The following is a 72,089-nucleotide window of genomic DNA, read 5'->3' as shown; positions in this document are numbered from 1 at the left end:
TGTAAACTCCGGCAGTGCAAAAATGTCAACAGGAAAGGAACACTAACCAGGGCTGGAAGTGAAATAGAATGGAAAAACATTACGCTCTCTTAGCGTATGCACGGCTCACTCGAACTGTAGTCAACCGGCATGTTTTAATCAGAAGCTTTGTAATTTTTTTTTCTGTCTGCAGAATGAACAAATGCAGAAAAAGACCATGTCGGAACAAGGATACCATCCATCCATCCATCTGTCTATCCATCTGTCCATCCATCCGTCCATCCATCCATCCATCTGTCCATCCGTCCGTCCATCCATCCGCCCATCCATCCATCCGTCCATCCGTCCGTCCATCCATCTGTCTGTCCATCCATCCATCCGTCCATCCATCCATCTGTCCATCCATCCATCCATCCATCCATCCATCCATTGGTCCATCTATTCGTCCATCCGTCCGTCCATCCATCCATCCGTCCATCCATCCATCCGTCCGTCCGTCCGTCCGCCCGTCCATCCATCCGTCCATCCGTCCGTCCATCCATCTGTCTGTCCATCCATCCATCCATCCATCCATCCATCCATCCATCCATCCATTGGTCCATCTATTCGTCCATCCGTCCATCCATCTATCCATCTGTCCATTCATCCATCCATTGGTCCATCCATCTGTCCATCCATCCGTCCATCCATCTATCCATCCATTGGTCCATCCATCCGTCCGTCCATCCATCCATCCGTCCATCCATCCATCCATTCATCCATCCATTAGTCCATCTATCCATCCATCCATCCGTCCATCCATCGGTCCATCCATCCGTCCGTCCGTCCATCCGTCCATCCATTTTCCATCTCACTTGTCCTAATAGGGTCGCGGATACCTTGCATGCAAAAAAAAATAAATTGGCATTACACTGACAGCCCATTATATGGCCACACAGACAGCAGACAGCACACAAAAGGAATGTCCTTGAGTGTCTTCTGAGCAGCAGAATGCTGCAATTATTTGTCATTTAAGCAGAGCGAAAAGAACAGAGACTGTGGATTCTGTTCCAGTGATGGGGGAAGAAAAAGCCCTAAAAGCCAATTTGAGCAGAAAATCAGACAGGTCGCCACGGGGATTGAGGCTGCCGCAGGAAGTGACAACAGAAACCTGGGTAGCATTCGCTCAGCCACCGACTCGGTCCTTATTGCTCCTGCTGGACGGTGCAGGGCAGGATGCCGCTGCGGGTGGGCAGCAGCCGCAAACAGCCCCAGATCTCATCCTGCTAGGTGTCGCAGTCTGGGTAGAGCTCCTGCACGGCGCTGCATGAGAACTGGGTCACAAAAGATGGTACTGAGTCCCTTTGGGAAGAACTGACATACCATCATGCACAATTTATTGGCTTGTTCCGCTTAAAGGAAGCCTTGGGTCATTTGCTATACTGGGCAGAACTTCACAATTGTTTCACCAACCTTTATTCAGTATTTTTGTAAAACAAAAAAGTAAAGCTGAAAGGCAGATTTAGTCTTTTTTGGTGTACAGCTGAGAATAGACTTCCTGCTCTTTGTATCAGATCTAAATTTAACACATGTATTCACTTTTGAATACATTTACATTGATTTAGCCAACACTTTTCTCCAAAGCAACTTACAATGTTAAGCTACTTACTATTATTTACCCATTTATACAGCTGGGTAATTTTACTAGAGTAATGGAGAGTAAGTACCTTGCTTATGGGTAGTACAGCTGAAGGCAGGATTTAAACCTATAACCTTTGGGTCCAAAGGCAGCAGTTCTAACCACTATGCTAGCAGCTGTCCGTCATAATTGTTATAACACGCTGATTCATCTAAAGTGTTAAATTAAATCAATATGTTTAAGACTGGGGTAGGGGTAATTACACACACACATTTTCGGAACCGCTTGTCCCATACAGACTCGCGGGGAACCGGAGCCTAACCCGGTAACACAGGGCGTAAGGCCGGAGAGGGAGGGGGCACACCCAGGACGGGACGCCAGTCCGTCGCAAGGCACCCCAAGCGGGACTCGAACCCCAGAGCCACCGGAGAGCAGGACCATGGTCCAACCCACTGCACCCCCCTTAGGGGTAATTAATTATGGCACAAGTATCATAACACAGGGGGGTGCAGTGGTGCAGTGTGTTTGGTCTCTGCCTGCTCTCCAGTGGGTCTGGGGTTTGTGTCCCGGGTGGGGTGCCTTGTGATGGACTGGCGTCCCGTCCTGGGTGTGTCCCCTCCCCTCCAGCCTCGTGTCCTGTGTTGCCGGGTTAGACTCTGGCTCACCGCGACCCCACTTGGAACAAGTGGTTTCTGTGTTTGTGTATCATATCATAATATAATGGAGTTTTTTTTTCTTCTTTTCAGTAGATATTAGCTTTGTTTCCGGTCTAAAGAAGCCAGCCTCCCTAAGAACTACATGCTCCGGTGCTGCTTTGCTGCTTCACAGCATTTTTTGTCTGCTCATTAAGTGCTTCCATGCATTAGATACCGGTTAACTTTGAGTGACAGCGTGCTGGGACATCACCACCCCAACGCGCTGACACTGTAATGCTAGCCTTTACCCGATCAAGATGCAGCAAGCCTTTAGGACGGAAGGCGCCCTGAATCCGATTTCAAAGCCAATATAATTTACACGCGTGATCCCGGGGTAAGAGTATACGCAGGCACGGAGGAGTCCCTCAAGACAGTGAAAGTATGAAGTGTGAAAATGGGAAAAGGTTTCCGTCATCGTGACGTCATTTTCCACACGACGCTTTTGCTTTTTCATTGACGGATTTGGCGTCGACCAAACTCCTGCTCCCGATGCCGTGCCGAGGCGCTCTTAGAAACCCCTCGCAGGAACGTTCTAGCACAGCCGCGAACTGTTTGCGAGCTGAACAACTTCCTCGAGGAGCAAAGGGGAGGGAGCCTCCCAGAACAAGGTTATGGGGTGGAAAAAACACGCGCCATCTGTCTTCAGGTAATTCCAGAAGGTGTTTCTGGTTTCTTCATGGCACTGGTAACTGCGGCCTCTGCCCTGACACCTGTCCACAGAAACATAAGGATCTGAACGTAGGGCCACTCTACACACACACACACACACACACACACACACATACAAACATGTAGTGTGTGTTTGCCGGCAAGAAGAATTTCTCAGCAGAAATAAAAGGCCTGCGAAAAGCACGAATCCCTCTCGCTGTCACCGTGTGCCGATATGTCGCGGAAAAGAATCGCGGCATTATCCGCACAATAATTTTCACAGCTCTGCTCTCCGTGCAGAGAAAAAGCTTAGGGGTGAGACCCTCTGTTATTTCCACCGAGGGAACAAGAGAGCCAAGAGGGCATAGAGGGGTTTCCTGTCCAGACCTTTCACTCGTGCGTCACAGAATGGCTTTTCGTATTGGGATCAGAAAGACTTTTTCCATCAGATGCCGGAGTGTGTTAGAGCATTAAATATTAATTCACGCTCTACTGCCACAAACTGAATGAAGCTGAATAAAGTGCCTTTTTAGAGCGTTACGTGAAAAATGCCACAAAAATGAGAGGAATGGAAGACTTGTTTCAGTGCGGTATACTGAAAATCATTCCCTTTAAAAAGCCATTCTGTGTCTTGGAAATAGTTTGAATTTTTTAAAAAAAAAAAAAAAAAACATGTTTTCGCTTTATATACAAGTGAGGGAGTCTCGGTGCAGTTTTTACGGTGTCGATTTTGAACTGTTAATGAGGATGAGGAACTCTTGTGAAAATGATGGATAACCAAATAATCTAACCATCATATTCTTTACTTGCACTGATCTAACACGCACATTACATCAATAAGATTAGGCGCAGCGTTTAAACTAAAAACTAAACCGTGCTGCGCCTCGCAGGAGTGAAAACTGCAAAAGTAACATTCCGGAAAACCCTTCACCAGCCACTACATGCTTGTCGATCCAGACGCTAACAAGAACGAGGATTTCATTATGTTTATTTAACTTACATTTTTATGTTAAAATGTATTACAAACACTGCATTTGACAAAAAAAAAAAAAAAAAAAAATTAAAGTTGAAATTAACTGAAAATGTGAACGGAATTATATATCTCCCATTCAGACGTCTGCCATTTTTTTGTCCCTACGCTGCATGATCACGTTACGTGAAAGAAGAAGTAAATATCGAGGGGTTACGCCGATAGTTCATTCAGCCGGTTTATTTTTCCTGCGGTTGTTCAATGTTTATTGCTGTTCGGTGTTGACTGAGGGACCGCAATCTGTCTTTTACAGGGCTTGGTAAAAGGGTGCATCGAGCAGAATGCACAAGTAGATAAATGGGATTCTTAAGGTCTCCACTTTAGCTCCCTGAGCACATGCAGTAGACAGCCCGCTCAGATACCAAGAGATCTTAATTGGCCGTGCCAGGATGAATTATTAATTTGGATTAGATAACCCACAACTTCCTACATGACATCTTGCAGCCACTATACCCTCCCCATCAGTGCAAAGGTAAACCATGCTTAGCCGCTCCTGCCTCCAGCCTGCAGCGTTGGCTCAGGCCCAAGGCTCTGCACCCGTGTCCCCGATGCTGAATTTCATCGGGCTCCCCTATACTACAGTGCTGACAGTGGAAGACTCCTCTGACTTGCCCTGCTTGCTGGGCAAGGACTTTAGGTACTCCAGGTGGCGCCGAGCATCCTCCTGATTATGTCGCACGTAGTAAACCAAGTACGAGATGACCATGGTGAACCAGCCAAACATAGTCACCAGCATGGCGACATCCGTTGTCTTCTTCAGCACCACGCAAAGATCCAAGTCCTTGGCGAGCAAGAAAGGTGTGCCTTGGGCACCCGCATCCTCAGGCTCCGAGGTCTGACACACAATGCCGGCCAGCGAGGCGGGCTCCAAGTCGAGGTGGGGCATCACGGTCTGCAAATTGCAGTCACAGTGCCATGGATTGTAGGTGAGATTAGCCCGAGCCCGCACGCCAGCGAGGGCCTCCGGATTGAGAGACATGAGCTTGTTGGAGGAGAGATCCAGAAGCTGAAGGGATCTGGCCAGACCGTGGAAGGCTCCGGGCTCTAGCTGGGCAAGCTCATTGTGGGAGAGGTCCAGCTCTCTAAGCAAAGAGAGCTCCTGGAAGGTGTTGGTGGGGACAGTGGTGAGAAGGTTGAAGTCCAGGTAGAGACGCCGGGTGTCATTAGGGATGTCCTGAGGAATTTCCGTCAGCCGTAGGTTGCTGCAGCGCACAGTCTTACCCCCGACCTCGCTCTCCGAACAGTAGCACCTCTTGGAGCAGCTGGTGGCCGCGTGATGGAAACAGAAAGTCATGAGCACTAGGCTGTGTAGCAGCAGACACATCACCACGGAGTGGCGCAACAGCCAGTCTGCCAGCAGCGGCATGGTGGGATACCGGCATGCTCCTGGGAGGACCAGGCCCCCCACCACCAAGAAAAGGGGCAGAGCACACGTCAAATTCTTCTCCCACTGGTCAACCTACTGCAAACTGGTGAGGGAAGACAAAGCATAGAATAAATGTATGACTGACACAGTGCTAATTACATTCTTGGAAATCCACATCATTTCTCCCTTATAAGAACAATCTCTGTGACTGATGGCCACAGTGCTAAAGAGGCAGAGTGTGTTATTTTGTGCACAGATGGAGGCTAGCTGGTTTAATTGCTATGATGGTGCAGCAGGGATCTATCCGTCTCATTACTGCGCAGAACAAAGACGGGTTGAGTTTGCGCAGCTGTGGGAAGATCCACGCATATCCACGCATTCGAATCCGCGCAGGCTAGAGCGGGCAAAATGCTGTTAGTGCTTTATGCATGACAATTTTTGAATGTTCTGCCCCATTTTATGTGCCAGCTATGTGAAAAATCAATATAATACAGGTCTCTTCTGTCATGAGAGAATTTTAAAGAGTTTTTTTTTTTTTTTCTTTTTTTTTCTTTTTTTTTCACCAGTATTGCAGCTGAGCCATCCAGTGCAGGAAGACTGAGGATATTTATAATGAAAAAGAATAATAAGCACTTTTTAGTTCTGATTCAAATTTGTGACTTCATTGTGGCTTTTTACTGTAGGAATTACAATTGTTCAGCCTAACTAAAGTGAAATAAAAAAGAAGGTAGCTTAGGGGTTAGAGCAACTACCTTTGGACTCAAAGGTTGCAGGTTCAAGCCTCACCTCTAACTATAGCACCTGTAAGCAAGGTACTCATCCTGAATTGCTCCAGTAAAATTATCCAGCTGTCTAAATGGGTAAAAAATTGTAACCTTAACAGGGTAAGTCTCTTTGGAGAAAAGCATCAGCTAAGTGAATAAATGTAATCTAGCTAGAACCAAGACCATTCCATGCATTGAACACTGAAAGACAACTTGTTTCTGTGAGCAAAGCATCTGTTTTTAGAGGTGAACCTTTTGTCAACATCATATCAAAGATCATGAACACCTGAAAAACACAACAAACAGATATCAAGTTATTAATCATCTTTAGGAAACTGAAGAAAACAAGGCAGCGCTAAGATCCATTGTTGAGATTTTTCAAAAAGTTCACCAAGATATGCTGTCTTCATCAGTATTTCAGTCCATGCTGTTTTTTTTTTTTTTTTTAATATTCATGTGCTGCAAACGGTGGGAAACTAGAAAGGCAAATTTGGCTTTGGCCCTCCTGAAAAATGACTTTAGACTATAGATGATCCACTTATGGAGACTGAAATTGAAATCGATCTCTAAGCACCTACTAAAATCTCATAATGGGGTATTGTCTAAAGAATGCTTCAAATAACATTCATTGTGGCTCAAAAATTGATGAAATGCCAGGGAATAATAATTTTTTAACAGCTCTAGGAAAGATGAAGCACCTGCCTGCTTACGCAGAGCAAACATTAACACGGCCGTGTCAATGCTGATTACGGTGTGCCCACAAGAAGATGAGATGTTAATCCATCATTTGTAATTACTGTGAAACAAAAACCAAACCCTTTTTGGGTGCCTTACTCAAGCAGTGAAGTGGGGTGATGAAGGAGATGTTATTAAATAAGTAACATTCTGTTACTCTGGAACCAGGTTTTTCATGACACAGCACGCTGTCCTGACATTTTACCGAGAGTGAGTGGGGGTGAGGAGGTGGGGTGCGAGGAGGAGGGGGAACACGACAGGAGATGAGAGGAAGAGAAGATGGAGAGAGGGATAGATCAAGCAAGAATGGGGTGGAATGGAGAATGTTGACACAGACAGTTCACCCATGATCAATAAGAGCAGAAAAAGAAGAAATTAAAAGATAACGTTGAAGCGATAAAAAAGAAAGACAAAACGGGCAAAACACGTGGGTAACGTTTTAAAGAGAATGTAAGGCATTTACACAGTGTCAAACTATTTCACAGTTCCTGTCTCCTGAGAAATATTTTTATTTAGTATAAAAGATGGTAGAACAGTGGCTCTGGAGAAAACATCAGAGCTGCGGCTTGATATATGGCTTCGTTCTGTGTGGAGTTTGTGTGTTCTTTCCCGTATCCTCAAGACGAAAGGTACGTTTCAGGTGAACTGGTAACTTTAAATTACATCATAATGTGTGTATATATGAGTGAAAAGAGTATGTGTTTGCCCTGCAATGAACTATTGTCCTGTCCAGATTGCACCTATTCTCACACCCTATGCTTCCAGGACAGGCTCTAGACAACTGCATCCCTATGCTGGCCAAGGAGATATTGATAATGAATGAATGAACGATATAAAATATACCTGCCAATGTGATGGTGTCAGCAAAGCGTGCAAATTCAGCTTTTTTTATATATATATTAAATGAGAAACGTGGTATGTGCTGACAATCTAACTTCAGCACTACATAGCGCACAGTACACTATAGGTTTTCTCTGGAGGAGTAGATGCTTTGGTTTATTTTCTCTTTAAATTAATATTTTGAAGAGGGGGTTTGGTGGCGCAGGGGTTGGGCTGGGACCTGCTCTGCAGTGGGTCTGGGGTTCGAGTCCCATTTGGGGTGCCTTGCAATGGACTGGCGTCCCCTCCAGCCTTACACCCTGTGTTGCCGGGTTAGGCTCTGGCTCCCCGCGACCCCATATGGGACAAGCGGTTCAGAAAAAAAAATGTATATTTTGGAATCAGTATCTCTGGAGGACTGGCCATTATTTACATTAATATTTACACTTGTTCATATAGCAGATGCTTTTCTCCAAAGTGATGTACACCTCAATGAAAAATACGAGTGCATTACATCAACTTTATGTTTTCAGACAAGTATTATTAATGTTCATGTAATGGAGCTATTTTCAAATGTTTATGCAGTTGCAGGGTATACAAATATAAACCTGAAATGCTCTTGCACCGTTGCTATGACATTTAAAGCAATGTGATTACAGCGATGCTGCCGTTAATGTGTTAGCAGCAACCAATGTCAGACTGATGGCAAAGCTATATTATTCTAAGGAAATCACTGCAGTGATTTAAAGAGGGCAACAGAGTAGCCTGGAGAGCCCTTAGGAACAGGGAGTCCGGGATTGCACTGTCCCAGCGTGCCCTGGCAGAATCACAACCCCACATGATGTCGAGGCAACAGAGAGCTGAGGGATAATGGAGCTTGAGAAAGCCTTTGATAATCCTAATCAGGCCTTTCAGAAACATGCCTATTAACATGGACAAGGGCTATTTTGGCTCAGGATAATGTCACCAACATAATTAGCTCTATTCATAGAATCGTGTGAAGGAAAAAGATAAGGATTATCAAAACCCCTGCTCTTTATCTGACCTTAAAATGCATACTGTTTTAATGTTTAAATGAAATCAAATATGTAGTTTTCTATATATCGATTTACTGAAACGGGCAATTTTTTTCATCAGAAAATGAATTATTAACATTATCGTGGTGGTAAAAGAACGGCCAAAACGCGCAAGCCTGTAGGCCAAGGTTGACGGCAAAAGACACACAGCCGGGATAATCGAGTCATTGTTGCATCCCGTCCTTCATCTTCAGCACGGTCTTTCTATTCATTTTAATTAACCAATGCCGGGCTCATTCCGGCTGTCTGGTCAATAGTTCAACGTACTCTAAGGACAAGAAATACGTAGCACCTCGTACGTCTCCAGTCTCCAGCGGGCATCACCGCTCTTCATACAGAAGACATGAATGGGAATGTGAGGTGTGCCCACCTTTCATCCGGCCACCACAAGCCTCATGGGCAAGGCACTGACCGACTCCTAAATACTGAACATTATTCTAGAAGCTTCCTAGCCCTACAAAACTGCAAATTACACAGAAATTAATACTATAGTGTTGTATTGAATGAGTTCTATTGATATGTCTGGACTGAAGTGTACCTGCACTTGGGATCCAAAAATAAAAGCAGTGACAGGGTCGTGCAGCTGTCACACATTAGTCACCCATTCAAGAACCGCGCTGGAGTCCAACTTCACACCCAGAAGCGCACACAAAGCCGAAGAGATGGTAATTTCTCGAAAGAAAAAGGAACAAAACAAGTCCGGTTCGTTGTTTTCACGTCGACTTGAATCGATTCCAGGCGGCGCTCGGCTGGGGGATCATATTAATTAAATTAATAGGAGGAGGGACGCATTTTTTTTTGCATTTGCGCGCACAAATCTCTGCATACTTCCATATATATTATGACTAGTATTAATGAGAGTACTGAACAGGAACAGAAGCCTGCAAACAAAAAAAATAGTTATATATGACCAGGTGATGGAGCATTTAAATTTGGTGAAATTAACTGTATAGACAGTGAAATAGATCAGGTATGTGTGTGTGTGTGTGTGTTTTGCTCCTTACCCGCGATGATGCACCGAGCTCCTCCGTGCAACAGGCGCTCCCTGTAAACAACAACACGCCGTACATTCATAAACCGGGCAGAAGAAAAGAACCGGGGGCTAAATATCGTTCCCAGATAATATACTTGCTGAATAACAAGTCTTTTCTGTGCGGGGTTAGGGTATCGCAGGGGTACTTGGTGTCACAATCCCAAAAAAAAAATAAGTGTTCCTGGGGTTCCGTTTTTTTTATCTTGTTATTTAGATTTTCTTTCTGCGTTTTTAATATCAATCCACAGGAGATGGAAAAAAAGGTAAACCGGTTTGTGACATATTGAGAAAAAAAAAAACATTCTGTGTGGTTGGATCTTGTAAAAAAGAAACTTCTTGCGGTTTTTCTTCTCGAGCCGCGCGTTCAATGAATTTCTCGCCGGTGTCGCCGCCTCGTTTCTGTTTTTTTTCTCCCTGCCGCGTAGTGGCCGGTGAAATTGCCAGTTCTCGTCACTCGACCCTCCTTAAATAATTTCTTCATTCCACGCGGAATTCCACAGCAAATTAGTATTTGAAGTGGTCACGCGCCGCCGCCGTCGTGGCACCGCTCGGCTCGCCGCGCGCGCCAACTGAGAGAGAAGCGCGCGACCGACTCCCCGCGGCGCCTGCGAACGCACCCGGCCGCGCTCGCGCCGCGCTCGCGCCGCGCTGACTGACTCCCGTTTCCACGCAACCGCTAAACTCGGCAAACCCACCGGGAGCGATCGGAAATTGGCAGGAATGGAATGTGAGATTATTGATAGCTACGCCGACGGAGCCCCGCTACTCGTGAGCATCGACACGGAACAGAATGCGCCCTTCTGCCTGGAATTTTGTTTTCAAACATGACTGCTGCTGTGATTACTGGGAGATTGTATGGTTGTTAATATAAATATAAATATGAACGGCGACGGTAGTCGATTTTGAAATTAAATTCTTGTGAAGTAACATAAGTTATGCAGCAGATCATGTATATTAGTAGTATATATTACAGATTGATGAGAAATATGAAGTTGTTAAGGTCGCAGCTAAGTGAACGTATGAAGGGAAAGAGGGAAAAACTGTGCAAAAATGCTTACTTTATAACTCCTGCATTTCTATGAATACAAAACACCGAAGGGACTGGTGGTGGGGGTAATAGTTAAAGCTGTTCCCTGCTGACCCAACCCAGAAGGTTCAAATTCCAGCAGCAGTACTCTTGAACAACATGCTTATTATAAATTGTTCTAGTAAAATTACACAGCTGAAAATAACTGTACATGGATGGCCTGGAAGTTGCTTTAGGGAAAGATCAACTAAATGAATAAATGTAAGAAAAAAAAAAAAAAAAAAGAAAAAGATAACCTGAGATCAGCAGGAGTTATGAGTTTCATGGAAACAAACACTGTCAAAAGGAAGGTTTTAATGTTGAAAATGTGGGCTATTAAGCTGAAATGCCACCATGGCAATTGCTGGTTTCAGTTCCTGCATTTCATAGAGAAAGGATACATAAAAAGAGAAGCATTGTCATGGAGTCGAATGTGTTATACCACGAATCCTTGAAGATATTTTTCCTTTCAAGATTTTATTGTCATGTGTACAGTAAACATAGGTTACATATGTGTGTATCTGCAACAAGTGGTATGACAGACATATGCTGACTTATTATTGCATCTTTATGGCACTTTGACCTCTCATCTCCCTTTATATAATGTGAGCCATAAAGAAAATTATAGTTGGTATTTTCTTACAAATTGTTGCAGGAGCCAGATACCGGAAGTAGGACCCAAGTGCTGGATCTGTATGTTGAAGCTTGAGGGGCAAAGCAATACTCGTGGTCGAGGACGTGTGGGGATCCAGAATCATTTACATTTATTAATTTAGCATACGCTTTTCTCCAAAGCGACTTCCAATGAACGCAATGTAGTGTTATCAGCCCATACCTTAGGTAACCTACAATGCTACATACAGTATTTACAATAAGTTACTTATCCATAGGGGGCGCGGTGGTGCAGTGGGTTGGACCGGGTCCTGCTCTCCAGCGGGTCTGGGGTTCGAGTCCCGCTTGGGGTGCCTTGCGACGGACTGGCGTCCCGTCCTGGGTGTGTCCCCTCCCCCTCTGGCCTTATGCCCTGTGTTGCTGGGTAGGCTCCGGTTCCCCATGACCCCGTATGGGACAAGCGGTTCTGAAAGTGTGTGTGTGTGTGTGTGTGTGTGTGTGTGTGTGTGTGTGTGTGTGTACTTATCCATACATCAGTGGAACACACTCTCTCTATCACTCACACACTGTGGGTGAACATGCCAACTCCACAAGACGTGCCCCCCCCCCATTGGTGGCTTTCATTGCCCAATGACCTCTGGAAGGAGGACGATTCTGGGCACAAGGCAAAAAGCATGAATGTTCTCAGTTCTGGGTCCGATGTGGTGGAATGAACTTAAGAGATCATGGGTGAAGTGAGTCTGGAAAAGGTGAGTTTTAAGACCCTTTATAAATGTGGACAGAGAATCAGCATTTGTGAGTGAGAGGGGGAGGTCATTCCACTACAACGAAGCCAGAACCAAGAACCTTTGTGCTTTACCTTTTGTGTGTGGGACCACCAGGTGCGCAGATGTGGAAGAGCATAGCAGTCCTGATGGGTGTATCGGATGATCAAGGCTTGTACATAGCGGTTAGCAGTTGTTTCTGCTGTGTAAACTCATTATGTGTTATTGTTTAAAGGATGGGGGGGTGCGGTGGCGCAGTGGGTTGGACCGGGTCCTGCTCTCCAGTGGGTCTGGGGTTCGAGTCCCGCTTGGGGTGCCTTGCGACAGACTGGCGTCCCGTCCTGGGTGTGTCCCCTCCCCCTTACGCCCTGTGTCGCTGCATAGGCTCTGGTTCCCTGTGACCCCGTATGGGACAAGCGGTTCGGAAAGTGTGTGTGTGTGTTTAAAGGACTCCACCCTACACAAAGGGACTAGCTTGTGTAATAATAATTTATATTTTCCAGTTTAACGGGAAAAAAAAATCTGTCAGGGGTGGTATAGTGACCCAGTAGGTCATACTGCTGCCTTACAGCACAATGAATGTTCTCCCCATGTTTGCGTGAGTTTCCCCTGTGTGCTCTGGTTTCCTCCCACAGTCTAAAGATATGTTTCATCTTAATTGGTAACCCTAAATTTTCCATAGTGTGTGTATGTGTGAGTGACTGAATGTCCAGGGGTATAACCTACACGCTCTTGCACTCTGTTTCCAGTACAGGCTTCAAACCGCCATGACCCTGAGTGAGTGAGAGTTTGCATCAGTAAGAGATATCAGTTGTTTTAAAATTAAGGATGTTCCTTGTGTTTTTTTTTTTTTTGGCTTCTGAGACCATCTTACTAAAAATAATGTCATTTAATCTAATATGGGTTTTTGTTGGCTGGTCATTACTGGATCCTACTACTCTTAAGAGAGAAGTCAGAGCATAAAGATAATTTTATATTACTATTGCCTTACGCCCTGTGTTGCCGGGTAGGCTCCGGTTCCCCGTGACCCCGTAAGGGACAAGCGGTTCTGAAAATGTGTGTGTGTGTGTGTGTGTGTATTGCTACTTTATATTACTATTGTTATATTACTCAGTCAACCAACATTAACATTTCTGGGTTAAGACTGCAAAACGTTTACATCTCATTAGAAATTCCTGTAATTTGTTGCATGCCAAAAACAAATAGCCAATTTATTTATAAGTCTACATATTGTACCTTACAGACTAGGCTTCTATATGGTAATTATCCTCTCCAGAAAAATTAAATGGCACTGAAGAAGAATAGTCTCATAAATTCTGTAAATGTCAACGTCCGCTGACCTCAAACTGCAGCTCTGGGACACCACTGAGATACAATTATTTTCAGGAACTGGGATTGCTAATTGTGTCTAATCTGCTGGCTGCTATTATTTCAGCAGGATGGTGCCTGACAGGGCTTTACATGTGTCCCACCGCTTTCCACTATGAAGGTCCAGCCGCTACCATTATAGCCGGGGTGGTGGTGTGAAAGTCATGATTCATCCATAGTCGAAGGGAAACTTTGCACAAGGGGGGGGTCAAATGCAATAAAAAAAAAATCTCTATTAGAAAGGCACCCCTGGAAAAAACTTCATTATTTTACTGCTTAGTTAAAATTGCTAGATACTTTCAGTGGAGCAAAAACCTTTTGTCGGTGGCAGGAGAAAAGGGCACTTCCTCCAATTTTAAATAGATGAGTTAAAGTTACCAGCATTTATCCACTATCTAACTTTCCGTTTCTGTTTTACGACCGTGTCTGTTTTTAATTTATTGTTCTTGTTTTGCAAGCATTCTATACAATAGCAGTATTTGGCGGAATATGCCATATTTTAAAAACAATATGAATTTAAGAACCACCACTGTAAATGGATGCAAAACATTCTGGGGTTTCCCTTAGATTCACTTCTAGATATTAATTTTACAGTTGGGTGTTGAATGACAGTCTGATTCTAATTGAAAAGAAATAAGATTCAAAGACAAAAACTTTCAGATTGGAAAAATTTGTGCTATACTAAATTAGTTTCCTGTCCTGTCAAATTGTTTTTTCCTTTATCAAATGGTTTAAATGCTGTGACTCAGCTGGCATGATGCTGTGACTGCACTAACTGTCCTATTTTAAAATTCTCCTTTGAAGACTGCCTTTTTCTTCAAGAACAAAAATGCATGCAATTTATTCTCGAGCAAAATCGTTTTTATAAAGATCCATTGCGCTACAGATGAAGATCATTTGACTCTATCGAAATCCATATCTTTCTCGGGAAATCTGATATGGTTTAGATCAATAGAAAGAACACCCCTATGCAGAACAAAAGGCAGAAAACACAATTATATTCCCATTAGATGCACTGGAAGAGGAAGAGAAAGAGAGAGAGAGCAATAGAGGCTTCCATCAACGGACACCTTCTGCCCTTTTGAGCTACTTCACTACTTTAAATATTGAGTGCCTTTGTAGAAGTTGAGTAGTAATGAGCGCATTTATATCTGAGTTAAGCCTCCACCGAAGGGACTCCATCCTTTCAGTCTGTCAGATGTCAGCAGTGTGGCCTCACATCAATAGTTCAAAGCCTCTCTGTCATCCTAAAATCATATTATTGTCCAAGTCTGAGAACTCAGCCTTGGCCACGTTGACCATAAATTCAAGATCCGGCCTAAAAGTTATTTGGCAGGAGCTGAGAAATCACTTCATGTTGCAAGAAAGGCAGCACTAGAGACCCCTCAGCTGCATGCTGCTACTCACCAAGCTGCTCTAACAGCTGTACCCCTGGATACTCTGATACCTCAGGTAAAAGAGAATGTGGGATGAAAGAACTGAACTTGGATTTGGAAACGGTTATGATCAGGTTCCGCCTACCGATGGACCCATCGGAGACTGAGCGCCTGCAGACCACGACGTCCATGCAGGTGCTCCATGAAAAGGTTGTCGCCGAGCCAGCCAGAGCTGCCGCCGCTCCTGCACCACATCCAATGTCATCCACGACCGGCACGAATGTTCCCGCAATGGACCCCTGGCTGGCCACGCCCGAAAGGTACAAAAGTTCCCCCCGACAATTACCAGGGCTTTCTCCTCCAGTGCCAGCTTGTGTTCTTCAGCCTGCCACATGTATTACAGACAGATGATAATAAAATAACATATCTGATGTCTTTTTTGACCGGACCCACGCTCGAGTGGGCCACGGCTGTCCGGAGAAGGCATGTTCCCACCACCTACGAGCACTTCCGGAAACAGTCTTAAGCTGTGTTTGACCATCTACTCTCAGCCCGCGCCACCGGTGACTGTCTGATGAAAATCCAGCAGGGCGAGCGGTCTATGGCTATTCCCTGGAGTTCCAGACTCTAACAGAGGACAACGACTGGAATTCTGGCAAGCTTCCGGAACGGCCTGCACCATCAAATCCAGGCTGATCTTCCCTTCCGGGAGGAGGATTGGACGCTCCGCACCGGCGTGTGCTTGTGTACCTGGCGATATCTTGATCTACTCTAGGTCTCAGGAACAACACATCCAGCAGGTGCAACAAGTCCTACAACGGTTACTAGAAAACCATCTCTTTGTTAAAGGAGAAAAGTGCCTTTTCCAACGGAAGCCAGTCTCATTCCTAGGGTTCGTCCTGAGCAGGAAGGGAGTGGCTATGGATCCCAATAAGGTCCAAGCGGTTTTGGAGTGGCCCTGGCCTACCTCAGTGAAAACCCTACAACGATTTATGGGCTTCGCCAGTTTCTACTGAAGGTTCATTCGCGGTTTCAGTTCGGTGGCCGCACCCCTCACAACTCTACTGTGTAGGAAGGGAATGTGGCTTGTGTCTCATTAAAAAATTGCACCTTGAAATAATACAAGTGGCACCCGATTAATGATGGCTCAACTTAACGTTTTTTTTTTTTTTTTACTTTATGATGGTGAGCTGGCAATAGACATTCAGTAGAAATCGTACTTCAAATTTTGAACTTTTTTCTCGGGCAAGCGATATGTGGTGTGATACTCTCTCGCAATGATAGGCAGCAGCAGAAATCTGCATCTCCCAGTCTGTCATGCATAGGTGTGTATTAGGTGTATTAAATGCATTTTTGACTTACGATGGCTTTCGCGGGACCTAATCCCATCGTAAATCGGGGACCACCTGTACAATAATGTCTACATAAATCAGCACAAAAATCTCCAGGTCATGAAGTACTCCCCTACTTTAGGCACTGTTTTGGATTGCTAAAGTAATGCATAAAAAATTATTTCAATGTCACGTTTTCCTTCATTCTCATTTCTCGCTTTAGTTAACATGCAGGGACTGGATAATCTTACTCAGGATGTTTCATAATGCAGTAGCAGTCCGCCACTGGAAACAGGACTGATGAGGATCAGGCTGTTTTCTAGTAAGCTGGAAATGTTGTTTCAGATTGTTCAGGTTACACAACCGCTTCTGGCTTTAGTTTTAAGGTTGAAAAAAGTTGTATGTAACGTTATTTTGATATACAGAACAGGGAGGTCAGAATCATGCTTATCGACCCTGTAATGCAACTGATATTGCATTAACGTTGTTTTCATTTCCATTATTTAACATTGCTCAATAAGTTATCAGACCTTTTCTTCAAAGACAATTTCACAGTTGGTTTTTTGAAAAACTTAATTCGAGTTAAGTACCCTACCATGCTAAAAATCAGAGTCTCCAGGAAATTCATAAGGTCTGAAATTTGTTGACTCATTGATGTTAAGTATTGCACTGCATTGGATTTTTACGTAGTAGGCTTGTCATAATGTTTTATAAAGACAGTATATCAGCACCATACTGCTGCTATGACATCATATTGCACCTCACACTTTGCACTTCATCATCCTAAGAGTATTAATTAAAATATACTGAGTACATAAATTTATATGCAGCTCTTTCATGATATCGAGTCTCTGTGTGTTCTATGATAGGTTGCTTTTCCTTCTTTCTGAATAGAGGCCAATGGGCTGTTACCTGGAGTCACATTCTGTAGGGCTTCAATGGACTGTAGGAGTCAAACCTTCCTGGATTATTTTCGTCATAGCACCCCTGTCACAGGAGCAATGTTCTTCTCAACCTGACGTTTCACATCCTGTCTTAGACCTCTTGGGAAGACTCAGCCAATATGCAATGTTCTCCATTCCCATAATGTTACAGCAGTGTTTAGAGAATGCAGAGGAACAGAAGCAAGACTAGTTTAAAAAATAAGCTTGTTAATGAAAATAGATACCCCCATATTGTGCTACACTCTACTGCGGAAGTAAATCAATGCTTCCTGCTGTCTAGGAAAGACAGTTCCCTTATTTATTTCCACCCTTTTGCAAACATTTTTAATCAAAAGCAACACTACAGTTGGAAAAACAGCCCCCTCGGGAGGTATGGTAGGTTAGATTGCAGAATGATTGCTCATTGCTGGTGGCCACCTGCTGAAATTCAGTCGGTCAGCTATTTGCACTGTTTAATTTTGAAGCCTGAAACAATATTCCCTACAGTTCTTCTCACGAGCTGTCTAAAAATCTCAGATTGGCACAATGCAAAAACAAAGCCATTCACATTGCTTATTTTATAATCCAGTTAGGTTTATACAAAAGGAAATCCTAACATTTAAAATTACAACATAATACACCAAGATGTAAAAGAATAAAATTCTAATACTTTTCAGAACTGGTCCAAATGAGCTTAATTAGCTAAATGGCTGTAAACATTTAAGGGTGAGGAGGGCAGCATAAATGCTGATGGAGATTATGTATTTCTGAAAACAGATAGTGTATTCAGAAAGTATTCAGACCCCTTCGCTTTTTTTCCACAAATTTTTAATGTTGCGACCTAATGCTAAAATCTTTAAATTCATATTTTCCCCTCATCAGTCTACAATCAATACCCCATAATGACAAAGCAAAAACTGTCACGCAGAATGGGGGATGCGAGGAAGGCTGGACCCAAGTGCAGGATCGTTTATTTAGATCTGAGGGATCAGACGAGTTGTCATTGTTGGGGACGGGCAAAGGGTAGGCTGATCGGCGGTCAGAGTGGGAGAGAAGATCCGTGGACGAAGTCAGGAGACGAGACGAAGGGTCAGAAGCCAGAGAACAAAGAACCAGAGATGGGGACGAAGGGAACCAGGACATGGGCCACGGTGATGATTGTAAGCACCGAGGGGACAGTTGTCTCAGTGAAATTCCACAAGTGAGAAATGGAGGAGAAGTTTCTTTTGACGGTGAGCGCTCCGATTGCTGCCAGGTGCTTTAATCGGAATCATGTGCTGCTGTCTGAGGTGCAGGTGGGGATGTGGCAAAAACAGGATTTTATAAATTTTTTGCTAATTTATTGAAAGTAAAAAAAACCTGACATATCGCATTCACCTAAGTATTCCAATCCTTTGCTATGACACTTGAACTTTAGTTCAGGTGCATCCCATTTCTACTGATCGTCTTTGAGATTTTTCTACACCTTGTTTGGATCACCTGTGGTAAATTCAATTGGTTGAATATTATTCTGAAAGGCACACACCTGTCTATATGAGGTCCCAGAGTTGACGATGTTTGTCAGAATAAAAGCCAAGCCATGAGGTCAGAGGAATTGTCTGCAGATCTAGGGAAGGCTAGAAAAAAAGTTCTGCAGCATTTAAAGTTCCCAAGAGCATGGTGGCCTTGATAATTCCAAAGTGGAAAAATTGTGGAACAACCACAAGTCTTTCTGGCGCTAGCTACCCAGCCAAACTGAGCAATTGGGGGGAGAAGGGTCTTGGTAAGAGGTGACAAAGAACCTGATGGTTACTCTGGCTTAGCTCCTGAGATCCTCTGTGGAGATGGAAGAAACTTCCAGAAGGACAGCCATCACTGCAACATTCCACAGATCTGGGCTTTATGGGAGAATGACCAGATGGAAGCCTCTCATCAGTAAAAGACACGTGAAAGCTTGCCATAAAGGACTCCCAGTTTGTGAGAAACAAGATTTCCTGCTCTGATGAATGCAAGATCACACTGTTTGGTCTCAATTCTATGTGTTATGTCCAGAGGAAACCAGGTGCTATTTATCACCTGCACAATGCCATCCCAATAGTGAAGCATGATGGTGCCAGCATCACGCTGTGGGGTTGTTTGCCAGTGGCAGGGACTGGGAGACTAGTCAGGGTCAAGGGAAACCTGAATGGAGCAAAGTATAATTAATGAAAACCTGCTCCAGAGCTCACTGAACCTCAGCCTGGGCCAAAGGTTCACCTTCCAACAGGACAATGACCCTAAACACAAAGCAAAGACAACATTAGTTTAGCAACAGCTCTGTGAATGTTCTTGAGTGGCCCAACCAGAGCCTGGGCTTGAACCCAAACAAACATCTCTAGAGAGATCTGAAAATAACTGTCCACTGATAGCCTCAATCCAACCTGACAAAGCTTCAGAGGAAGTGCAGAGAAGAATGGCAGAAAATTCCCGAATCCAGGTGTGCAAAGCTTGTCATGTCCTACCCAAAAAGACTCAAGGCTGTAATTGCTGCCAAAGGTGCTTCAACTAAGTAAAGGGTCTGAATACTTATGTTCAATGTGATACTTCAGTTTTTATTTTTTAATAAACTTGCAAATTTCTGAAGTCCTGTTTTTGCTTTGTCAGTATGGGGTATTGGGTGTAGTTTGATGAGGGGGAAAATGAGTTTAAATTATTTTAGCATAAGGCTGCTTAAAAGTAAAAGGGTCTGAATGCATTGTATCTTGCTTTAAATAAAAGTTTATCTCTATAGCTGGAAATTATCTATCCAGCCAGAATGCTGCTGAACTGCTTAGTTTTGACATAACTCTATGCCTACTAAAAATGGCTGAAAATGTATAAAATATGTATCGCAAAATCTGAAATGCCTCACCCACCTTGTAAGTGATGCATGAAATTTTGTAATGAATCCAAAGTTCCAAGTTTTAATGCCATACTGACCGAAAAGTTATTGTAACCATGGAATTTAGGGTATAATGATAAATTTTATCAATCACCCCTGAACAGTTTGTGGCTGTTTCTGATTTTGTATATTTAGACTCTGATGCTTCACCAGCCACATGCTTTCCAATTCATCTCATCTGACCGCACTTCACAAAATTAGCCATATGCAAACTTAAAATAAATGTTTTACTTTTCATTCATTACTTGATTGCTGAACTCATCTAGGAATAGCCACCACACACACACACACACACACACACACACACACACACACACACAGTCTGAACCACTTGTTGCAGGGAGCCAGGGCCTAACCCAGCAGCACAGGATGTAGGGGGAGGGGACACACCCAGGACGGGACACCAGTCCGTCGCAAGACACCCCAAGCGGGAGTTGAACCCCAGACCCACTGGTGAGCAGGACCCGGTCTAACCTACTGCACCACCGTGCCCCTGCGCCCCCCCCCTTAGGGATAATCAATTATGTCTAAATATGGTTTGCTCTTTGGTGTATCAGATTTCAAGAAATTGTCCCATAAAGTGAAAAACTGAAGAAAAAAAATGGCAGGGAGGCATCATGAGTTGTGCTGCTGCCTCACAGCATCCCGGTGGTGTGAGAGAACATCGCTTCAATCACTGCTTAGTCTGTGTGGAGTTTGCATGTTCTCCTCTTGTCTGCTTCACTTGCCTCCTACACATGCAGTTGAGGTCAACTGATGTTTCTAAAGTACCCTTCGTGTTTGAATGGGTGAGTGAGTGTATGCATGTGTGACTACCTTGTGATGGACTGGCATCCCATCCAAGGTGGACCCCCTCAGCCTTGTACCCAGTTCAGGAATATGCTCTTTCACCATAACCCTGCTCAACACAACAAGTTATTGAAACTGGATGGATGGAAGGAATGGCTCTTTGAGTGTTCGTATCAAATTGTTTTATTGTTTCATTTAGGGTGAAATAAGATGGACCAGTATTCAATGTGGGTAGACACAAAATGAGTGACCAGTGTGAACATTGTATTATGTGTCTGGTCAAGGTCTTTGAGATTAGATAGGTCAGTACCTGGTGTGGCTGGTGAAGGCAAGTATTTGCAAATGGGTCTTCTCTAGGGCTGTTAGTACTACCAAGCACTTGGTCCCTACAATGCTGAAAATGAAAAGCTGAAAAAAAACAGAAGCTATGAAGCTATGGAAACAATGATCCAAGCCAAGACAGGAAGAACAAGCCCTCTCATTATTTCTGCTTGCCCTTTGGAATACATATCCCCTCCCACCTTCATTGTGCCTAGAGAATTTTCCAAGGTTAAGACTACAGAAGTATATGCTGACCTTTAATACAAGGCAGAGTGTCTCCATAAATGTCACAGACAAATAGCGTCACCAGAACTCAGTGACAAGTATTTCCTTTTTGTCGTGATTTGGCAGCCACAAATTGCAATAGACACTAATGGCTCTTCATACACATAGGATTGAGAACACTGGTGCACTCTCAATAATCGATATTCATTCAAAATATTTAAAAGTCACCACAGTGCTACATTTCAAACAACTTGTTGTCGTTAATATGATAGATATGAGTAGGGTGCTGTTTAAAGAATGCTTGACGTGGCCTTGGATCTCAAAGTCGTGGCCCCTTTTCTGGCTTAGTCAACCAGGTTTACTTTATTATTGTTTCCGAAAGCTGCCAGAAGACATGCAGAGGCTCTACGAAGTCGAGGCATCCTTAGATCTACCTCTAATCCAGATTTGTCTCCCTAGCTGCTGCGCCAGTCAGACTGCATCAAGTGCCTAAAATAAAGCCATCAATAAATGAGGAGGGCGTTCCAGGCCGAGGCATTTGTGAAAGGCCATCTCTCTGGACTGCTGATGTACAACAACAGCTAAAGATGGGCTGCTATTTTCAAGCCTCAGCTCTATGTCATTGCTGCTTCCTTGTATACATATGTTTGTGGTAGGTGGGGAACAACAGTGCCCTTAGAAGAAAGAGAAGGCTTGCTGCACAATCTGGCCGACAGACTGTCCACCCATGCAGCTAAAATGAAATCTGTGCTGGCGCAGTAGAGCCATCCATCAGGAGTACCTCCCACACACGGCAAAGCTGTCCAAATACCCTTGTAACCTTCAGTGTTTGCTGGGGACAAGGTTCAAGACTAGGCTCAAATGTGAGCTGTTATTTGTTTAAATCATGATTAATAATTGTAACTTTTAAAAATGGCAGGAACGAAAATGCAAATGGGTTTTTCTCGTAATACCAGATGGTTTAAAGTTTACCCATATGTAACACGCCATGGCGGCCGGGGGAGGGGGTGGAGACGGGGGCAAAGGAGCCACAGCTGGGGCTAATTACTAACACTATTTCTTCCCCCGACCTCAACAGTGAAAGAGAGAGACGGAGGAGGAGAGCACGAGTGAAGAGACGAGCACGACTCAGATCACGACCCCGACCCCGATCCCGACCCCGTGCACGACGCCGACGAGACCACGTCGAATCCCCTGTCTACTCATTCCCGGTTCCCCCGTTTCCCCCCTTTGTCTCGTCACTGTCAACGGGTGAATAAAAGACGCCAACAGGCGAGCACAGCACCTACCGTCTCTGGCTTCGTCTGTTGCACCATAGTATCCACAAATGTCTCCAAAACATACTCAAAGTATAGGTGGCACGGTGGCACAGCGGCCCAGCAAGCAGCGCTGCTGTCTCACAGCGCCTGGGTGGTGCGAGAGAACGTGGGTTTGATCCCTGCTCAGTCTGTGTGGAATTTGCATGTTCTCCCTGTGTCTGTGTGGGTTTCCTCTGGGTGCTCTGGTTTCCTCCCACAATCCAAAGACATGCTGTTCAGGTTCCCCCATAGTGTGTGAGTGAGTGACACAGAAAGAGTGTGTTCCACTGATGTATGGATGAGTGACCCAGTCTAAGTAGTGTTTCTAGCAGTGTAAGTCACTGCGGTGAATAAGGTGTGTGGGCTGGTAACACTACATAGTATCCATTGTAAGTTACTTTGAGGAAAAGTGTCTGCTAGGTGAGTAAATGTAAATATGTACATCCCACAGCCTTACAAAATCAGTTTGAAAAATATGATTCCTGAACAGTTTTTTTCTTTATATGAACACATTTTCAAATATACTGTAAACTTTATTTTAACAAATGTGCAATATACACAGATTTACAGCACACAGTAAAACTACACTGGTGATCTGCCTAGATGGCAGATTTCTGGTGGTAGGGAGGAGTGGAAATACACCTCTTGCAGGATAGATGTACAGCTGCTTTACAAACTAACAAGTACAAACTGATCTTTTTCAGTAGTAAAAAGATGGAATTTTAACAGTATATGTACATACAGATAACATGAATAGAATGATTATTTCCAGAAATTCTGCATGAAGCATCACTTTACATGTGCAAAATTAAATACATCTGTTTGCAGCAAAACTTTCACTTTTACAGTGACCATTCATATACAACATAACAAATATACAGTCATATAGCGCAAAAGATGACAAAGGAGATGATTTTTCAAGAAGCATATATTTTGCACTGTCAATGAATTTTGAGAAGCGACAACTAATATTAGGATGACCAAGCAATATATGTACTACTGCCCATCTGTGGAACAATGGATTTCAGGAACAAAGGACAACAGCCAAAAAATAATGGTTTTCTGGAAAAATTAAAATGAACAACAATAAAACAAACCTTTAAAAATAAAATATAGAGATACACACATATATACAAATGTAAATACACACATACCAATCTGTGTGCACGCAAACTTGTGCAAAATTCGCTTCTAGAAGAGTTATGCATGCACTGCAGATCACGGCAAAAAGGAGACTGTTAATACAGTCATCAAAATAAGGAAGAGGAAAGCATACATACATTTTGTAACTGTTTAATTATTCGTTTTTTTACCTATATTGTTTATTTTCGGGAGCATACATGCAAAATGCATATTTATTTTGGTTTTATGTAACATTGTGTGTACATATACAGTATATATACACACTGACTTGCCTCTTTATTAGGAACTCTTGTACACCTACTTGGTCATGCAATTATCAGTCAGTCGTGTGGCAGCAGCTAAAGGCATAAAATCATGCAGACATGGCTCTAGAGCTTCAGTTATTATTCAGATCAAACATCATAATGGGGAAAAAGGTGATTTAAGTGACTTTGATCATGGCATGGTTGTCAGTGCCAGATGGGCTGGTTTGAGTATTTCAGAAACTGATGATCTTCTGAGATTTCCATGCACAACAGTTTCTCGGGATAACACAGGACGGTGCAAAAAAACATCCAGCAAGCAGCAGTTCTGTCTGTGGAAAAAAGTCATCTAGATGAGAGAGGTCAGAGGATAATGGCCAGACTGGTTCAAGCTGACAGAAAGGCTACAGTAACACAAATAACCATGCTTTACAACAATGGTGAGCAGAGAAGCATCTCTGAAAACACGTCAGATCTTGAGGTGGATGGGTTACAACAGCAGAAGACCACATTTGGTTCCCCTCCTGTCAGGTAAGAACAGGATTCTGAGGCTACTGTGGGCACAGGCTCACTGAAACTGGAGAGCTGATGATTGGAAAAATGTCACCTAATGTAATGAATCTTGATTTCTGCTGCGACAGATCGTAGGGTCAGAATTTAGCATAAACAACATGAATCCATAGACCCAGTCTGACTTGTGTCAATAGTTCAGTCTGGTAGTGGTGTAATGGTGTAGGGAATGTTTTCTTGCCACACATTGGGCTTCCTAATACCATTCCAGCATTGTCTGAATGTCACAGCCTATCTGAGTACCGTTGCTGACCATGTGCATCCCATACTTCCAAAAGGATAGTGCGCCATGTAACAAAGCACAAGTCATCCCAAACTGGTTCCATGAACATGACAATCATCCATCCATCCATCCATCTTCCTCCGCTTATCCGGGACCGGGTCGTGGGGGCAGTAGTCTAAGCAGAGCCCCCCAGACTTCCCTCTCCCTGCAAACCTCTGTACTTTGATTTCCTTTCCTCAGTCCTTATTCTGCTCAACCTCTACAGCATTTGACACGATCAACTGCAAGATCCTGCTTTCCTCTCTTCAACATCTTGGTATCAACAAAACAGGATTGAAGTGGTTTGCAACTGAGCTGTCAGATAGATCTTACTAGATACTTTGGGATGAGTGGTTGTTTTTTTATTCATGCTCAGCTGGTGATCACAGGTGCTGAGCCCCTTACTTTACTTCTTCCCTTGGTAATGTCAATGTCTCTCATGGATTCACTTGTCACTACTGTTCTGGAGATATGCAGTTCTTCTCTTCCCCTGCTGCTACAGTTATATTGTCATGTATTGCAGCTTGCTTCTCAGAAATCTCTAAATGGATGACATAATTTACAGCTCCACGTATTCAAGATCCTTCACCTCCCAGCTGGTTCATCCATCTGTTGGGAAGTTTCTTTCAGGCTGGACAACTTTCTCATCTCATCTGTTACTCTGTTTAAGAACCAGGGAATAGTGACTGACTCGTCTCCCTGCTTCTCTCAACACATTAAAAGTGAGCACTGGAGATACACAGTCTACACAGCTTCTTGTCCAAGTCATGGTAATATCTTGTCTGAACTACTGAATGTCCCTTCTGCCTGGTCTTCTGACCACTACTATCAAGCCTCTCCAGCTGATTCAGAATGCCAGTGCACAAGTTGTATTTGACCTGTCAAAGCATTCCCATTTACCTCCCATCCTTGTCTCTCTCCATTGGCTATCTGTATCTGCCTGCATCAGATTCAAGACTCTGGCTATGGCCTACAAAACCATCAACAAATTTGCTCTCTGATATCTACAATATCTGATCACTCTCTATGGTCCAGTCAGACTGTTACTCCTACTTGCTCCATAAACCTTCACTACTTCTGTTAAAAATAAAAAATAAAAATTTGCCGCTATATATTTTCTATAGTTATTTGTGCAATTGCTGGCGCAGTGGGTTGGACCAGGTCCTGTTCTCCAGTGGGTCTGGAGTTCAAATCCCACTTGGGGTGCCTTGCAAGGGACTGGCGTCCTGTCCTGGGTGTGTCCCCTCCCCCTCCAGCCTCACACCCTGTGTTACCGGGTTAGGCTCCAGTTCCCCGCAACCCCATATGGGACAAGCGGTTCAGAAAGTGTGTGTGTGTGTATTTGTGCATTGTATTAAAGAAAAAGTGGTCATAGTGGACTTACTGACTGTGTCTGAATCATGTGTCTACATCTGTATCCCTTCATATGTTGATGAATGCACTTTGTTTACTTTAGAGGAAAGGGTCTGCCAAATTAATAAATATGATTAATTTTGTTAGAGGAATTACACACACACTTTCAGAACCACTTGTCCCATACAGGGTCACGGGGAACCAGAGCCTACCTGGCAAAACAGGGCGTAAGGCCAGAGGGGGAGGGGACACACCCAGGACAGGACGCCAGTCCATCGCAAGGCACCCCAAGCAGGACTTGAACCCCAGACCCACTGGAGAGCAGGACTGTGGTCCAACCCACTGCGCCACTAGAGGAATTATGTTTTGCAAAAAAAAAAAAAGATTGAAAAAATTATTATGGAATTATAGAATTCCACTAGCTGGGAGACCTACAGAAATCATGTTTACTACAGTTTGTAAAAATCAGCACCAGAGTAAAATCTAGGTATCTGTGAACTAAGGCTCACAAAGAAGCATAGATATATGAGTATAATGTGCCATCTATTGGGCAACATGAGAGTCATTCAGGACAAAAACTGATATCTGTAACAAATTAGTTTTCTCTTCATTAATTACTAGCAAATGGTGCTTTCGACATACACACACATATATAGATTTAATCTGTACTGGTTTTAATAAAAATAAAAGTAAAAAATTGCCAACCTTTGGTATTTTCTGCTCTTCTTATTGAAAAAAAAAAGTATTTTGAAGGAATATTGTTCCATTTTATCTAAAGGCAGTGTTATGGTGTACAATTTCTCTTGTTACCAGAACCACAGGATGGAAAATGAGGGTGATGTTGTACCTATCATGAGCACTGTCAGCCCGCAGCGTCTGCATCTGCAGCAATATATCCTCCTGGACATTCCCCGTAATCTCCTGTGAACCCCGAAGTCCTGTTCACATGGTCATTGTCAGTTTGCTAAGACTTGGGGAAAAAAAAGCTCTGTGATTATCAGTTAGCGTGCATTAACATACATGCATCTATGCCCTTCCCCAAACCAATTTACAACGGAGACGTCACGGCACCACAACACTGTCTTCAATCAACACTGATCGCTTTACACTTGTAAATAAATTTCACACTCTTTGGGGATTAGTGGGAATTGCCACAAAGGAATCTTGGGGAAAATGTTGTTCACACGTTGTGTACTGGCCTTAGACATTTAGGCCTAAATGTTAAGTGGACAGCTTATTCACGGGGATTCCTCTGGCAGAAAAACTCTTGGACATTGATCTGACTCTTGTGGGAGCTCTTCACTGCAATAAACCACACATTGCTCCAGTCATGAAGGCCTTCAGAAGTAGAGGGGTCTACGTATTTCTCTTTGGATCTCATTGTAAGCTGTGTCCGAAACATAAGGAAAGCCATTGTGCTTCTAAGCACAGTACATGGGGACACCTCTGTAGATAAAAAGGGGCACATTTCAAATTGCTAGATTAAAATAAGATTTAAAATAAACTTAAGATAATTAGTTAAATTAAATACCATTTTAATTTCTTATGTTTCACAAATCATCGAAGAAAGGGAACATATTCAGAAAAATTCAATCATAACAGGGGTTCCTCAAATTCAATTCAATTTACTTTTGTAGAGATATCCAAGATGGCGCTGCAAATGGCTACCTCGGTGTGGTGCTCTCCGCTACTTTTGTTGTTTTTGTTGTCCTGTTTTTAGTCACTTTTTTCTGACAGGTTACCGGGCACAAATTTCACACTTCTGCACTCTGCCAGGCATTATAGAAGATTGTCTGCCAGAACAACCATATACAAGAACTTTTTTCCCTCAGGCCATCACTCTCACGAACGGTTAACTGTTCCCTATAGGTCTCCTGTCAGTGCAACAATATCTAATAACTTTTTGTAATTTAATTCTTATTTATTTACTTTTTTGTATTTAGACTACTGTTTATACTCTCAGAAGGGGGTGCGGTGGCGCAGTGGGTTGGACCGGGTCCTACTCTCCGGTGGGTCTGCGGTTCAAGTCCCACTTGGGGTGCCTTGCGACAGACTGGCGTCCTGTCCTGGGTGTGTCCCCTCCCTCTCTGGCCTTACGCCCTGTGTTACCGGGTTGGCTCCGGTTCCCTGCGACCCCGTATGGGACAAGCGGTTCAGAAAGTGTGTGTGTGTGTGTGTGTGTTTATACTCTCATGTTTGTATACTCTGAAAATGTTATTTATATATTATGTAATTCTGTGTAGGTGGCACAGTGGGTTAGACCAGGTCCTGCTCTTTGGGGGGTCTGGGGTTCAAGTCCTGCTTGGGGTGCCTTGCAGTGGACTGGTGTCCCATCCTGGGTGTGTCCCCTCCCCCTCCTGTATTGCCGGGTTAGGCTCCGGCTCCCTGCGACCCCATATGGGACAAGCGGTTTCAGATGATGTGTGGGTACACCCATTTTGCAGGACAGAGTGGAGGACTATGGCGGTGCAGTGGGTTGGACCGGGTCCTCCTCTCTGGTAGGTCTGGGGTTTGAGTCTCGCTTGGGGTGCCTTGGGATGGACTGGCGTCCTGTCCTCGTTGTGTCCCCTCCCTCTCTGGCCTTACGCCCTGTGTTGCCGGGTAGGCTCCGGCTCCGGCTCCCTGCGACCCCACATGGGACAAGCGGTTCAGATGATGTGTGTGTGTAATTCTGTGTCAGCTGTTTGTTTGTCTCTAAATACTGGAGGCACCTAGAACCACACCACCTTGTGTGCATCAGCACATTTGGCCAATAGAACTCATTCTGATTCTCTTTCAGTCACTGGGGAAAAAAGTGTTTGATGGACCATTGCAATGGAAACTCTAGAACGGAGTCCAACATATGACAGCACATATAATATGAAAAAAGAAAAAGAGAACACAAAACTTTTAAATGTTCTTACTTTTGCCAATGGTGTTGTTTTTAATTCAAATTAGAAGCCCATATATGTTTTTTTTTTTGAGGCCTAACTCCTCACTTACTGCCTGAATTAATGAATGCAGTCTATTAACTGCTCTTAAAATATCTTTCAATACAGGTCTCCCTTATTTATTTGTGTACTCCTGGGATTCTTTTAAATCTCTTGTGCACGAAAGCATGTAGCAATTTGTTTCATGGACAAATTACGCCATTAAAACGTATACTAAAATGTCATGTAATCCATTTTGGGAAGTTTTCAACATTTGACACCAACATTTCAGAGACACATCTCTTCTCTATGTATTTAAGAATTATTTACAAAAATTGAATCCTTTTGATCTTACATGTTTGTTATTTTTTGTTTGTACACTATATTAAACAAAAAACAGTAAATAACTGTCCCTTTCTCGAAAGTGCTGTGGACCCAAAAAAATCACGCGGTTACTAGAAGCATTTGACCACATCGACGTTCCGTAGCTTAACTTTTTCACGAGTATTTCCGGTAGTCACCAATTGGCTATTTAAAATTTGAGCCCACCTCTCTCGCTACCTCATAGGTCAACCGTTTGGCGCTTCAAAACGTAACAGTTTTCGAATTTTAAATGAGGAATAGCGGTGTTGTCAGTTGGAAGCCTTTGACTTTGAGTCCAGTTTGAAGCTGGTGTTGTGTTAAGGAATTGATATTTTTTTCCTCCTTTAAGAAGTTTTAAATACGAAACGGTTGTATTTTTTTGCTTACTGTTTGTACGGAAAATGGCATCTGAGGGCCCTTTGAAGGTAATGTAACAATTTGTAATGAATCCTAAAGTTTACCAGTGAAAATGGGCACCTATAATATAAAATCCATTCATAAAGAAATGTACGTCAGTGCTGTACATGTTTTGTTTCCGTCACGTGTCCACATTTTCACCTTTTTTTTTTTTTTTTGCGCATTTTTTTTTATTTTTGAACAGTGTTTTTTGGCCAAAGAAAGAAAAAAATGAATTCCTACCCGAAACAGTAAACAAATGTACAAACTTGAAGTTGAATATTGACTTCCTGGTTATAATCAAAAATGTCTAGTAGGAGGTAACTCCGAGGTTTCTTTAATTTCGTGGAATTTTTTTTTTCAGATTCAGTTATTGAATATCGACTCTTGACCAGACAATGACTCATGAGAGAGAGCATGATAGTAACGGCTGCTGTCCTCTTACTTCTTCCCAGTCTTTGTTCGATAGTAATGTGAGCAAGGTGAAGAACAAGAAGGATGACAAACGTCTGTCAGTCGAGAGAATCTACCAGAAGAAGACTCAACTGGAGCACATTCTGCTTCGCCCTGATACCTACATAGGTTCTGTGGAGCCCCTCACTCAGGTGGGTAGTGTGATTGTGTGTCCTTCTGGCTGCCATTCCCTCTCACTCTCCCCCCCAAAGTAATATTAACATTGATTCCAGAGAGAAATAATACATATATGCATAGAATTCCAGTGTAATGTTTGAGCACGGTCTTTGGAAGATTATATTTACATTTATTTATTTACTAACCGGGTTCTCCGGTTTCCTCCCACAGTCCAAAGATATGCTGGTCAGGTTCCCCCATAATGTGTGAGTGACAGAGAGAGAGTGTGTGTTTCACTGATGTATGGATGAGTGACCCATTGTAAGTAGTGTATCTAGCAGTGTAAGTCTTTGGGTGCTCTGGTTTCCTCCCACACTCTAAAGACATGCTGTTCAGGTTCCCGCATAATGTGTGAGTGATAGAGAGAGTGTGTGTTTGTTTCACTAATGTATGGATGAGTGACCCATTGTAAGTAGTGTATCTAGCAGTGTAAGTCTTTGGGTGCTCTGGTTTCCTCCCACACTCCAAAGACATGCTGTTCAGGTTCACCCATGTGAGTGACAGTGTGTGCTTTCCACCGATGTATGGATGAGTGACCCAGTGTAAGTAGTGTATCTAGCAGTGTAAGTCACCTTGGTGAATAAGGTGTGTGGGCTCATAACACTACATAGAGTTCATTGGAAGCTGCTTCAGACAAAAGCGTCTAAGTGAATAAATGTAAATATTATCAGATGATTTTCTCCAAAGTGTCGTACATCTCATAGAAAATAGAATGTGATCATTACATTAGGAGAAGGAGAGACATAGATGCGGGTGTGTGATTTTTAAGTGCAGTTTGTTCTTTCCACCATATGAACCAATGTTCTTGACGAGTAGCTGCATGAAACTTTATCCGAATATCCACAATTCCAACTCGCCTTCCTACTAGTCTTTTTTTTTTTTTTTTTTTTTTTAAAGATGTATATAAACATATACCTTTAACTTGTTAATTTCCATAAAGCATTTCATTAAAAAGTTTGTGCAAGAAGTCACCTACTGCATCTTCTCAGCTTTTTTGCAGCAATTCTCAATCACTGATTGAGACTAATAGCTACTGCAAAACAAAAATATCTGCATTAGCTTGATCGATTCAGTTACTAGCGAGCCAGATATGAAGTGCTTAGAGCCAGTGCCTTGCACTCAAAAACCCAGGTTTGAAGCCAACCTTGAGTAAGATTCTTGGTCTGAATTCCTAAAGTAAAAATTAACCAACTCTAAAATGGGTAAACAGTTGTAAGCATAATATTACAAGTTTCCTTGGATAAAAGCATGCAATAAATGAATTGATAGTATTTGAATCTGGTATTTCACTTGTGATTTATGAGATGGCTTTGTCGTCATTTTATGAAATGCAATGAAGTTTGTATGACATCCCTCAGAACAGCAGCAGAAAAAGAACACTTCAGATAAAGAAATAAATTAACAAATCAGTTAATAAATGAATAATTAGATTGCAACTTTGGAGTCCTTTTACCTAGTTATTTTCTAATGCCTATATAGCCTCAGCTTGTGGGGTAATGTATAGCCTACTGCACCAACTGTTGTTCACATAGACGCACAGTCCTCTGCTCTTCCCGGAGTCCCTCGCCCAGTCCACTGATCTCATCCATCTTGTTGGTAATAGACCTGGAGATGGCGAGGAACAGGCTCGGATGTGCTGGTCTGCAAAGTGTATTCAAAACATACAAAAGGCACTAGATGCAGAAATGCAACTATTAATGCACAGTTTATCATTTCACTGGAGCACATTTAGATGCCTTTACCGATGAGATTGGTGGGAAATAGATGGATAATCATTGCAAAAACTGAAGCAGTCACCTGAAGGACTGTTGAAATGTTCCTTGACTGATGAGAGGGATTCAGTAATTTTGAGGAAGGGGTGGGATTCCATGTTCTTCAAAATAGACTGAAAATGAGAAACAGTAGGCCTTTGATTTTTAAGCCTTTTGTTTTTTGTGGCAGATATTTCTGAAAATAAACTACTTTACTTTCCCAACCAATGATTTATAAAGTGTGGTTCCCATTGGTGAGGGATTGCTAATTTTTTTTCATTTTTTTTTTTTTTTTTTAAATAGCAAATGTGGGTGTTTGATGAAGACATTGGGATGAACTGCAGAGATGTGACCTTTGTCCCTGGACTTTACAAAATCTTTGATGAAATACTTGGTGAGTAACTAGCTGGCATTTGTTCTTATTAATTGGGCAAAACACTATTTGGTATGACCTAATGGAGAAGGTCACTGGGTTTTCCTCAGGAATAAATTCAGTTTTTACTTCAATTCATATGTCGGACACTTGTTACATGTAAGTGATTAGTAATTTGTTTTTCCCCCTCTGTAAATTCCATTGTGCAGTTAATGCTGCAGATAACAAGCAGCGTGACAAGAACATGTCCTGTATCAAGGTCAACATTGATCCGTAAGTATCTGTCTTAATGCTGTTTGTGCTTACAGGTAAAGACATGTTTAATTTTTGTAATGTTCCTTTTGTATACATATCTTTTGAATGTGAATTGTTCTAAAAAAAAAAAAAATTGTGCGCTTTCCAAGCTATAGTAGTTGCCATTTTTATGGATCTAAATTTTCTGTGTTTGTATCTTACAAGTTAGTTCACGTTAACTGATTGTTCACATGCAGCCTAAAAGTCTGTAGTGGATCTAGAAGCCAGTTTAGAATGTAAAACATTTTATTACTTCTTAGAAAAGGGTAAACAAACAGGCAAGCTCTGAATGAAAGCATTGGTTGAAAATTTAAATCTGTTCAGTGAGACACTTGTGAGTTTATTTTTTAAAAAAAAATGACAGTTTATTGGATATTAAAATGTATTTTTTTTACTCATCTTTTCACCATTAATTAATTGGGGCCAAATTCAGATAATGGGGAAACCACAACTAATAATTCAAAATCAATGTCTGAACATGTCATTTAACTGCAGTTGGTTGTGTTTTGCCAAGAATATTGGCAGGCATTGTGCAAAACCAGATTTGATTGTCTTATTCAACAAATCTGTGTGGCTTATTTTATATATAATATTTAAAAAAAAAAAAAAAAAAAAAAATTCCCTCCATTCGCATTTATGTTATTTAGGACGTTCAGGAATAAAGTTTGTGGCAGAGACACAAATTGGCTTGTGGACTAGAGAGCTTGCTGCTGCCGTGCTATTTTTAGACAATGATCATTAATGATGTTTTCTTTATATTTAGTGAGAACAACATCATCAGCGTGTGGAATAACGGAAAGGGCATTCCAGTTGTAGAGCACAAAGTGGAGAAGGTATATGTGCCAGCTCTCATCTTTGGGCAGCTCCTCACATCCAGTAATTACGATGACGACCAGAAGAAAGTCACTGGTAAGGGTAGCAAACTGTTTTCATACACTGATGTATGTTTGGTTTTTAAAAATAAAAAAATCTTGAGGTGCATGATTACAATTTTTAGGTAGCTTTAGCAATATCTTGAGCTGACATTTTGACAGTTCAACTGTAAAATACTGTTACTTGCGTGTAAATTAATTTGGGCTTCAGGTGTGGGCCTTAAGTGCTTAAAATTCTTTGTCTGAGAAAGATATTGAAAATTCCTAAAAGATTTTTTTTTTTTTTTTTTCTCCAGGTGGTCGTAATGGGTATGGTGCCAAGCTGTGCAACATCTTCAGTACCAAATTCACTGTGGAGACATCATGCCGGGATTCAAAGAAGTCTTTCAAGCAGGTGGGGTCTTTCACAAGATACTGGAATGATCAGATAAATTTACATTTTTCCATTCTCAATTTTTGTCTTAAAGGTGCAATACAACCTATATAGGTACAGGGCCCAAAATAAGTTCTAGCAGTATGTGAAGCAAAAATGTCTGTAGTACAGGCTTCCCTCAAGGTCCCTCGATTACAAAAACTGACTGGAAAGCAACTGCAATAATTATTAGAAAAATTCTACATCGTGCCATCTGATCTCATGAGAAACGGCTTACAAGAATTGACTTTTCAGTTCAAAGGGCACACTTTTGTGATGTTGAGCACTTTGCATGGTTTCTCTTCGGTATGTCAGTTGTAGTAATGCGCCCTATGAAAAACTAAAGTCTTAAGGCAAACTTGAAGTGGTACAGTGCACAGAATTCTGTGACTGATTTGGTTTATTATGTTCATGCAAGTTATAGGTATTCTCTGAATTACAAACTTTTGAACAATGAACTATTTCTGAAAAGCTTTTAGGCTGGTTGATCAATATGAAAAATCACCTGCCTGCTACAACAAATGTCACTATATGATTGTAGTAAGTCTTTCAAAAGTAAGCGTTAAGATTTTTCAAAAGAATGGAGACGGTGAAAAACAAATAGAAGGTAAAGACATATTCTCTGTGCATGCACGTAAACAAGTATAGATGAACCTCTGCCTTCTTCTTAGTTCATTGTAGATAATATGCTACTTATAAGAAAATTAAAAACATAACACTTATGTTTTTATTTGTTATTGTGCTTATATGGGTATTGATGGATTAAAGCAGAGATTGAGGAGCTGCAGGTGAGCACCAACACCCTGTTCTAGTTCTGTGCTGCTATGTTTCATTGAGCTTTATTTGCCCAGATATTTGTCACATTGGACAAAAGCATCTGCTAAATGAATAAATATAAATACTTACAACAAGAAACTCGGAACACCAAGGCCTGTGGACTAGGTGTCCTGGGTCATCAGAGGGCAGGTTGTCTTTTGCCTTGGTCTTTGCGATCTATTCAAAAGGGAGAAAAAAGAGTCTGTGCCAAAAGTCCCCCTCTGTTGCTTCCTACCCTGTGAAGCATTCTGGGTTGTTGTTGTTTACATTTATTTGTTTAGCAGATTCTTTTCCCTTAATTGACATACAACTCAGTAACCAAAAGTATATTTCACAAGCAGAGCAAGACTTATACATGCAGACAGGCAATTCTTCAAGTTATTTGTTCAATACCACATTTTTTGCTGGCACACATTACACAAGTATAGAATTTTGAATATATAATTTATTAAGATCCCTGACCCTCTTTTTGGATGAATGAACTTGAACAACAAACTAATGTTTTGTCCAAATTCTTCACAAATTATGGACTAATTGTATGAAAAGCTCAGCAGAGAGGGGTTAAGAGCATTAAATAATTGTCAAATTTATTGGCTTCCAAATCATTTTAACCTCTTAGAATAAAAGATATAGCAAGTCATTAGTTAATACATTAAATGTGGTTTCTACCATGTACTTTTTAGCTGAATACATCTTCAGGCTTGTCAAAAGATGCCATTAAACATATACATTAAGGCACTAAGTAAACTAGTTTAACACATTATGGAAGTGATAAATTTAAGCGTAACAAGCCTCACATTGTCTTAAACAATTCTTCATATATAATTTGCTTTCTTGTTGCCCCACCACTTGCAAACTAGCCATAACAGATAATTTCAGTGTATGCACAAGCTCAAGTAGACTGTTAAGCTCTCTGATATAAGAAAAACAGAATTGTTGATTACTTTTTAAATTTAATACATAAGTGATGAGGTGTTCCCCCCCCCCCCCCCCCCCCCCCCCCCCCCAAGGTCTTTATAAGAACTCAAATCTTTATTACACAGTACAGGTGCTCCTCGATTTGCGATCTTTTTGCTTTACGGTGGTGAGCTGGTGATAGACATTCAGTAGAAATCGTACTTCGAATTTTGAGTTTAGATTCCCCCTCCCCCGGGCAACCGATATGTGGTGCTATTCTGTTTTGTGATTCTGGGCAGCAGCCTGCATCTCCCAGTCTGTCATGCAGAAGTGTGTATTAAAAGCATTTTCAACTTACGATCGGTTTCACAGAATGGGAACCACCTGTAGTTACATTTAATTCTGTTTCACTGTTTTGTTGGCTTTTCCAATTTTAACACATTTTGCATTTTTACCCTGTTTTGTGTAATGCAGACTTGGTATGACAACATGGGCCGGGCAGGTGATTCCAAGATTAAACCTTTTGATGGTGAAGAATTCACCTGCATCACCTTCCAGCCAGACCTGTCCAAATTTAAGATGCAGTCACTTGACAAGGACACAGTGGCCTTGATGACCCGAAGAGCCTATGACATTGCTGGATCTACCAAAGGAGTCCGGGTCTTCCTCAATGGAAAAAAGTTGCCTGTGAGTACAGTTATGCATCACTCTGTAGTCATTCTATAGTTGCGCACCTAAAACTTCTGCTTCTGGTGAAGTTCCCTAAAATTAGGGCTAACTCATTCCATTACACAGGCATAAGTACGTACTTGTATAATAAATGCTTTATCATATGTTAACATACACACATTTGTGCATATTTATGTTCCTGGGCGGGAAAATCAAGTAAATTTGTCAATTTTGGACACTTGAGGGGGGAAAACCTTAATGTTTCAATTTGGAAACAATTTGTGTCAATATCCAAGTATTTCAGTTATACCAGGCACCTTTAATTTTCAGCTGGGATCAATAAAGGATCACTTTCTATCTCTCTCTGCAGATGGCTTTTTTTATGTTGCTGAGACTTTTCTCCAAAACATCCTAAACTGATGTACTTAATTCATTTTTCGGCACAGTAATTTACTGGAACAATTCATTATAAGTACTTTGTTCAAAGGTGCTACAGCTGCATTAGGGACTTCAACCTGGGTCCTCTTATTACAACTTGATGGCTCTGACCACCACTACTTGCTGCTAGTAATTACTGGCAACAGTCATGAGTGTGATCTCTGTTGATGTTTGTCAAGCCTGTAAATTAATGACATTTGGGCTCATGCAAAGGGTTCAGACTCAGATGTATCTTTTGTCTGTAGGTCAACGGCTTCCGTAGCTATGTAGATTTGTACCTGAAGGACAAAGTGGATGAGCTGGGTTCCCCGCTGACTGTGGTACATGACGTAGTGAATGAGCGCTGGGAAGTGTGCCTAACCATGAGTGAAAAAGGCTTCCAGCAAGTCAGCTTTGTCAACAGCATTGCCACTACCAAGGTACCCTCTTAAATAACTACTGCGTCTGACTCCTTACATGCCAGTTCTTAGCAAGGATGCCTTCTTTCAGAATTAAACATCTTGGTCCCAGACATAAGTTCTCTTAGTATGTAAAAATTCAGTGCCTGCATGTTGCTTTCTCTTTCATCAGGGTGGACGGCACACAGACTATGTGGCAGACCAGGTTGTTTCCAAGCTTATTGAAGTGGTGAAGAAAAAGAACAAGGCTGGTGTGGCTGTAAAGCCTTTCCAGGTATATTTACCTCCTAAGCTATATGCCTTTTTTGGTATGTGAACAATGGTTCCCCCCCCCCCCCCCCTTCTGATGTGACACTTATGTGTTGGATTCTAGGTGAAGAACCACATGTGGCTTTTCGTGAACTGCTTGATTGAGAACCCCACCTTTGACTCTCAGACCAAGGAGAACATGACCCTTCAGCAAAAGAGTTTTGGCTCCACCTGTGTGCTCAGTGAGAAGTTCATTAAAAGTGTAAGTTCCCTGAACAGTGGTCTACAGAGGCATGCTCAAATTAATCTTGTTTATCACAGCATCAGTTTAAACCTGGATTGCACTGACTGGCAATCTCCTGTCTCTCAGGCCACCAACTGTGGGATTGTGGAGAGTATCATGAATTGGGTGAAGTTCAAGGCCCAAACTCAGCTCAACAAGAAATGCTCTGCTGTCAAGCACACCAAGATCAAGGGGGTGCCAAAACTGGATGATGCTAATGATGCTGGTAAGAAGTTAAGTGTGCAGTGTAGCAAAAGATGGTACATAATGCACTTTGAAGCCCCCCAAAAATAAGCTTTTAGTGCTCTTTAATAAAAAAAAAAAAACTTCCTCATGCTGTTTGAGATATAACCATTTGCCTTCCACTTTCTTCCTAGGTGGTAAAAACTCTGTCAGCTGCACCCTGATTCTTACAGAAGGAGACTCAGCCAAGACACTGGCTGTATCAGGACTGGGTGTGGTGGGGCGTGACCGCTATGGGGTCTTCCCTTTGCGTGGTAAAATGCTCAATGTTCGGGAAGCCTCTCACAAGCAGGTGGGTCCTTCTTTACTAAACCACTTTTTTTTTTTTTTTTTTTTTTTTCCCCCAATAAAAACCAAATGTTTTGTTCCCAGGGTCTTCTCCACAACATGCAGTTAGAAAGTCATTGCAAGTGTTGGCAACACAAATTATGACACAACAAACTGCAGTATATACTACTGGAAGTTTTAATACTGCTTAACAATGTGGTTAAATTTTCCTCATAAGCTGGTAAATTTAATGCCTTTTACCAACAGCATTGTCTGGATGTAATTTGTCTATTAAAATTGGTTTATATATCTAATGAAGTTATTTCTAAATTGACTAAAACATTTCTAGAATTGCAAATTAAGTTCTAAAAGCAGAAAGAAAGGTGTTAATTTATGTTTTTTTACTTTAAATTAATTGCTGGCAATAATAAATTATATCAGTTTGTTTTAGATGACTTACAGTGTTTAGGTACTTACTTACCCATTTATACTGCTAGGAAATTTTACCGTGGCAATTTGAGAGTATGTACAATGAGAGGTTCTACAGCTGGAAGTGTGATTAGACCCTGCAATCTTTGTGTCCAAAGGCAGCAGCTCCAAACATGATGTTACCAGCCGCCCCAATTGGTATTCAGACATTCAAAATGGAGTGAACAAATTGGCAATATTTGTTTAACCAGTTTTCATTTTAAGTTTGTGCTGCTCCTTCTATTAATCTTTCTTACTGTCCTTAATTGAGTTTTACATTGTATGAACTATATGGTTTAGAATACAGGTGACTTTAGAATGTGAGATTCTTCTTCTGCTTTTTCTGGGTGTTCTTCTGTTTAATATTTGTAATTGCACAGAAAAATATTCAAAAGAACATTCTGAAAGGTGCACAAATCAGGTAATTTATTTACTATTGTTACTGCAGATCATGGAAAATGCAGAGATCAACAATATTATCAAGATCTTGGGTTTGCAATACAAGAAGAACTACAGTGATCCTGAATCCCTCAAATCCCTGCGCTACGGAAAACTTATGATCATGACAGATCAGGTCAGCAGCAAAAATGTTTTCTGTTTAAAGTCTTGTATGTCACATGTAATTTAGGCAGAAGATTTTTAAGGACTTCTTTTGCAATTTGATGTCTAGGATCAAGACGGGTCTCATATTAAGGGACTTCTCATCAATTTTATCCATCATAACTGGCCCTCTCTGCTGCGGCACAACTTCCTGGAGGAGTTCATTACGCCTATAATTAAGGTATTTATTAATGTAGTGTAATACTGTAGATATTAAACTTTCATCAGAATGTTAAATGACAGATTTACTGTGATAGGGACTGTCCCATCATTTGAAAAGAGAAGAAATAACATTTAAGTTTAATAATATTGCATAGAAGTAACAACTTTAAATTTTATGTGCTCATTTGTGGCATTTAATACCCTGGAAACATCATAAACAACAACACATTTAATTGAGTAAGGTATAGAACATTTTAAAATTACTATTAATTGGGAAAACTTTGATCTCTCTTGATCGTTCCCCCCCCCCACCCCCAAGAGGTCATGGTTGTAACTGGTTAAGTACTTTGATGCACTGCTATGATATCTGTGCTAGATTCCATCGATTGCCTTGGAGCTTAGTGCATGTGCTTTCCTCTTTGACTTTTGCGGGTTCAACAAAATAACATTAAAGCTAAAACTATGTACTTCGAGCAGTTTGGGTTACAAAGCCCGGCGTTTATAATTTCAGGCTCTCGTTTGTGGAATAGATTGTTTTGAATATGTAAAGGTCTAAGACTATGAAAAATATGTGCTTCCTTTTGATAGGAGCGTGATTAAAACTCCATATTACTGTTACACTGTTTTCAGCTGGTCCCAATCCTTACAACTTTTGTTTCAGGTTTCAAACAAGAAGGATGAGCTGTCCTTTTATAGCATACCAGAGTTCAATGACTGGAAAGACAGAACCTCAAACTACAAGTCATGGAGAGTCAAGTACTACAAAGGTTTGTCATAAAACTCCGTGTGGTAGTACAGGGAGCCAAGTAAGCACCTTATTTTTAACGTGGTCACTGGCAATATGTTAATCACTTTACTACAACACATGCTGGAGCATGTTTCACTTCCTTTTTGGTGGTGGCTTACCTGACATGGTGACATTGAATGTGTGGATAATGGGGTGAACAATAAGACCTAGATCAGTCCTGGACCTGAAAGATGGCAATGTACATCTTTATGTTCTACTTTACCAATTGTTCCCTCCCCCCCAAAAAAAAACTTGGGGGTATTATTACATATGTTACACAGCTTTTTTACAGAACTGAAATTCTGCAGTTGTAAATGGAGCTTTGAAGACTGTAGACTTCTGACCTTTGAGATGGTTTTGTGTTGCTCAGTCTTCATTTTTGTCTCTACAGGTCTGGGTACCAGCACAGCAAAGGAAGCGAAAGAGTACTTCTCTGACATGGAGAGGCATCGCATCCCTTTCAAATATGCTGGGCCTGAGGATGATGAGGCAATTACCCTGGTGAGGCCTCAGCATACACTCATTGAACCAGATGTGTTGTCATCAGTGACTGGGGTTTTAAATTTTTAGCCTAATCTTAAATTTAAATTTGTACTTCTCTAGGGTATATGGAAATAAATCGTAATGTGTTAATCTCACTAGGAGTACTCCAGCTCTGGATTAATGTTTTACCCCTCTGCATTCAAAAATTAAAAGCAAGGTGTGAGTTTTTGTGTGGCTTTATGCTAAAGGGTGTTGAAAGATACAAGCGTTTCGAATGAGGCATGCTTGTTAAGAGAATGGTGCCACATTTTTACATCCCAGAAATTACTCTTTTTGCTTAATTTCTTCTCTGGTTTTCCCTCTAGGCCTTTAGTAAGAAGAAGATTGAGGAACGTAAGAACTGGCTGACCAACTTCATGATCAACAGGCGTCAGCGCCGAGAGCACAATCTGCCTGAGGTTCGTAAACTCGAGTACATCACCGTAATAGCTGTGGTTGGCTGCTGTTGGCTACTGTTGCTCTGTGCTAAACTTATACTCCCTTCTCCATAGGATTACCTGTATGGTCAAACCACAAAGTTCTTGTCTTACAATGATTTCATCAACAAAGAACTCGTGCTCTACTCAAACTCAGACAATGAAAGGTCTCTCCCATGTCTGGTCGATGGTGAGTTCAAGTGAAGCCTTGCAAGTATCTGTTATTTTCATTCTAAGGCAGTTCTTCTGGTGGGAGGTTATAGAAAGGTTTTGCAAGCTGTCCCCAAAACATTAACAAATTTAGCACATAAATGTAGTCCTCACAAATGTGGCTTACCAACAGGGTGAACTGGACAACTTGTTCCATTTACTGAATTATACATTTTTCCCCTCTGTACATGGTCCTGACTGCTGATGTATGGAAGGTCTGAAGCCTGGCCAGAGGAAGGTCCTTTTCTGTTGCTTCAAGAGGAATGACAAGAGGGAGGTCAAAGTGGCCCAGTTGGCAGGTTCTGTCGCAGAGATGTCTGCTTACCACCATGGAGAGGTGAGAGCAAAGTGAAGTCGAAGGAGTTGGTTCTGTGGATGCATGTTAGTCCCAGTTCATTTACATTACAATTATTAATTTTGCCCAACAATTTTTTCTGCATCAACTTACAATCGTATTTACAATTACTTATCCATTTATACAGCTGGGTAATTTTTTTATTATTATTATTATTATTATTGGCGCAAAAAAAGTACCTTGCTCAAAGCTACCTTGAATCTGAACCTGCAGCCTTTGAATCCAAAGGCAGTAGCATTAACCACTACACTACCAACTGCCTCACTTGACTGCTTTGTGGTTTTTGATTACAAATTTTCATTCTTACCTTCTAAAAGGCTTGATTGCTATAATGTTCGTCATAACTGGTTAATATTTGAAAGTAATAGTGTTTGTAAACTTCAGCTTTTGTTTTTGTTTGGCAGATGTCACTGATGATGACAATCATTGGCCTGGCACAGAATTTCGTAGGAAGTAATAACCTCAACCTCCTACAGCCTTTGGGTCAGTTTGGCACCAGGCTGCATGGTGGAAAAGATTCTGCCAGCCCTCGATACATTTTCACAATGTTGAGGTAAGTCGGTTATGTCTGTCTTCCTCATAGTAGTGGGACTAACTGCAGTTAGTTTGGGTCAGTGCAGTTTCATGGTGCGTGGAGAGGTGTTCGGATTTGGTTTCCAACTTGTGATTGTTGATGAGTGGTTGGCAGTGAGTTCAAATTTTTCTAATTTAGGATGCGATTTATAGAACTGCCAGTAGATGGCCACATGTTAACATTCTTTGTTGGCGAAAATGCTTGAAGAAGAGTTTGCCTTAGACTGAATTTTAAACCTTCTGCTAAATATTGCCATATAGATGTTGAAAGTTTCAGAGCAGTTGTTTTAAATTTTAAGCATATATCTAAGAAGAAATACAAACATTTGTTGGGATTTGAGTGTGCATGCAGTTTTTCAAATATTCAAATCTTTTAAAAATTTAAACTTTGATTTACAAAACTCACACTGCCTGAAATTGACAATGAGAAATGTTACAATGTAGCCTATAGGAATAACTTTCTGGAATATCTTCTATATTGACAAGGGCACCACATTGTGCAGAACTTGGGTAATACAAGCATAAAAAAGGATTCTTGTCCGGTGGTGTTAGCACCCCCTTTGGACACATGTTTTCTATTTGAGGCTAATGTTTAGTTTATTTTCCTCAGTTGCCAGGTGGTATTGTTCATTAGCAGCTGCCTCCCTTTGCCTTGTTTTATCACTTTCTCAACCATGTATGTTGTCATTTTGAGAAGGGTGCTTTATTAAAAAGTTCAAAATTTTAAATGTATGCTTAGTAATGTGCTAGGGTGTTTGTGTTGGTAGCAGCACAGTATTGAATCCTAAACTGTCATCTAATCTGTTTTTGTAGCCCACTGGCTCGTCTGCTCTTCCCTGCTACGGATGACAATCTGCTCAAATACAACTTTGATGATAACCTTCGTGTGGAGCCGGAGTGGTACATACCCATTCTGCCTATGGTGCTGGTCAATGGTGCTGATGGGATTGGCACAGGCTGGTCAAGCCGCATACCCAACTATGATGTGCGTGAAATTGTTAGTAATATACATCGCATGCTGAATGGAGAAGACCCACTTCCCATGGTGAGAGATTTATTTTTTTGTATTAATGTTGGAACTATTTAATGCAATAGGAAACTGAATTAACTGTCCAGAGTCTGAAAATTTAATTAAAAAAAATCTGTGACAATTGCAAAACTTTTACAGATGCTTGTAATTTGAAATATTTTTCAAGTTTAATAGCTTCTTGGGTTCTAAAGAGGGTTTTTTTTTTTTTTTTTTAAACCTCAGACTCAGAGCTGCTGCATGGGTAGCCTCAACTGGTTTTATTTTCATTTATGATTTGATCATGATGGTTCTGCAGTGGTTTCAACTGTAATTAAAGCTGTTAAAATCTTTTGGACTAATAGCAGTCTATTCTATTCTATTTGGTCTGTAAAATCATATTGTTTAGTCCAAAACTTGTATTGGGAAAAAATTATTTGATAGTTGCACAATACCAATTTATAGTGCAATTATATAGTTGTATTATGTATATTTCATCACAAATGCTAATTGTAAGGTGAAAAAGAATACTTGAGTTTATTTTAACCACTAAAAATTTAATTTAGTACTTGATATCGTAGCCTGACAGGCAAGCAAATTTTGAATTGCATTTCTTCATGAAGAAAAGAGAATTTTCTTCAGTTTATCTTCTAAGACTCATTAAAATCTTGATAGACTGAATACAACAATTTTCAAAAATTTTCAATCTTGTAGCTTCCAAACTACAAGGATTTCAAGGGAACCATAGAGGAGATGGTGACCAACCAGTATATGATCAGTGGAGAAGTAGCAATCCTTGACTCAACCACCATTGAGATCTCTGAACTGCCCGTGAAGACCTGGACCCAGGTTAGTATTTGCAACTTTGAAACTTATGTACGTGTTCCCTGTTTTATCTGCATTTCATTCATGTTAAGCAATTTTTTTTGTATCTTTTCCAAACCTCCTCTTAGTGATGTAGAAAGCTAGCTTTCTTCTACTAGAAAGCTACTAGTGATACGTTTTTTTTTTTTTTGAGGGGGGGCTTGATAAGACTATTTTAGTAGAGGTGATTTTCATTACTACTTGCATTCATTCCTTCCTGTGAAGCTGTGATGAATTTAATATGACCAACCTGATGGATCCTAGCAAGAAACTTGTGCTTAACCACCAGCTTCCTGACTTTCTATGCTTTTGGCCCTTTAGACATACAAGGAGAATGTTCTTGAGGTTATGCTGAATGGCACAGAGAAGGTCCCGCCCTTCATCACTGACTACAAGGAGTACCACACAGACACCACAGTACGCTTCATAGTCAAGATGACGGAGGAGAAACTGCGGGAAGCTGAGGCTGCTGGTTTGCATAAAGTCTTCAAACTACAATGTCCTCTCACCTGTCATTCCATGGTAAAGCCCCTTTTAGGTAGCCCAAATGGTGTTGTATGTACAGTAAATGAGTATTTAGGAGTGATCTCTGTGTTAGCTACCATTATTATCCACAATTAGTGGAGTTATCCTTCCATTCAAAATATCAGTCTTAATAATATATTAATGGTATAGATATCTGTCTGTCTATGCTTTACGGCACTGAATCCAGACAGTATTTTAAGAACATTTGTTCAAAATGCAAGTATGTATGTAAATATAAGTAAGAGAATGGCACCACTTTTCTTGCTGTAGGTGCTGTTTGACCATGTGGGCAGCCTAAAGAAGTATGAGACTGTGGAGGATATCCTCAAAGACTTTTTTGAATTACGGATGAAGTACTACATACTGCGCAAGGACTGGCTTCTGGGAATGCTGGGGGCTGAGAGCGCCAAACTAAGCAACCAGGCCCGTTTCATTCTGGAGAAGATCCAGGGTATACTGGTGATTGGTGAGTCATTTCATTCTTTCATCTGCACTAAACTTGATCTAAAGTTGCTTTATTTTTTTGTTATATCTGGTTTTAAGTTTTTATTGTATTTTTTACAATAAGTTTTTATATATTTTAGAGAACAAGCCCAAAAAAGAACTTATCTGCATGCTCCAGGAGATGGGCTATGACTCTGACCCTGTTAAGGCCTGGAAACAAGCCCAGGAGAAGGTGAGCATGGAGTCATCTTCTTCATCAGTTTTTGCAAGTCTGTAACTTCAATCTTGACTAAGTGATCATTTAGTTTAGCCAGGAATTGCTTTTTTTTTTTCTGTGATGAATGAATAAGGAGAGTTACTCCTGCTTCAGTTGGCAGAGGTAGAGACTTCAGAGGATGAGGAAGAAAAAGTTGAAGACTCCTCTGGCCCAGACTACAACTACCTTCTGAGCATGCCCATGTGGTTCTTGACCAAGGAGAAGAAGGAGGAATTGTGCAAGCAAAGAGATGCCAAGGTCTGTCTGGATGTCCCTTTCTTTAGTTATGGACAGTGTCTGCCAACCTGTATTATTCTTTCAGTGTGTGCCCTTTGTTTATGGCTAATATCCATTTTATTTTAAGGAATTGTGGAATTTCAGACCTGTGCTAAATTTACTTATAGTACATCTTCATAAAATTGCATGTGGAAGGTGGAAATAATGGACAACCTGAATCTTTTAAATTTTTCATGTAGCTGCTTAACGTTTTACATTTCAATGATCGTTTGCCCTTCCCAACTCTTAAAGTACTTTCCCCCCATGTATAGCTGACAGAACTAAATACTCTGAAAAAGAAAAGTCCGTCAGACCTGTGGAAAGAAGACCTGGCTGCATTTACTGAAGAACTTGATGTGAGTTAGGGAAAGACAACAAATAAGCATAACCGTACTAATAACAAGGATGCACAGCGCTTAATACATTTCCTTTTGGCCCCTAACATTTACCTCCTTTTCCATTAGCGTGTGGAGGAAAAAGAGAGGCAAAATGCAGTCTTGCCAGTGAAGCAGGCAAAGGGCAAGACGGGAAAAGCCAAGGCAATTAAAGTGAAAGAAGAGACTCTTCCTACACCTCAAGGCCGTCGTGTCATCCCACGTGTCACCAGTGCCATGAAGGCTGACGCAGCTAAGAAGGGCAAGAAAGTTAAGGTAATACTATTTGGGAAAGGTGTCTGCTGGAGATTGAATTTGAACCTGGGTTTTAGAGTGGACGGTGGCAACTCTAGCTGCTATGTTGCACTGAGAAGGTACTCCTGTGCTTAGTGTTGGCAGTATAGACTCACTATCAATAACTGCTGGTCCAGTACTGGGTTGCAGGGGTACAGAGCCTGTCCCATAAGCATAGTGTGCTAGGCTAAGTAGAGTACACCTTGGATTGGGGGTTAGCTCCATGCATAAACAATTAGACACATTTCCACAACAGGAAATTCAGTTACCAGTCTACCTGAAGTGTTTTTGGGTCATGGGAGAAAACTGGAGCATCTGCAGGATACCAGTGAAAAGTCCACACAGACTTAACAGAAAATGAGCTTAATCATGATCACACAGCCCAGATGTTCTGAGCCACCAGCGATTTTGCACAAGTTGTTCGACTTGCCAAAGTGTTCCCACATATCTCCTCTACTCATTTCTCTGCACTGGCTTCCTATAGCTGCCCAGATCAAATTCAGTAGCCTGGTTATTGCCTACACATGCATCAAGAGAACTGCTCCTAGCTATTTACAAGACTTGATCAAACGCTACACCCCAACCAGGCCGCTTTGCTGTTCTGCTCGCTTGGTGGTTCCGCACACAAAAAGTAAAGCACAGAGGTTCTCAGTTCTGGCTCCGTTGTGGTGGAATGCCCTTCCTCTCTCACTTACAACTGCTGAAACACTGTCCAGATTCAAGAAGGGTCTGAAAACTCACTTTTTCCACACTGACTTTACCCAAGATCTCTGTAAATGTAAATGTTTATGCTCCATAACTTTTTGATCATGCCTGGATAAGCCTTTACACAGCCACTACACCTGTATTGTATGTAAATGTTTGTGTGGTTTTTTTTTTTTTATTTTTTTTTTTTTTAATTTGTAGGAAGGTGATCGGGAATTGTGTATTCTGACTTTTTATGCACCTACTAGTTCAGTGACCATCAGTGCATAAAGTGGAAACAAACTAGGTTAACTTAATCCCGTATGCAACTGTGTCTTTCTCTTAATTCACAAACTGTATTTTCTCTGAGATGTACGTTGCTTTGGAGAAAAGCGTCTGCTAAATGAATAAATGTAAAAGAGGAATTATGACCAAACCTAAACTGTAAAATGGAAATAAGGAGAGGAACCAGAACTGATGATTAATTGTAGGTCTCAATTTTAACTTTTTTAATTATTATTCCCCCCTCCACTTTTTGTAAAGACTGACGAGGACAGTGCGATAAAGCTTGAATTTGACGAGGAAGGTAGGGACAACGATGACAATCAGCAACTGGGTTTGGCAGCTCGACTGGCCAAGAAAACAAAAAAAGCACCCACCAAAGGTAATATTACAGCAGAACAATTTGACCTTTTTTAAAACTTTCTGCAACATTTAATTTTAGTATTTGTTAAATATTTTTAGGCCTTTGTTAATATTTGAGAGTTCCAGTGAATGATATAGACCTTGACAAGACTGATCTTTCTTTCCTTATAGCAACAAAGACAGGCAAGCAGACCACTCTGCAATTCAAACCAGTAACAAAAAAGCCCAAGAGGAACCGCTGGTCTGATGATGACGATGATGATGATGACAACTCTGGCTGTGAATTTGGAGAAGTAGAGAAGTTGGCTTCAAGAGAGAAGCTAGCACGCAAAACCAAAAGTGAGGCTCTAGCTCCAAGATGCTCGCGGTTATAGTATGAGTTATGTCTGGGTGGCAACTGGGGGTTCCGTGAAATTAAGGGACTAATTAGTGACCAACAGAACTAAAAATGTTAAGTAATGTTTGGAAGAAATAGCCAAAAAAATAAAACATCCAATATCAAACAAATCACTAATATCTATATAAAGTATGAAGGCGTTATTTTCCTGAGCCATATTTTATCACAATGCACATAAATGTCTATAAAGTGCTTTTGTTCCTTTAGCTGCCGACATGAAATTTAGCCTTTCAAGCAGTGAGGATGAGATTGATCCTGAATCTGCATCTGAAGCTGAAAATGAGAAAGTTTCTTCATCAGCTGATGATCCTGTTACCATGTAAGTTGCAGACATGTTGCGGGTGTGCAGACACACTTTTCACCAGCCTGGGCAATGTTTCAGTGAGCACTTTTGCTGGATTGGTTTAATGTTCTTCTAATTCCTTAACTTTGCATTTATTTCACTTATTTCTGTCAGTGGCCTATGGGCATTTGAACTAATTTGTTCAGACGGGGGGTCATTTTAACAGTATGTTCTTTCAGAGAACTTTTTTTTATTATTATTATTTAGAGTTATCGTAATAAATTGCTGTAGAAACGCATAGCTTTTGATCTACCAGCAGGCTTTATATGGCCAGACTTATTTCTCACAGTTTAGTTTATATGCCAGAAATGGGTGTTTCTTAAAAGTAATAAAAGGATTATATGTGTAAATTGTTGATTGTTTTTTGAAGTAAGAGTAAAATTTCATAAATCAGAATGCCTAATACTCTAATTCAGTGAAAATCCAAAATGAGATTTTAAGTTTTTTTTTTTTTTTTTTTTCTCAATTTTATAGAAATGTTCCGAAGAGCGATCCACAGAATGCCGATGAAGTTACAAAAGGTTGGTTTTTTTTTTTTTTTAAAAAAAAAGTTCAAGGTACCTTCAGTTTAAAGGCTGGGTGCCGTGTGATGCTGCTGTGGTTGTAAGCTACAGACACATGTATGCTACAAGTAACAATGTAGCAGCTCTATCTGTAGTGTCAAGGATTAGGTCACTCCAAAGTGTAGGGAGGTTAAAAGGTGTGTGTGTGTGTGTGTGTGTGTGTGTGTGTGGGGCATATAAGTGAAGCAAAAAAGTTCTACTTTTGGTTAATCAGCCAAAATCATCTTGTATGTTGCAAAACTTGGAACAGTGATAATGCCATATCCTGCATACCCTAAATACCTTTCACACAGTGACTTTTATATTCTTATATATCCTTAGTGATGCACTTTGCAATGTCATAATGTGATGCCTTCAAAGGAGGCTCTCTGCATTTACATCCATTCATTTAGCTGACACTTTCCTCTAAAGCAGCCTACAGTGTTAAGTTACTTATTATTTACCTATTTATATAACTGAGTAATTTTACTGGAGCATTTTTAGGGTAAGTACCTTGTTCAAGGATCCTACAGCTGGAGGTGACTCAAACCTGAAACCTTTGAGTCCTATGGGACCAACTCTAACTGCTATGCCACTAACTGCCCCAGCTTTCCAAAGTTATACAAGTTGCTAGTTGAGGGGAACTTCTTAAGAGGGGTTTGTGTATAAATTGGTGAATATTCCACTTCCTTTATTACCACTGAGCCCTGTCTGATAACTTACTGACTCTACCTTGTGAATTTGAAGTGCTGCCTTTTAGATTGTTGTTTGCTAGTCGTTTAATTCTATTTTTGTTCCCATTCAGCAAAGTGCAGTAGTGAGGCAACCAGACAAGTGACTTCCAAGACTTCAACCAAGTCCAAAGATATGAAGGAAGCAACAAAGAAGCCAACAGCAGCAAAGAATAAAAAACCCGCTGGTACTTTCTCATCCCAGTGTGTCATATAATATATGGCACTCAATTTTATTCTATGAACTCCAAAATTAGTGTTCTTTTAAATCAATCCAGTCATTTTATAAAATTTATCGTGTCCACCTTTACCTGTTTTATTCATTCTGTCATTCATTCAAATTCAGCAAGAAGCAAATACTTAAGCTTATTTTGTTTCAGCAAAAACTTCAGTCTAAAACTCTATGTATGTATCTGTGTTTCTGATATAATTTTGTGATGTAGCCTGTCACATTTAGCATTTTAAAGTGTCATGTTAAATGTACCCTTAAATTTGAGAAGGGAAGAAACTGTAGTCTGATTCTGAAATGGGATTTCTCTTGCCCACAGATGGAAAGCAGCCATCCATTCTAGATGCCCTGACAAAGCCCAAAGCAGCTTCAAAAGCTGCCCCTAAAGCAGCACCCAAGAAAACTACCATTGTCTTCTCCAGTGACTCTGAGAGCACAGATATGTCCAAGAAACAGAAGGCAGAGTCAAAGCCTCAAGTGAGCCGCAAAAGGAAACCAGCGCTGGACAGCGAGGACTCTGACAGCAGCTCTGATAACCTCATGTCCCGCATTAGGGGCAAGACCACGGCAGGCAAAGTCAGTGTAATATAAAACAAATATTTGTTAAACCCCCCCCACCACTCCTCCATCCTGAAACTGAGAATGAGTTAAAATGACTGAATATAAATTAAAGCAAGGCATTAAAAATTGAGATTACATAACATTCACAGCTACATATCTGAAAAAGATTGCAAATAGCAAAATATGGTGGCTATTATGTCTCATTTCTGACAGATTTGGGCAGTTTCTAGAGAAAAATAAATTTGAAATTAAATTTGTAACCAAAGTGAGGTCATAAACAAAATATACTTTGAAAAGGTCCCAGTGTAGAAAGCCCAAAATAGCAGAATATGGAGCCTGTTTTGCTTTGGCAAAATTGTAGAATTTCTAGTAAGACTATGGTTTTGATTCAAATATGCATATGGTGTATTTTGCACAGACTTTAATTTTTTTTTTTTTTTTTTTTTTTTTTTAACCTTCTCTGGGCGCCTGTCCAGCAGTAAATGTGTCGGAATGATTTTATGTGTCTAAGAAAATGTCAAGCACTGACTTATTGTCTCTGTAAAATACATTATTGGACATTAAATATGTGAGACAAAATACAGGGAGGTGATGGGACATATCAAAGATGCATCTTTATAAGTATGTGTTTGACAGATAATAGTTGCATAAACCTCTTGGTTGCTGTGTAAAGATTTTTTTTTTTTTTTTTTTGCTCCTAAAATAATGAATTTCATAACTATAGCATGCCATCATTTTATATTGAATGCACCTTCAAAATAGGGACACTAAGCATGTTGCCATTTAATATAGTGATGGTTTATTGTTCTGAATGTCATCTCTTATACAGAAAGCCAAAAACTGCAATGAAGATGAAAGTTTCCACATCTCCGAAACTGAAGGAGAGGCTCTTCTGGCGCACAGGAGCAAATCCAGCCGCAGCAGGAAACCAGTCACCTATGCCGTGGACTCCGATTCAGATGAAGACTTTGGCTTCTAGACAGCGCAGTAACAGGAGTGCCCTGCTCACACGTTTTCATCGGTCACACTATCTTTTTTTTGCATAGAATGTATTAGTAAAATTGTATTAAGTAGTAAATTGGTACACAAAAAGTAGTCTTAACAATCCTATTCAAAGAGGAGTCACTGACTGTTTTCGGCCGCTTGAATAGTTAAAAATAGGCACCTAAATGACCGGTTAATTTTATTTCTTTGAAAATGTTTGAGAAACTGTTCTGTGCTGTAGTTTTTTGACCCAGTTCACAGTAGTAGTATCTACTGGCTTTTTTAGGAGCACAGACAAAAGTATAAAATTCGGTTTGTGTTCATAATGGTGTAAGAACCAACAATATTTGAGTCTTGCTCATCGAATGAATGAAATCGCATTGTACACATCAAAGGCATGAAGTGTATGATTGTTTGCTCTTGTAAATTAATATGCCTTTGAAGAATAATTTGGCTGTTTCTGTGTTGAAAAATTCTGCTTATGTATTATACTGTCACCTTGTAAATATTTCCTGTTTTCTTTCCCATTTCACTCTTATATTTGTTAAAGTAGTTTTGATATTTCTGTATTTGTTTTTACACTTTTGTAAGACTTGAACTTTCTGGTGTTATTTGTCTTTATGGGAGTTAATAGTTACTAATCTTTTAATTGAGCACAGTGTAGTACAACAGTTACCAGTACACATTGTACTATGCGCAAAGGAGCACACAAATGGTTGAAGGCAAGAAATTCTGCATGTGACTGGTAGTGTGAGAGTAGGGTGAAGTGTACAGGTTTGTACTTTTAAATACTATTGCAAAATAGCATTCCACCTTTATTCAATTTGCTATTTTAAAATATTAGCATTTGAAATATAAGGATTATTTTTGAATTTTCCTTAATTTTTATGTCATTCTGTGTATAAACTTCATGAATGTTTGTCTAATAAAGTAAAACATGTTAATGTCATATTGGCACATTATTAACCCTTACTAACAGAATCAGAATGAGCTTTATTGCCAAGTATGTTCACACATGTAAGGAATTTGTCTTGGTGACAGAAACTTCCACAGCACAGACAGAATGACAGTGACAAGACACAGATGAGAAGATAGAATATGTAAATAAAGGATAAAAAATATAAAGTACACAATATACAAAAATAGTCACTAGACATATGTATGTACAAGTATGTTCTATATAAATACAAGGGAATGTAAGATGTGATAAATAGACATAAATAGTGTTGTGTATTGCGCTGGTTTACTCTCTAGGGGGGATTTAGCTGTTCATGAGGTAGATGGTCTGAGGAAAGAAACTTCTCTTGTGCCTGGCTGTCCTGGTGCTCAGTGCTCTGTAGCGCCGGCCAGATGGCAAAGGCTCGAAGAGGAAGTGGCCTGGATGTGAGGGGTCTACAATGATTTTGCTAGCCCTTTTACTGACTCTGGACGAGTACAGTTCTTGGAGAGCTGGGGGGGATGTGCCGATGATTCTTCCAGCAGTCCAAACTATCTGCTGTAATCTTCTGATGTCTGATTTCGTAGCTGAGCCGAACCAGACAGTTATAGAAGTGCAGAGGACAGACTCGATGACTGCGGAGTAGAATTGCATCAGTAGCTCCTGTGGCAGGTTGAACTTCCTCAGCTGGCGAAGGAAGTACAACCTCTGCTGGGCCTTCTTCACAATGGAGTCTATGTGGGGCTCCCACTTCAGATCCTGTGAGATGGTAGTGCCCAGGAACCTGAATGACTCCACTGTTGCCACAGTGCTGTTCATGATGGTGAGTGGGGATAATGCTGAGGTGTTTCTCCTGAAGTCTACGATCATCTCCACTGTTTTGAGCGTGTTCAGCTCCAGGTTGTTATGACTGCACCAGACAGCCAGCTCTTGGACCTCCTGTCTGTAAGCAGACTCGTCACCATCCCGGATGAGGCCGATGAGTGTGGTGTCGTCTGCAAACTTCAGGAGTTTGACAGAGGGGTCTTTTGCGGTGCAGTCGTTGGTGTACAGGGAGAAGAGCAGTGGGGAGAGCACACATCCCTGGGGGGCGCCAGTACTGATCGTGCGAGTATTGGATGAAAATTTTCCCAGCCTCACTAGCTGCTGCCTGTCTGTCAGGAAGTTGGTGATCCACCGACAGATGGGGGCGGGCACAGAGAGTTGGGTTAATTTGGACAGGAGGAGGTGTGGGATGATGGTGTTGAAGGCTGAGCTGAAGTCCACGAACAGGATTCTCGCATAAGTCCCTGGTTTGTCCAGATGTTGTAGAATGTAGTGCAGTCCCATGTTGACTGCATCATCCACAGACCTGTTTGCTCGATAAGCAAACTGCAGGGGGTCCAGCAAGGGTCCAGTGATGTCCTTCAGGTAGGCCAACACCAGTCTTTCAAATACCTTCATGACCACAAATGTTAAGGCGACAGGTCTGTAGCCATTAAGTCCTGTGATTTTGGGTTTCTTTGGGATGGGGATGACGGTGGAGCGTTTGAAGCAGGAAGGAACTTCGCACATCTCCAGTGATCTGTTGAAGATCTTTGTGAAGAGGGGTATAAGTATGAGTGGTGGGTAAGCATCTTGAAAATTTGAGTGAAAAATTTAATGTGATCCAGTATATTTTAAACCGTTACAGATTACTGCAAAAGGAATATAAATATGACTTGTATTCAAATCACTGGTTTAGTGCACAACGTCCTAGTTGACCACAGGAGATTTCTGCCACCGGAGGAAAAGATTTCGAAATATGCCTTGCACACGAAGGACTAAAATATTGGCGGGTTAAAAAAAAAAAAATGCCCATGTTTTTAAGAATGTGACTGAATCTGGCAGGGATCTTGGTTGACCGTAAATACGCAGAGCTACAGGCGGTTGAAGGACAAGGGGGTCTAGTTTGATTACTATTAATGACGCAGTACCGGAAGATGTTTTAGCGATGCGAGCTCAAACCATCCGTTAGTGGAGCATCCTTTGATAGCGCAGATGAACAAGTTTCGTAACACGCCGCTTTCCAAGCGCGGTGTTCCTCGAGTGGGTTGTTGACATGAGGATTTCACGGCAAATTCCACACGTGTCTTGTCGGGGTAGAGAACTACACAAGAAAGCAAGCGGACCTGTCGACTTAATGGGAACGTTCGTGAGCAGCGAATCTGATTGTGGTATATAGCGCACAATTAATCTGAAATCCATGTTCATATGGAAAAAAATATTGCCAGTGTCATAGTGGAAAAGACATTTCAAACATTGATGACTCTCCCAAGTGTATTTTCAGTTGGATGCGTTACTTTTATTACATATTATTTAATGGCTATATGCACATAGCAACTATCTGTTTGAAAAATCTTAAATTTCGAGACTGATCAGCAGATACACTTGGAGCATAATCAGTGGAGAGAATGAATATCGGAGCCATGCAAGTAGGAAAATGTACGCTATTTTAAGGGCACCATCCTTTCCTTATGTGCCAGTACTTTATTCCAAAATCTGTGCACATTTTGACCTCACTAGTTTCTGCGTTCTGTCTTTATAGGTTTTTGTTTTTTTTCCTCCCATTTCCAGCAGATTAAAAAGCCCGACTTCTGTACTTCCTGAGAGATGCCGTCGTGCTCGTTTCCTGCAAACTCTTTGACGCGCGCGTGAATTACAAATCTCATTTCCGGAAAAGTTGGGATATTTTCTGAAATGCAATAAAAACAGGAATCTGCAATTTGTTAATTCCCTTGAATCTTTATTTAACTGACAAAAGTACAAAAAAAGATTTTCAATGTTTTCACTGACAATTATTTTATATATGCAAATTTAGAATTTGATGCCCTCAACACCCTCAAAAAAAGTTGGGACAGAGGCATGTTTGCCACCATGTTACATCACCTTTCCTTTTAATTACTTTTTAATCGTTTGAGAACTGAGGATACTAATTGTTGTAGTTTTGCAAGTGGAATTTTTACCCATTTTTGTTTGATGCAACCCTTCTTCAACTGTTCAACAGTCCGTGGTCACTGTTGTCTGACTCTCCTCTTCATGATGTGCCATACATTTTCCATAGGAGACAGATCCAGACTGCTGGCAGGCGAGTCAAGCGCACGCACTCTGTGTCTACGAAGCCACGCTGTTGAAGCACGTGCAGAATGAGGCCTGGCAATTGTCTTGCTGAAATAACCGTGGACTTCCCGGGAAAAGACGTCGCCTCGATGGCAACATACGTGTCTCTAAAATCCCAATAGATGCCTCTGAGTCAATGGTACCTTCACACGTATGCAAGTCACCCATGCCATGGGCACTGATGTACCCTATACCATTACAGATGCTGACTTTTGCACCTTTCGCCGATGAGTCCGGATGGTCCTTTTCATCTCTGACACGGGGACCTCAGTGTTCGTTTTTCCGGAAAAGAAGCTGAAATTTTAACTCATCTGACCGCGGCAGACGTTGCCATTGCCTTTTGGTCTATCTGAGATGAACTCAGGTCCAGAGAACTTATTGGCGTTTCTACATAGAATTGATGTATGGCTTCCTCCTTGAGTAATAGAGTTTCAGGTTACATTTCTGGATGCAGCGGAGGACTGTGTTAAATGACAACGGTTTTCCGAAGTAATCCCTAGCTCATGCGGCTATATTTATCACAGTAGCATGATGGTTTCTCATGCAATGCTGTCTGAGGGCTTGAAAGTCATGCAGATTGGTTGTGGTGGTTTCTGGTCTTGCCCTTTATACACTGAGATTCCTCCAGATTCCCTGAATCTTTTCACAATATTATCTACTGTAGATGGCAAAAGACCCACATTCTTTGCAATCTTGCATTGAGAAATGTTCTTTTTGACAATTCTGTCAGGAAGTTTGGCACAAAGCGGTGAGCCACGAATCATCCTTGCTTCCAAAGACTCTGGCTTTGGTGGATGCTCCTTTTATACCCAGTGACGATACCCTTACCTGTTACTAATTAATCTGCTTACTGTGGAATCTTCCCAACAGTGTTACTTGAATATTCTATAAACTTTTCACTCTTATTTTGCTGCTGTCCCAACTTTTTTTTTTTTTTTTTTTGCGTGTGTTGCAGGAATCAAATTCTAAATTTGTTTATATTTACAAAATACAATTTAGCTGGTCAGCCAAAACATTAAAAGTCTTCTTTGTTCTTTTGTCAGTTAAATAAAAGTTCAAGAGAATTTATAAATTGCAGATTTTTGCCTTTATTGTACTTTAGAAAATATCCCAACTTTTCCAGAAATGGGGTTTGTACATTTAGACTTCGAGAAAGTTTTGAGCTCGCTAAAATGATTGATCCAGTCTGTATTGTAACATCCTTGTTCCCCAAAATACACAACGTACTGTACATTTTACAATACATTTACACACACATTTACCATACAATATGACTCGTGACATACAGAAGAAGTACATACTTCTGTACTGATGTTGATTGCAAAATATAAATGAAAAAAATAGTGGTTTGGGCCAAAACACCCAGGTTTTAACCCCTCTCCTGCTGCAGTGCCCTTGAGCATAGTATTACTCTGAATTTCTCAAACAAAAATCACCCAGCTGCGTTACATACTGTTAACAAGCATTGATACCTGTTTTTAAGATGCATTGTCTGAGACATAAGAGCGTGACTTTGTTTCATCTCTCCGTGACTATGAGTTGTCGTTTATGCAATAAGTGCTCAAATCATCCCTGACATCCAGGAGCAAAACTTTAAGCTCATTCACGGTACGTACCTTACTCAAGTGCGCCTTCACGGTAAATTTCAGTGAACATCTCAGCTAAGGGGCGACACGGTGGAGCGAGTAGTTCTGGAGCGTTAACATTATGGCCCGAACGTACGTTAACAGATCACGGGAACTTTTTAAATGTTGTGCTCAGCGGCTTTTGACCTTTCTCGGTCACAACAGCATTTCGACCGTAAAGGTAACGGTGCGAATTCTGGCAGGCAAATAGAATGTGTCCCTTTCACTATATATATACTACTTCTGCTCAGCAGATGTTAGGGGGTCTTTGGGGAAATGCAGCTGTTTGTCCTCCCTACGTAAGACGCTGCCCTAGTCCTGTTTGGTCTGAGCCTCTGCGCTCGTGGCCGTGTTCACGTCGTAACCTTTGAGCGTTACGGGCAGCACGTTTATTTTCTGGAATCCAGGATCCCCTTTAGGAAGGCAGTGTCAGACTCTGCTCATCCTTCTTAGGGGCTTGTGCAACTCGGCAGATAAGCAGAAAGCTCAGAGAATCACGTATTGCCTTGACATGCATGGGGGTCACCTTTTTTTTTTTAGGATTGCTGAGATTTAACCCTAAGGTAACTCTAAACCTTCAGACCTTGCGATGTCACTATATAATGTATGTGGGTGGGAAAAAAATCTACTATTCTATTCTATTTTATCTGCAGCTTATTTATATTCGGCCTGAATTTTACCAGCCTGCAGAGTTCCATACTGCGTTTGGCGACACATGCAAGCAGAAAAGAAGGGAGTCAGCAACAAATACACACACACAGACACACACACTGTCACTTCCACGCCCACAACACAAGCAACAACACCTGACTCTGCACTAGCTCCTCAGTAATCGCTCACCCTATAAAGACCCTCTTCAGCTCCCGTAACGTTGCGGAATCTCGTTTGGGACAACCGCCCTTCCTCACATTACTTCGCACACCCACTTACTCTACTCTCTGTTCACGATCTCCGGTTTTTGAACCCTTGCTTCGTTTCCCGACCACGTCCATGGATCCTCGTTCCTGTCCCGTTCGCCGATCGACCGACCCTTCGCTTGTCCCTGGCTTTGAGAACTCGCCTCTTCCCTCAACTTCAGACGAACAACGCTGCACTCGGGTTCAGCCGTCCCGGCTCCCTGTGTTCCGCGTGACACACACATCATCTGAAACCGCTCGTTTCATACGTGGTCACGGGGAGCCAGAGCCTAACCCAGCAACACAGGGCGTAAGGCTGGAGGGGGAGGGGACAAACCCAGGATGGGATGCCAGTCCATCACAAGGCACCCCAAATGGGACTCAAACCTCAGACCTACTGGAGAGCAGGACCCGGTCAAACCCACTGTGCCACCGCACCCCCCTCAGCAACATATATACAAACTGCAAAATTTGGAAGATACTATGGTTTCATTGAATCATGCTAGAAAGGGCATTTTACTTATCGTGAGTTACGATTCTGATGTTTGGGAGTGCGGACTTCTCCGAGACTGAAACCACCCTTAGAAGCTCCTTGGCTCAATTCACAAGGCATGGGCTACCAGATAGAGTCGTACCAGACAATGGCCCCCGGTGTGGCAGTGAATAATTCTGTCTGCCCTCTAAAAAATTAGGGTTCTGAGCATACAACATTGACAATTTACTGTAAGAATTCTCAAGAATTTGTGCAAAGAGGCAAATCATGGTGCAGATGGTGCAGACCGCTGGAAAGATACCCTGCACTGGAAAAACATGCCTATGAAGTCAAGGGGAGCAGTCCAGCAAAAAGCTTGATGTCCAGATGGCTGCAAACCTCACTGCCCTCGAACCTTAGCCTGCTATGGCCGCATGTGAACACTGATGTTCCTGTTCTGTTGAGGCAGTAACAGCAGTTCACCAAGGTAGTTGAGACTGGGTAGTACGAGCAGAATCCCTCAAAGCAGCCGGGGAAACCTCAGTCTCGTTGTGTTGTGGGCGAAAGAAACGGCCAATAAAAAGATTTAATTTGTAATGCTGCAAATGTCTTCATTAGAGACTAACAAAAACGAAAGATTTATTTTTAATTAGCAAGTGACTATGTGAAGTTTTTAATGTTCTTGTGTTCATGTGAGCTTCCTCTGGGCGCTCTGGTTTCCTCTCACATGCTCTTTTGTCAAAGAGAAGGTTAAAAGCTTTCCTAAAAGTAACTTATGTATTTCCATATCCAGGAAATCACATTTTCCACTAGATTCCACTTCCAAGAATTACTGAACAATCAGGGTCCAAGAGCACAATCGTCCTGCTAGATGTACAGACGTTCTACACTAAATAAATGTACAGCTGTATAACTACCACTTTGTTTATCTAAAAAAAGACACTAGGGATGTACTGAGCCATTAAATCCTTCCCACAACTCTCTGCTTGTGAAACGAAGTCTTCCAGAAAAGTGATGACTAAAAGATTGTGTGGAACATACATATTTCTGCAGCTGTTGAGCTACATGGGAACAGGATGTGTGGCTACAGGAACAAGTTGAGCTCTCAAGGGCCTGACATAAACACATATTCCTGGAACTGGGGTTGCTGGAAATTAGTCTGCCGATAAGTCTAAGGAAGCGAGGCCAATATATCTAATTCGCCTCTTTCCTCTATATTCCCATTTGAAAGTGAGAGGAAGGGAAAGCAAAAAAGCAGTGGCTAAAAATATTTGATCTTGATTTTTGTATTATTTAGGGGAAAGGACAGTAGTGGAAGGGGGGGGTGCGGTGGCACAGTGGGTTTTACCGGGTCCTGCTCTCCAGTGGGTCTGGGGTTTGAATCCTGCTTGAGGTGCCTTGCGATGGACTGGCGTCCTGTCCTGGGTGTGTCCCCTCCCCCTCCAGCCTCACCACCCTGTGTTGCCGGGTTAGGCTCCGGTTCCCCGTGACCCTGTATGGGACAAGCAGTTCAGCCAATGTGTATGTGTGTGACAGTAGTGGAAAAATCTTCACTTTTCTATATGACCTTGAGTTTTTACTCAAGCAAATGTTTATATGTGTTTCACTGAGCACATGAGAACAAAAGACAACATCAGGCAGGACCTTTGCTTGCATTTCCTCCTGCCTCTTGGCTGAGCTGCGTCTATTTAGTCGTCCAGTGCTGGTCTGAGGGTTTCGAGGTAAAAACGATGTACAGGTGTATAAATTCCACTGCCCACTCCTTGCTGGAGCTGCTTACTGTGAATTGGAGAAATTGAATGAAAAATGGCCTGTTCTATTCATAAATGTATGAATTCCTCTCATATTATATTTACATTACATCTGATTTAAGCGGGGGGTGCGGTGGTGCAATGGGTTGGACCAGGTCCTGCTCTCCAGTGGGTCTGGGGTTCAAGTCCCGCTTGGGGTGCCTTGCGACGGAGTGGCGTCCTCTCCTGGGTGTGTCCCCTCCCCCTCCGGCCTTATGCCCTGTGTTGCCGGGTTAGGCTCCTGTTTGCTGCGACCCCATAGGGGACAAGCAGTTCCGAGTGTGTGTGTGCATTTGATTTATTCACTTAGCAGGCGCTTTTTGCCAAAGCCACTTACAATGGATACTATGTGTTCCCAGCCCACACACCTTATTCACCATGGTGATTTACACTGCTAGATACACTACTTATTGCAGTTTGCCTCTGTGACAAGTTGTGTTTCCAGAATCATCGTGCGTGTATGAATTCATCACTTTTCATCTGTTGTGAAATTCACTCTGACCCTTCGCTTCGGAGAAGTGTGTGTGTGTGAGATTAAATGCATGTGAAGTTATGCCGAGACTAAATCACTTAGACAAGCAAGGACTCGGACATTGATTTATCAGCTGATGCTACAGACAGTGACAGAAGCTTTAAAAGACACTCAGGAAGAAATTGGAGGAATTAGGCACGGAAGGAAGGGGTGCGTTGGTGGGGGGGATGGACTCTCTATGGCGGGGGGTCCGAGGGCCGGCGCTACGCGTACGAGCACGAGCCTGAGCTCCGTTTTCGCGCACAGCAGGAGACTCGGAGTCGGAGCCGCTTGGTAAGTGACTTCATCAACAGCGGCGCCTTTTTTATTCTCCTTTCACGACACGTTTGTTGTACCGTGACCGTAATTTACGTAAACTACCAGCACGTTCGTTTCGTGCATTTCTTCCTCAGGCTGCTACACGTAAAGCGGGTACTGGCGGTTGGGAAACTTTCCCGGAAAGTGCTCGCGGCCTTTTTTTTATTTTTTACTTTCAAACTTTATTTGATAAAGTTATCAATAATACACAACTAAAACAAATACGTTGAAATCCACAATCAAACAAACCCAACACCACTTTCCCACAGTTGGTCAACAAAGTTACCAAACAACCATTACATAAAATACATTGTCAAGACAAACAAAGTCTTTCCCATAACAATCCCTTTCCGGCTTCAAGAAATATAACTGACCCATGTCTTCCTCACACCAACATACCGAAAGGACTGTCCCCCAGTAGCAGCTCAACCGAAGTCATCATCATAATACACGCTTCCTTCAAAACACATAAAATACTTCTAAATTAAGGGGGGGGCGGCGCAGTGGGTTGGACCAGGGTCCTGCTCTCCAGTGGGTCTGGGGTTCGAGTCCCGCTTGGGGTGCCTTGCGACGGACCGGCATCCCGTCCTGGGTGCATCCCCTCTCCCTCCGGCCTTACGCCCTGTGTTGCCGGCTTGGCTCCATAGGGGACAAGCAGTTCTGAAAATATGTGTGTATTTCTAAATTACAGCATAAAATTTGATCATACCCCTAAAAACAAACATACACATGAATAATCAGCAATATAAGAACTCAAAGTGCACAAAAACACCAAATAAAACAATACCATTAAACTCTATACCCATAATCTTAATCAACAGGCTTAAAACAGTACAAAATGCTGGAGAATTCCCCAGGTCACTCCCAGCCCCCCTACTGCGCCCCACGGTTGAAGGGCTTCCCTCGGAACTCCCCAGAATTCCCCTCTCAGACACTTAACATAAACAGAATGACAAACCAATCAGCACAAGACACACACAAACACTATTTACACCATGCTGGTTTAACTCCCTTCAGTGCCGATACATTATAACAGTATTATATAGCTGCACGACGCTAACTGAGCCTCTCCTCACCATGGCGAGAGTTATATCCCCTAGGTGAGGAAGCAACCGTAGACGCATCCCAAAGCTATGTTGTAGACACCACCGATTCACCAACAGAAGCACCAGAATTGAGTAGGTACTAACTAGTTGTTTTTTTTTTTTATTTATTAAAAAAAAAAAAAATATTAGCATACAAATGTTACCATGTCATGATACAATTACATTATAAGTCTGTCATTTTTTTTTTTTTTGTAAGTAGCTTAATAGTAGTGTTCAATTTAATAATAAGAAGTGTTTCTTGATTGGTTTGTTTGTCTAAACTGTAGAGCATGAAAAGGAAAGCAGGGGAAGATAGGAAGATACTCTCCTTTTTTACAAGCTGAGGACTAGTAGCAGCGGAACTGAAAATGAGAAAGAGGCAGGGAACTGAATGCTACGGAGAGGTATGAAGAAGCAGGGGAAATGTGTGCTGCTAAGAGACAAGGAGGAAGCGGTGATACAGTCGAGAGGAGCTTGCGGAGAAGCTCTGCAGAGACAACACACTTCGGACCAGAGATGAGCAAAAACATGTAGTCGGTCGTTGCTCACCACGTATGTAGGTTACATCAGTTGTATCTGCAAACATAAAAAAAAATTGTTTCCAATACCCAATTTGCATCATTAGCATTTAAATATACAAATAACATAGAATAAGGATCATATTAAATTATAATATGTTTTTACAGACATTTTAACTTAAACTGCTAGATACATTACTTACAATGGGTCACTCATCCATACATCAGTGGAACACACTTTCTCTCTCTATCTCTCTGTCAGTCACACACTATGGGTGAACCTGAACAGCATGTCTTTGGACTGTGGGAGGAAACCAGAGCACCCGGAGGAAGCCCACGTGCCGATTTTTATTATTATTATTATTGATGATTTAATTATGTTTTGGGGGGCTTGAATTTTTCTGAACGACATTTTCCTCTGATGAAATAAGTAAGGAAAACATTTTATGGTTAATAGAGTCCATTTTATAGTCACTACGTAGTGAACTAGGCAAGTAAACTGCATTAGTGGATTTAACCCACTGGTAGAAATGGTACCTTGACTGTCATAATGTGGTGTATCAGCTCCACTTGCTGAATACATTCTGGACAGCATTTTTATAATATAATATAATATACATTGTTCTTTGTAGTTGCATCCACACTTTAGAGGGTTCCCCCCCCCCCCCCCCCCCACACCAATTTGGACCTTGAGCTTTAATTTCTAATCAGGTTCGAAAGTGATCACAGGTTTTTCACCAAGTCCATGGTTAAAAAAATAATGTACACTATAACTAGATTGTTTTCCAGGGTTAGGGTTGTTTCTTATTGTGCCTTAAAATGGTATAAAACAAAAGGACCCTGAGAAAACAGTTGTGATGCTATGAAACAGACCCCTTACCTTCATGGCACATTAAAATTCACAATTTCCTCAGCATTTCTTTCGTTTTGTTCTGTCTGCTTTTTTTGTAAATCATTCTGTTTTGTATTTGTATTATTAAGATTTTAATTGAAATACATAAAAAAAAAAAATAAATTCTCAAAACTCTGAAAAACAAGGAGTATCTGAGAGTTCTATCCTGAGAAGCTGTGACCAGCCTGGATTTATGAAGAGATTTGATTCATTCCTTTCGCTGTCAGACATACAAGTGACGGTAACAACCAGAAAATGTGAGCTTAAAGGACATATGGTTTATGTTAAGTTATTTTTTAAAAATTGTTTATATACCATGGGGGTCACAGTGGTGCAGCAGGTTTGGCTGGGTCCTACTCTCCGGTGGGTCTGGGGTTCGCGTCCCGTTTGGGGTGCCTTGCGACAGACTGGAGTCCCGTCCGGGGTGCGTCCCCTCCCCCTCCAGCCTTACGCCCTGTGTTGCCGGGTTAGGCTCCATTTTGCCGCAATCCCGCTTTGGATAAGCGTTTTCAGACAATGTGTGTCTATTTACATACCTTTATAATAACAATTGTAATACTGACATAACATAAAACTCCTTAAACTGGTTAACCTGAAGATGAAATTAGGGAAAATGTCTGTTTTTCAGCTAAAAACACCACATATTTCATGTTTTCCTGATGATTCTCTATCCCTTCTCATACAGCGAAACAGGTCAAAGAAATTCCAGAGGGAGCAACTGAAGTCCACAGCTGGAAAGTTTTTTTTGCTTTTGACTTAAACGTTCAAATTTTTAGTTTCATCTGTCAGAGAAACCAGTTCAGCGAAGTTTCTGCTTTTTATGCGTTTTGCTGCTTAAATTTAACTCCTGCCTCTCACGTCCTACTGAAATCACAGTGCAAGTTCTGTCCCCAGAAATTCTCCGGGTACTTCTTCACTTGTGCAGGCGACTCGTATCCTTCGTGGTTTGGATCGACCTTCGAGAAAACTCTCCAGAAAGCCAGAGCACGTACGTTATCCAGCATGGCAGGGCAGAGCTCCTTGCTGTATGGGCTTTTTGACTCTCTGCACCCCCGCTCCCCACTCCTGGGCCGCTTCTGGGTCCTTCTGCTGATGCTCCTGCGCATCGTTCTCCTGGGCACTGTGGCCAGTAACTTGTTCGCTGATGACTCAATGGAGTTAACTTGCAATGTACACGAACCAGGCTGCTCGACTGGTTGTTAGTTTTCTCTTCCCCATATCCATGTACCGACTTTGGATCTCGCAAGCTGCGTTGACTGCCACACCGACGTTCTTCTTTCTCGTCTACGCCACTCACCACAAGAACAAGGCCAACGCCAGAGAGGACCTTCACCTGCACCGCCTCTACGTTGTCAACGTAGCCTGTCGACTTCTGACCGAGTTGGTTCTGTTATTTATCCGGTGTTGGTTCTATGGTTTCAAGGTGGAAGGTGTTCTCAGATGCACCGCTATTCCCTGCCCTCACGCAGTGAACTGCTTCCTCTTTAAATCCAGCGAGAAAACCTTCCTCCTCAGGTTTTTCTTTGCTGTCGGCTTGCTGTTGGTTGCGTCCAACATTGCAGAGCTGGTACAGTTGGTTCGAAGGCGGCAAGAACCTGCGCAGTCTGGCTCAGGAGGAAGTCTGCTGACGGGAGCAAACGAATTTTACCTCCTAAACGTAACACCCCAAGCAAGTGAAATTTTGCATACAGGGAATGCACCGTCTTACGAAGAAGCAGTCTCGGCATAATATGAGAAGAAGAAAAACGCTGCAGAGATTTTAACTTTGCCAAGTCCTCAAATCTCAAAAGGTTAACAAGTTTTTTGAAAAGGACTTTTTTTTCCCTTTTCTTTTCTGCTTTGCTTACTCAATCTTGATTGAAAGTAAGCCTTGATGGAACGACACTGGATGGAACACACATTTTGTCACATTTTCTCTAGTTCAATGGGTTATGAAGAATGAAGACCTTGCGATAGTTTACGTTCTTCACAAATGTACAAGGTTGGCCCAGCAAAGAGGCCTGGTATTTTTAAAAGTGCAACTTTTAACTTTTTTACTAACTGACAGCTGTCTGAATTAGCAGCTTTTACTAAAATTACATGTAATACCTGTTTTCACGTTTTAAGTACCAATATAAATTCGCTCACTTCTTTTTAACCACTAACCCTTGTTAAGGTTGAGGCAGTTCAGAGTCAATCCTGGAATTACTTGGCACTAGGCAAGTAGGGATATACCCTGGGCAACATGCCACTCTATCACAGGGTGGTCACACACATTCACACACACTACAGATCAGTTCACCTGAAACACATCTTCTCAATGTGGGCGGAAAACAGAACACCTGGAAGAAACTCAAGTGAACACTGACAGAACGTGCAAAGTCCACAGAGACCGAGGTGTTTCAAAACTACACCCGAACAGCCCTGATGTTGTGAGCAGTACACGGTGCCGCTATGCCACCTACCTATAAAACCTGTATGCTAATACTGTAATACAGCACATAAAAGGGGAAAAAAACTGAATTATTGAAATTCCTGTTTTTCTTTTTAATGAAAATAACTAAACTTCTCTTTGTAATCAGGTAATGCAATTATTTTGTTTACAGCACTGAGGTGGCCTATAATAAAGTTATAATTTTTTTGTTCTTTTATTCGTATGAAATCATTTCCAACATGAAAGTGTAAATTTACATTTTACCATAATCACTAAAAACCAAACCTGACTGAACTCAAATTCATATAAACACATCATGCCGTCATCAAGAGTATTTCCTGACTACCTCTGCAGAAATATTGTAAAGCTATATAGCCATTTCTAAGGCTCTGAATCACAATGAAGCCAACTGCCAGAGTAATGCTCACCAAATGGAGAAAGAGCGAGATGACAATGAATCTGCCTTGGCATAATTATCCTACCATCTGCCCATGTCTCCTTGAGCAAGGGGTAAAAATCATCAATGAGATGAAAAAGAGCCCTAGAGCAAAATCTAGGGGATTACAGGTCTCTCCTGCCTTAGCTAAAAGGTACTGCTAATGAGTTCACAATTAGAAAAAACACTGTGCGGAAATGGGAAACGTGGAAGAACAAAGAGAAGGTTCACCGAAGGCAACCAAACACAGCAGTCCACTGTAAGAACATTCGTACCAACGGTAAAGCATGGTGGTGGTAGTGTTAGCATTACGGTGTGTAGATGTTTGGCTGTCTTTGGACATGGATGACTTGGTTTCGCTGTAAAAATATTTTCTAGAAGGATATTAGGCCATCCGTCAGTGACCTGAAGCTGAAACGCAGCTGGGTAATGCAGCAAGACTTTGATCCCAAGCAAACAAACAAGTCAAAATTGGAATGGCTGAAAAAAAAAAGTCATAAAATGGCATATTTGGTCCAAACCTGACCCCTGAGATGTGGCGAGACAGAAAAAAAAAGCAGTTCACGCTCAGTAAGCGCCAATGCTGTTGAACTAAAGCGGTTCTGCACTAGAAGGGAAGACCAAGATTTCTCTAAAAGACTGTGGTTGAGCCCTGGAAAACTGCTACAGGGAGCTTTTAACACTCGCTCTCCATGCAGACGTTGCAAATTAGCATCAGCTGGTGTAGATTTTTCTTATTGCCAATATTAATTTGGCCCTAGGAAGATTAATTGCATTTATCAGACCAGGTAAAGGGGGGCACAGTGGTGCAGCGGGTTGGGCCGGGTCCTGCTCTCTGGTGGGTCTGGGGTTCGAGTCCCGCCTGGGGTGCCTTGTGATGGACTGGCGTCCCGTCCTGGGTGTGTCCCCTTCTCCGCCAGCCTGGTGCCCTGTGTTGCCTGGTTAGGCTCCAGCTCGCTGCAACCCCCACCTGGGACAAGCGGTTTCAGGCAATATGTGTGTGTGTGTGATATCAGGTGAAGGTGGCGCTACCTGGTTTTATACAACCAATTACAGACTGAGAGGGGGTAATTGGTGAGAAATTACACACATTATTAACCATGTTTTTATGTTACTTGTTTACTTGGGCTTCTTTTGTCTAAAATTAGGCTTTGGCTGAAAATAAGACCAAAATCAGCAAAAAAAAAAAATTGCTGAAAATAATGTAGTGCAAGTAATTTCAGGGCCCTATAACTACTATAGTACGCTACCCCTATACACTTTATAAGGTTTTAAAGCAAACTTCAGAAAAAAGGATTAAACCACCACCAGCAAGCTGTGCATCACAAAGTATTTCAACCATCATAAACCTTTAAAGTGCTGCTTATTGCACCCAACAAGAAGCTCTTTACCACTTGTCTTCTTCTGTGATGTCTGTTTGAACTCAGTTGTACTCTGCTAAAGTAGTTTTTCCACACACAGTCTGAAACTGCTTGTCCTGAGCAGGGTCACAGCAAACCAGAGTCTAACCTGGCAACACAGGGCATAAGGCTGGAGGGGGAGGGGACACACCCAGGGCAGGACACCAGTCCATCGCAAGGCACCCCAAGCAGGACTCGAACCCCAGACCCACCACAGAGGAGGACCCAGCCACACCACCACACCACTGTGCCATGTGCCTAGATACCTAGTTGTGGCCTTGTGATGGACTGGTGTCCCGTCCTGGGTGTGTTGCCTTGCACCCTGTGTTGCCGGGTTAGGCTCTGGTTTGCTGCTACCCTACTTGGGACTAGCGGTTTCAGACAGTGTGTGTGTGTGTGATTAGTCATGTTTAAAAGTACCTTTGTTTTGGTATTTTAATTAATTTTAGGTGAGGTATTTGCCCTGAAACCATTTTTTCATAGCTAATAAAGGTAATTTGATCCTCTCAAAATGGGAATTTGCCTGTCAGGCTGGTTTCATTAATCAAATGAATCCACCCTGTGAGGAATGAGTTCACTTGCATGAGGGAGCCATCTGGTGGGTACTCGTACCCTGCAAGATTTTCTTCAAAATTAGGCCCTGAGAGCAAAACATGTCAATGTGATATTTTCCATGCTGGGATTATGGGTGTCTGTGGAGTGCAATATTTATGTAAGTGAAGACAGGAGGAATGTGAACGTTTCTACTTTCTCTACTCAGACTTTTAACCCTGTGCTATAAATAAAGAAATCCTCCATAATCCTTCAAATAATGTGGAACACTAATTCACTGATTTTCCAGAAAAGTAATGAACATGGATAACTCTGTAGTTCCACTGACTTTACATTTACTTACTCATTAGACACTTTTAGCCAAAGCAACTTCCAACAAACTCTATGTAGTGTTACCAGCCCACACACCTTATTCACCAAGGTGACTTACATTGCTAGATACACTACTTACACTGGAACACACTCTCTCTGTCACTCACACACTATGGGTGAACCTGAACAGCTTGTCTTTGAACTGTGGGAGGAAACCAGAGCACCCAGAGGAAACCCACACACACACACACACACACACACACACAAGGAGAACATACAAACTCCACACAGACTGAGCAGGGATCAAAGCCACATTCTCTCACACCAGTAAGGAATCGTGAGACAGCAGCACTACCCGCTGTGCCACCATGCCACTTTGACTGGATGCAGGAAAAGCTGAGCTCTCAGAAGCCACTTGATGAGCCACAATGACTCAGTCAGAGCAAGCAAAGAGACACGTACCGTGCAAGCTCATGGTGGATGACAAACTAGCCATAGGCCCCAGGAAATCATAGCAGCATTTTGCATATTTGTCTGAAATAAATTATATGTGTTCCCCGCCCCACAGTGACACAGGTACAGGAAGGTCCAGAAGAGAGAAGGATTCCTGGTGAAAAGCTTCTGTTCGTTGTTTAACCTTAAATTTTATTTTATGTTGTTTACATACCTTAAAGGAATCAGATCTGTAGGCTTTTGTATGAAAAAACCCTTTTCTGTGTCCATCTGTGCATTCGGGAAGGATGCAGACAGTGCAGCCACACACACACACACACACACACACACACACACACACACACACACACACACACACACACACTCTCATACATTTTTTTCCGACATCACAGCGCCATTCCTCGGCAATCGGTCCAGAGCAGACATTCAACATGACAACAATAAAATAAACACGGAATAGAAACTCATGGAAATATCTAAGAAAATGACAGAATAGAATCTATTCATTGAATCACTGCATGTACAGAAAATCTGTGCTCAGCATAAGGCAACATGGGAGAACACTTTCCTGCCCTGTTCATAATCTCAGCTGTAGCCATCAGTCACCGTCAGTCTAATACCAACAACATTTATAATTATAATAACATCAAGAACAATTGAAATAGCAGATTAATTAATTGTCACAGCCCGCCGCAATGTGGACGGGATTGGGATTGGAGCCAAGAGCCGAGTTTATTTAAATGTCGTGGGTTTGCGTGCGCCAGCAGCCGAAGCGGGTCGTGATGCGGAAAACAACCTTGCAGACACAGAGGAAGACGAAAATGAGGTAGGAGCTGAGGTCGAGATCGTAGTTGAAGAGCAAAGCCGTGGTTGTGGTTAGAGGGTAAGATCGAGGTCGAAGGCGACGGCCAGAGCCGAAGTAGAGATTGAGGTCCTGGTCGAGAACGACGAGAAGTGCCAGGAAGGACACGTGTCTCTACAAGATACCACGACCTTTCTGTGGTGTCTTGGCCCTTAATACTTCCCTCCAGGATTTTGTGCAGGTGGGGTGGACAGGGCTTCAGGAGGCATTGTCAGGGGAGGTAATGTAATAATAATAATATTATTATTACTATTACTATTATTATTACTATTATTATTACTGTTGTTATTATTGTTGTTGCTGTTAACAACAATAACAGTGTTGATAATTTATTTAGCTGATACTTTTACCCAAAGCCACTTACAGTGATTTACCTCTTTATACAGCTGGCTAATTTTCATGGTAAATACCTTGATCAAGGTAAGATACAAGCCTGCATTCTTTGAGTCACACACACACATTGTCTGAACCGCTTGTCCCATACAGGGTCATGGGGAGCTGGAGCCTAACCCGGCAACACAGGGCATAAGGCTGGAGGGGGAGGGGACACACCCAGGACAGGATGCCAGTCCATCAAAAGGCACCCCAAGCAGGACTCGAACCCCAAACCTACCAGAGAGCAGGACCCAGCCAAGTCTGCTGCATCACCGCATAACTATTGATTCATAACTGACATCAATTAGCAATTAATCATCGGTTAATCAAAGTATAACATTTAAAAGCTATCTAGAAAGGGGTGCGGTGGCGCAGTGGGTTGGACCGCAGTTCTGCTCTCCGGTGGGTCTGGGGTTCAAGTCCCGCTTGGGGTGCCTTGCGGCGGACTGGCGTCCCGTCCTGGGTGTGTCCCCTTCCCCCTCCGGCCTTACGCCCTGTGTTGCCGGGTAGGCTCTGGTTCCCCGTGACCCCGTAAGGGACAAGCGGTTCTGAAAATGTGTGTGTGTGTGTGAGCTATCTAGAAATCATAGTTTTTCTTACAAATATTATAAAGTATGTTGGTGTTATGAATTAACCTTTTTCGGTGAGGGATTGGGGTGTTTCAAAGCAGTAAACTGGTGGATATTTCAGGAAAACTACCGTGCTTAACGATATTAACCCTTTCTCTTATCAATACTTACCGTCATATTTACCAATATTTTCTCTGAGACCTGCATTTTGTATGTAACACGTAACAGAGTCATCGCTGGACAACATGTGTACTGGATTTATGAATTTGTGTTTATACACAGGAGTCACAGATGTGGAGAAAGTGGCTGATGCATGTTCAGGGTGAGACCAGGACATGGGCGGGTGTCAGTCTTCTGTACCAATGTATCACGTATTACCAATTAAAAGGTGATCACAATAAAAATTATGAATATAATTTGACTACATTTATTTTTAACATGCTTTTTTCACTGGTACAAGGTAACAAATGAGAGCTAAAAACATACTTTTTCAGCATCTCATTTTAAAGTAAATTGAATACAATTGCTGGTCTCAGGTTTGGCCGGTGCCCACCGTGTGGTGGGTCTGGGGTTCAAGCCCTACTTGGGGTGCCTTGCAATGGACTGGCGTCCCATCCTAGGTGTGTCGCCTCGACCTTGCGCCCTGTGTTGCCGGGTTAGGCTCGCCCGACCCCGCTCAGAACAAGCGGTTGTTGACGATG

General features: G+C 41.9%; 3 protein-coding genes across 3 annotated transcripts; 2 read left to right on the top strand and 1 right to left on the bottom strand.

Annotated features, from left to right (window-relative positions):
- Nucleotides 1-4,064: 4,064 nt before the first annotated feature.
- Nucleotides 4,065-5,339, bottom strand: lrrc3ca (leucine rich repeat containing 3Ca). Its single transcript, XM_018741961.2, has one exon. It carries the CDS (start codon nt 5,334-5,336, stop codon nt 4,542-4,544), a length of 795 nt encoding a protein of 264 aa, XP_018597477.2. The 5' UTR covers nt 5,337-5,339; the 3' UTR covers nt 4,065-4,541.
- Nucleotides 5,340-29,864: 24,525 nt separating this feature from the next.
- On the top strand, nt 29,865-52,326 carry top2a (DNA topoisomerase II alpha). Its single transcript, XM_018741906.2, has 35 exons — nt 29,865-30,002; nt 30,429-30,578; nt 32,658-32,748; nt 32,937-33,000; nt 33,785-33,930; nt 34,190-34,287; nt 36,493-36,705; nt 37,371-37,544; nt 37,696-37,797; nt 37,897-38,034; nt 38,143-38,281; nt 38,433-38,590; nt 39,482-39,607; nt 39,704-39,814; nt 40,457-40,562; nt 40,974-41,083; nt 41,431-41,523; nt 41,617-41,731; nt 41,967-42,088; nt 42,511-42,659; nt 43,493-43,724; nt 44,400-44,534; nt 44,871-45,071; nt 45,345-45,540; nt 45,659-45,750; nt 45,889-46,032; nt 46,323-46,406; nt 46,515-46,700; nt 47,946-48,066; nt 48,219-48,386; nt 48,652-48,763; nt 49,262-49,308; nt 50,135-50,248; nt 50,609-50,865; nt 51,680-52,326. Exons 1-35 carry the CDS (start codon nt 29,979-29,981, stop codon nt 51,827-51,829), a joined length of 4,668 nt encoding a protein of 1,555 aa, XP_018597422.2. The 5' UTR covers nt 29,865-29,978; the 3' UTR covers nt 51,830-52,326.
- Nucleotides 52,327-65,018: 12,692 nt separating this feature from the next.
- On the top strand, nt 65,019-66,222 carry LOC114909458 (gap junction delta-3 protein-like). The gene is given in 3 exon segments (XM_029248972.1): nt 65,019-65,215; nt 65,217-65,583; nt 66,172-66,222. Coding segments are annotated over 3 exon segments (615 nt in total).
- The last annotated feature ends 5,867 nt before the right edge of the window (nt 66,223-72,089 follow it).

Source organism: Scleropages formosus, chromosome 25 (genome assembly GCF_900964775.1).
Source record: "Scleropages formosus chromosome 25, fSclFor1.1, whole genome shotgun sequence".
NCBI classification, from domain to species: domain Eukaryota; kingdom Metazoa; phylum Chordata; class Actinopteri; order Osteoglossiformes; family Osteoglossidae; genus Scleropages; species Scleropages formosus.
Note: the sequence above shows the minus strand (reverse complement) of the source record. Positions and strands in the feature narration are given on the sequence as shown.

What these genes read in the sequence shown, in the direction of transcription:
- lrrc3ca (XM_018741961.2), bottom strand. Translation starts at nt 5,336, where the DNA reads ATGCCGCTGCTGGCAGACTGGCTGTTGCGCCACTCCGTGGTGATGTGT.
- top2a (XM_018741906.2), top strand. Translation starts at nt 29,979, where the DNA reads ATGGCATCTGAGGGCCCTTTGAAG. An exon ending in GCTAGCACGCAAAACCAAAA is followed by an intron (nt 48,387 to 48,651) that starts GTGAGGCTCTAG and finishes TTGTTCCTTTAG; the next exon opens with CTGCCGACATGAAATTTAGC. An exon ending in GCAAGACCACGGCAGGCAAA is followed by an intron (nt 50,866 to 51,679) that starts GTCAGTGTAATA and finishes TCTCTTATACAG; the next exon opens with AAAGCCAAAAACTGCAATGA.